Below are 72,089 nucleotides of genomic sequence, written 5' to 3'. Positions count from 1 at the left end.
CTCCATGTCCTAGACTGCTTAGAACTGGGCCCCCACATTTGCCCTAGGGAAGGAGGTCACATAGACCAGTAGCCAGGTTAGACGTCATTTTTTTCCCCTTACAAGGTCATGTTCAACAGCAAATTAGGCATTTCCAGCACCATGGCTCCAATAACTGATATACACTCAGCATCGAAGTCACATTTCATCCCCAAAGGTTTAAATACCTGTTTATCCACCCATTGAAATGACCTGTCTCAATGAAGCATGTCTTCCAAGAGTGTTCTCAATGCATTCACTGCTGCTTGAGGTTTCTCTCACTTTCTTCCTCTCCTTCCCTCCTCTGTCACACACATATACACATCAGTCATTCCCACCACTATAGGTGAACAGAGTAGGAATAGCATATATTCACTGGCATAGGAGTGGAGAGCAGCAGATAGGCTTAACACAGTAGCTTCTGGGACAGTGCCAGTGAAGGCCAAAGTCCAGGGCTTTGGATGGATCTTCATTGTGATTTCAGGTACAGAGAAAAGGAATATCTTCTGTTGGTCTGGGTGAGTCCAATGGGATTAGAGGCAAAGAGGGGACACAAGGCCACCTGCGGCTTTTGATGTCTATAGCTAAACAGAAGAAAATATTGTCTGCTGATATGGAAAGATCAGTTGCATCATTTTTTATAAGGAATGTTAAGAAGTAGGTTTGGAGCTTTGTTGAATCTGAGATGTCCTAGAGAAGTGTGTGTGAAGGCCTTGAGTGTATGTCTGGACACAAGTCTAGAGAAATTCAGGACCGACATTTCAAATGAAGATCAACTGTGTATTTTGGTGATGTATAGGAGGATGGAAGTAGAAGTTGGTTATTCTTGGGGAAGGAAACATTCAGAGAATTGTGGCAGTGGTGCTAAGTGTAAGGAAGGGAGTGGTCCACTTAATAACACTGGTCTTATCTCTCAGAATGAGATGGCTGTCACAATGACAGATGAAGTTTTATCAAGTATATGGGTTAGAACGATGTTTGGTAAGGGACCAGGGCTGCCAAGAGACACACATTGGGTTGGTTATGAATCAGAACCGTCATAAAGGTTGGTGGCAATGATGAAGGTGACTAACTGGGGGGCATTTAACTAACTGTGAGGAAGGTGACTAAATGTGAGGAATGTGACTAAACGTGAGGCAAGTGACAGGGACTGTGATGAAGATAACAGTGAGGTTGATGACAGTGAGTCTGAGGCAGGTGGCTAACTGTGAGGCAGGTGACTGTGAGGCAGGTGACAGGGACTGTGAGGTAGGTGACTGTGAGACAAGTGAAAGGGAGGTAAGTGACAGGGACTGCGAAGCAGGTGACTGTGAGGCAGGACCCCATACCTGTGAATATTCCCCATACTGTTGTGGTGACCCTGGGTGGATTGTGGAGACCTGCATTTGAGCTGGGAGAAAAGCTCATGTGTAAATAAGAGAATTACTGATTTCTTCAGAACTAAGGAATCTGGGCTTTTTGTTAATGCAATTTTAAAAGGAGTTGTTTCTTGTATATCTTGGCTATCTTCTGAATAAATAAGACAGAGGCCATTCTATTTATTTAATCAAGCATTACAGCAGAAAAGTGGGCAGCCATTGATCTGTTCTATTTCTTTAACCTTAACTGCCTACCTTCAAATAACATTCCCCAAGATACTTACGTTTTTTTGGGAGGGGGGTGCAGCAAACTTTATTGATAGTATTCAAGAGAGTAGGGAGGGCTCCCTAGGCCCCTCCTGTTATGGGGTTCTTGGGTGAAAATTGTGAGGGAGGTGCTAAGTGTTGGGGGCCAATTTGGGATAGGGACTGCTCAGCAACCAAGGGCCTCTCTCTTACTCTCATTGTCCTTGCTGGGGTAGGTGGTCCAGGTTTTCTACACCTTGGAGGCCATATAGGCCATGTGGTCCACTACCCTGTTGCTGTAGCCGTATTCATTGTCATACCAGGAAATTAGCTTGAAAAAGTTGTCATTGAGAACAATGCCATCCCTGGCATTGAAGATGGAAGAGTGGGAGTTGCTGTTGAAGTCACAGGAGACAACCTGGTCCCCAGTGTAGCCCAAGATGCCCTTCAGTGGGCCCTCAGATACCTGCTTCACCACCTTCTTGATGTCATCTTACTTGGCAGGTCTCTTCAGTCAGCACATCAGATACACGATGGACAAATTGTGGGTAGGAACACGGAAGGCCATGCCAGTGAGCTTCCCGTTCAGCTCAGGGATGAACTTGCCCACTGCCTTGGCAGCACCAGTGGATGCAGAGATGATGTTCTGGACAGCCCCATGGCCATCACGCCACATCTTTCCAGAGGGGCAATCCACAGAGTTCTGAGTGGCAGTGATGTAATGGACTGTGGTCATGAGCTCGTCCATGATGCCGAAGTTGTCATGGATGACCTTGGCCAGAGAGGCTAAGCAGTCAGTGGTGCAGTATGCATTGCTGACAACATTGAGTGAGTTGTAATATTACTCATGGTTCACTCCCATCACAAACATGGGGCATCAGCAGAAGGGGCGTAGATGATGACACTTTTGGCTCCACCCTTCAAGTGGGCTCTGGCATTCTCCATGATGGTGACATCTAGTAGACTCCACGACATACTGGGCACCGACCTCACCCTATTCGATGTTAGTGGGGTCTCGCTCCTGGAAGATGGGGATGGGCTTCCCAGTGATGACAAGATTCACATTCACGGCCTTGACTATTCCATTGAATTTGCCATGGGTGGAGTCACACAGGAACATGTAGACCATGTAGTTGAGGTCAATGAAGGGGTCGTTGATGGCAACAACCTCCACTTTACAATGTGGAGAGCAAATGGCAGCCCTGGTGACCAGGCACCCAATATGGCCAAATCCGTACACACCGACCTTCACCATTTTGTCTACTGGACAAGGCTGGCACTACACAAAAGAAGATACAGCTGTCTCTGGAATAGTGAGGAGCAGAGAGCCGATACTTACATGTTATTATTGATCTGGCTGTCTCTGCTCCAGGTGTTTTCCCATGGTGTCTCCTTAATACTCTTTCCTGGTACCTGAATTCTCTTTTTCTTTTTCCTCCTCTCCCATGGCTGATGGAAGTGCATCCTTGTTTCCCGCTTATACCCAGCCTTTTGTATATCAGTTTTTATTAACAAATCAGAGAATAAATTGTTCAATAACAAACCTGGTCTCAAATAATTAGTTGAAGACTGTTCAGATAGCTCAGTGATTAAAGGTGCACTGATTGAAGGTGAACACCTGAGTTGAAATTTCAGAACCCACCTGGTAGAAGAAAAGAAGTAAGTTCTCTAAATTGTAATTTAACCTTCCACACACACACACACACACACACACACACAGCTTGATACCTCTGTCTATACACAGTCACACACAAACAAGCACACAAACACATGAACACACACCTACAAATGTCTGTGAAAACTGGCATCAGTAAGCATTAATAAGCTCCTAATGGAAAAATATGAAGCAATTTGACAAACAAACTAAATAACACATGAGATTGTACTATAATGGTGAAATAACCTATAAACCCATGCACATGTGAATTGCTGCATGGCAGGTAAATGAACATTACTGAACCTGACGGGACCTGCGGGACCCAGAGGTCTCTCCACTCTGCAGAAACCCTACAAACCAGGACCTCAGAATCATGGGTAAGTGGAACAGAACATCAGCACCAAAGAATCCCAGAGGGTCTTGTGCCAGCAGGAAGAGGGACAAAGGAACCCTGAACTACCAGAGGCTGGGATTCATTCTGGTTGGCGCCAGCCCGGCCATCTTCTTTTTGAACCCAGTGGAGGGAGCCAAGGACCCAGAGGACTCTCCACACCACAGGATCCATATCACACCCAAAATCCAGGCATCACGGGACTCAGGAAGTAGATTGGAGCTCCAGACTTCTGGACACCTGCCCTGCATAAGGAGAGCTTGAATGCAGAGAGTGCTCTGACCACTGTGACTCAGGTGAGAGTTGGACTCCCAGGACAGCTGACAGAGGCTAACAGAATCAAAGGAGGAACAAGCTTCAGCCAGAGACAGCTATATCTTCTAACACCAGAGATTACAATATTGCTAAAGGCAAGCATAAGAATATTACTAACAGAAATCGAGAACAGTGGGCATCATCAGAACCCATTATCCCACTATAGTTAGTCCTGGATACTCCAATACACACCAAAAGCAAGACTAGGATTTAAAATCATATCTCCTAACAGTGGTGGAGGTTTTTACGAAGGGCATTATTAATTCACTTAAAAATTACAGGAGAATACTGCGAAACAAGTGTAAGCTTTTAAAAAATTACAGGAATACACTGCTAAACAATTAGAAGTACTTAAAAAGGAAACTCAAAAATCCCTTAAAGAGTTATAGGAAAACAAAACAAAACTGGCAATGGAATTGAACCAAACCACCCAAGAATTAAAAATGGATGTAGAAACAATGAAGAAAACCCAAAGGGAGACAACTCTGTAGATAGAAATTCTAGGAATGAAATCAGGAACCATAGATGTGGTCATCAGCAACAGAATACAAGAGATGGAAGAGAGAATCTCAGGTGCAGAAGATTCCATAGAAAGCATGGATACAACAAAGAAAATGCAAAATCCAAAATGACCCTAACTCAAAACATCCAGGAAATCCAAGACACAATGAGAAGACCAAACCTACGGAAAATAGGTATAGATGATACCTTCTCTGATAACGAAACCACATATAGACCCAACAAAGAACGAGAAATTCAGACCAATTTCCATTATGAACAGCGATGCAAAAATACTCAATAAAATCCTTCAAAACTGAATCCAAAAAGACATCAAAATGATCATCCATCATGATCAAGGAGGCTTCATCCCAAGCATGGATGGATGGTTTAATATATAGAGAGGATGTGGAGTAAGATGAACACTCCTCCATTGTTGGTGGGATTGCAAGCTTGTACAACCACTCTGGAAATCAGTCTGGCGGTTCCTCAGAAAATTGGACATAGTACTACTGGAGGATCCCACAATACCTCTCCTTTGCATATATCCAGAAGATGTCCCAACCAGTAAGAAGGACACATGCTCCACTATGTTCATAGCAGCCTTATTTATAATAGCCAGAAGCTGGAAGGAACCCAGATGCCCCTCAACAGAGGAATGGATACAAAAAAAAATGTATATTTACACAATGGAGTACTATTCAGCTATTAAAAAGAATGAATTTACGAAATTCCTAGGCAAATGTATCGACTTGGAGGGCATCATCCTGAGTGAGGTAACCCAATCACAAGAGAACTCAAATGAAATGTACTCACTGATAAGTGGATATTAGCCCAGAAACTTAGTATAGCGAGATATAAGGTACAAGATGCAAAACACATGAAAGTGAAGAACGAAGACCAAAGTGTGGACACTTTGCTCCTTCGTAGAATTGGAAACAATCACCCATGGAAGGAGTTACAGAGACAAAGTTTGGAGCTGAGACAAAAGGATGGACCATCTAGAGACTGCCATATCCAGGGATCCATCCAAAAATTAGCCTCCAAACGATGACACCATGGCATACACTAGCAAGCCTTTGTTGCAAGGATGGTGATATAGCTGTCCCTTGTGAGACTAGGCCGGGGCCTAGCAAACACAGAAGTGGATGCTCACAGTCAACTATTGGATGGATCACAGGGCCCCCAATGGAGGAGCTAGAGAAAGTATCCAAGGAGCTAAAGAGATCTGCAAACCTATCAGTGGAACAAAATTATGAACTAACCAGTACCCCAGAGCTCTTGACTCTAGCTGCATATGTATCAAAAGATGGCCTAGTCGGCCATCAATTGAAAGAGAGGTGCATTGGTCAGGCAAACATTATATGCCCCAGTACAGGGGAACGCCAGGGCCAAAAAATGGGAATGGGTGGGTAGCAGAGTGGAGGGGGGGAGGGTGTGGGGGACTTTTGGGATAGCATTGGAAATGTAATTGAGGAAAATACGTAATAAAAAATGTGCAAAAAAAATGTCTTAGGAAGTTCAGGAATTCAAGGCCCTTACCTAAACATAATAAAAGCAGTATACAGCAAGCGAGTAGCCAACATCAAACTAAATGGAGAGAAACTCAAAGCAATCCCAATAAAACCAGGGGCTAGAGAAGGCTGCCCACTTTGTCCCTACCTATTCAATATAGTACTTGAAGTCCTACCCAGAACAATTAGACAACAATAGGAGATCAAGGGGATACAAACTGGAAAGGAAGAAGTCAAAAGATCACTCTTTGTAGATAATACTGTAGTATATATGTGAACCTAAAAATTACACCACAGTACTCCTAACCTGATAAACAACTTCAGTGCAGTAGCTGGATATAAAATTAACACAAACAAATCAATGGCCTTTCTATACACAATGGACAAACAGGATGAGAGAGAAATTAGGGAAACAACGCCATACACAATAGTCACAAATAATATAAAATGTGTTTGAGTGACTCTAATTAAGGAGTTGAAAGATCTTTAAGATAAAAACTTCAAGTCTCAATTTTGTGTCTGGAGTCCCTCAGAGACCACTCTGCTCAGGGGAGAGTACAGACTGCAGAAGCGACACAGCTTCTGGGACAGGCAGAAGCAAACAGCTTCTGGGACAGACCTGGTTTTGCACTCCAGATATTCGGACACCTTCCGTGCCAGAGGAGAGCTGTCTGGCTTGGAGGTCTCTGACGGCCTGAGCAGGTGAGGGAGCCATCTTGGGTCCTGGATCCCTTGGAGACCAGTCTGCCCAGGTCAGGTCTCGGACTGTGGAGGGTGAGCGAGTGGTCTGCAGAAGTGACACAACTTCTGGGACAGATCCCATTTCAGGCTCAAGACATCTGGTAACCTTCTCCAACAGAGGAGAACTGTCTGACAGGGAGGGCACTGACTGCCAGAGCAGGTGAGGGAGCCATGGTGTGTCCCTGGTTCCTCAGAGAACAGTCTGTGCAGGTCAGCTGGCAGACTGCTTTGGCAACACATCTTCTGATACAGGCCATATTTCAGGCATTCATCTTCAGCCAGAAGGCAGGTCAGAAAGCCAGACCTCTGTGTACATTCCCTCCAAGAAGAGAGATTTTGAGTAGAGAATACACTGACCACTGAGACTCAGGAGAGAACTGGGCTCCCAGGACTGCTGACAGAGGCTAACAGAATCACAGGAGGAACAAGCTCCAACCAGAGACAATTCTAACAACTAATGCCAGAGATTACCAGATGGCCAAAGGGAAATGTAAGCATCTTACTAACGGAAACCAAGATCACTCACCATTATCAGAACCCAGCACACCTACCTCAGCCAGTCCTGCATACCCCAACACACCTTAAAAGCAAGACTCGGATACAAAATCATATCTCATGATCCTGATAGAAGACTTTAATAAGGGCATTAATAATTCACTAAAAGAAATACAGGAGAACACTGTTAAAGAATTAGAAGTCCTTAAAGAATTACAGGAAATCACAATCAAACAGGACATGGAATGGAACAAAACCATCCAAGACCTAAAAAGGATAGTAGAAACAATAAAGAAACCCACAAGTGAGACAAGTCTGGAGATAGAAACCCAAGGAAAGAAATCAGGAACCATAGATTCAAGATCAGCAACAGAATACAAAAGATGGAAGAGATAATCTTAGGTACAGAAGACTCCATAGAGAACATGGGAACAAGAATCAAGGTAGATGCAAAATGCAAAAACATCCTTACTTAAAACGTTCAAGGAATTACAGGTAACAATGAGAAAACGAAACCTATGGATAATAGGAGTAGATGACAATGAAGATTTTCAAATTAAAGGGCCAGCAAATATCTTCAACAAGATTATAAAAGAAAACTTCCCAAACCTAAAAAAAGAGATGCCCATGAACATACAAGAAGCCTACAGAAATCCAAATAGACTGGAACAGAAGAGAAATTCCTCCTGACACATAATAATCAGAATAACAAATGCAGTAAAGAAAGAGAGTATTAAAAACAGAAAGGGAAAAGAGTCAAACGAAATAAAAAGGCAAACCTATTAGAATTACACCAGACTTCTCATCAGAGACTACAAAAGCTATATGATCCTGGACAGATGTTATACAGACTCTAAAAGAACAGAAATTGAAACCAGGCTACTATACCCATCAAAATTCTCAATTACCATAGATGTGGAAACCAAAGTATTCTATGCCAAAACCAAATTCACACAATATCTTTGCACCAATCCAGCCCTTAAAAGGGTAATACAGAGAAAACTGCAACACAAGGATGGAAATTACGCCCTAGAGAAAGCAAGAAAATAATCCTTCAACGGCCCTAAAAGAAGACAGCCCTAAGAACAGAACCCCAACTCTTACAACAAAAATAACAAGAAGCAATCAACTTTTCCTTAATATCTCTTAATACCAATATACTCAATTCCCCAGAAAAAGACATACACTAACAGATTGGCTCTATAAACAGGACCCAACATTAAGCTGCATACGGGACAGCCAGCTCAGGGACAAATACACATACTACCTAAGAGTAAAAGGCTGGAAAACAATTTTCCTAGGGAATGGTCCTAAGAAACAAGCTGTAGTAGCCATTCTAACATCGAATAAAATCAACTTACAACCCAAAGTTATCAAAAAAGACAAGGAGGGGCACTTTATGCTCATCAAAGTTATAATATTCCTAGATAAAGTCTCAATTCTGAATGTCTGTGCTCCAAACGCAAGGGCAGCACATTCCTTATGGAAACTTTATTAAAGCTCAAAGCACACATTGCAACTCACACAATAATAGTGGGAGACTTCAACACCATACTCTCAACATTGGGCAGATCCTGGAAACAGAAACTAGACCGAGACAAATGGAAACTAACAAAATTTATGAAAGACATGGATTTAACAGATATCTAGACCATTTTATCCTAAAACAAACGGATATAACTTCTTCTCAGCACCTCATTGTACCTCCTCCAATATTGACCATATAACTGGTCACAAAACAGGCCTCAACAGATCCAAAAATATTGAAATTATCCCATGCACCCAATCAGATTACCATGGACTAAGGCTGATCTCCAATAACAACATAAATAATAGAATGCCACGTGGAAGCTGAATAACACTCTACTCAATGATCCCTTGGTCAAGGAAGAGGTAAAGAAAGAGATTAAAGACTTTTTCGAGTCTAATGAAAATAAGGCCACAACATAACAATTCTTATGGGAAGCAATTAAAGCCATTCTAAGAGGAAATTTCATAGCTGTGAGAGATGCCAAAAAGAAAATGGAGAGAGCATATCCTAAAATCTTGATAGTACACCTAAAAGCTCTAGAATGAAAGGAAAAAAAATTACCCAAGAAAAATAGATGGCAGGTAATAATCTAACTCAGGGCTGATATGAAACAGGTGAAAACAAAAAGAACTGCTCAAAGAATCAACCAAACCAAGAGCTGGTTTTTCGACAAAATCAACAAGATAGATAAACTCTTAGCCAGACTAACTAGAGGACACAGGGACAGTATCCTAATTAACAAAATCAGAAATGAAAAGGGAGATATAACAACAGAACCTGAGGAAATTAAAAACATCATCAGATCCTACTACAATAGGTATACTCAACAAAATTGGAAAACCTGGATGAAATGAACAATTTTCTGGACAGATACCAAGTACCAAAGTTAAATCAGGATCAGATTAATGATCTAAATGGTCTCACATCCCCTAAAGAAATAAAAGCACTCATTATTAGTCTCCCAACCAAGAAAAAAAAATCCCAGTACCAGATGTGTTTAAGGCAGAGTTCTATTACACCTTCAAGGAAGACCTAATTCCAATTGTCCTCAAACTGTTCCACAAAATAGAAACAGAAAATACTCTACCCAATTCATTATATGAAGCCACAATTACTATGATAACAAAACCACATATAGACCCAACAAAGAAACAGAACTTCAGACCAATTTCCCTTATGAGAAGTGATGCACAAACACTCAATAAAATCCTCGGAAACCAAATCCAAAAAGGCATCAAAACGATCATCCATCATGATCAAGAAGGCTTCAACCCACAGATGTAGGGATGGTTTAATACACAGAAATCCATCAACTTAATCCATTATAAAAACAAACTAAAAACAAAAACCACATGATCATCTCCTTACATGCTGAGAAAGCATTTGACAAAATCCAACACAACTTCATGATATTAAGTCTTCAGAAGTTCAGGAATTCAAGGCCCATACCTAAAAATAATAAAAGTAATATACAACAAACCAGTAGCCAACATCCAACAAAAAGGAGAGAAACTCGAAGAAATCCCACTAAAATCAGAGATTAGAGAAGGCTGCCCACGTTCTCTCTACCTTTAATATATAGTACTTGAAGTCCCAGCCAGAGCAGTTCCACAACTGGAGATCAAGGGGATACAAATCGGAAAGGAAGAAGTCAAAATATAATTCTTTGCAGATGATATGATCATTTATGTATGTGATCCTTATATTTTCACAAGAGAACTTCTAAATTTGATGAACAGCTTCCTGAAGTAGCTGGATATAACATTAACTCAAACAAATAAATGACTTCTCTCTACACAAAGGATAAATAGACTGAGAAAAAATTAAAGAAACAACACCCTTTACAATAGTCACAAATAATATAAGATACTTTGGTGTGACTCTAACTAAGGAAGTGAAAGATCTGTATGATAACAACTTCAAATTTCTGAAGAAAGTAATTGAAGAAGATCTCATAAGATGGAAAGATGTCCTATGGTCATGGATTGGCAGGATTAATATAGTCAAAATGGCTATCCTGCAGAAAGAAATCTACACATTTAATGCACTACCCATAAAAAATGCAACTCAATTCTTCACTGAGTTAGAAAGGGCAATTTGAAAATTCATCTAACATAATAAAAACCCTAGGATAGAGAAAACCAGTCTCAACAATAAAAAGAACCTGTGGGGGAATCACCACACCTGATATTAAGCAGAATTACAGAGCAAATGTGATAAAAAGACTGGATAGTACTGGTCCAGCAACAGACAGCTAGATCAATGGAATACAATTGAAGATCCAGAAATGAATCTACACACCTAAGGTCACTTGATCTTTGACAAGAGAACTAAAGCCATCCAGTGGGAAAAAAGCCAACATTTTCAACAAATGGTGTTGGCACAACTAGTGGTTATCATGTAGAAGAATCGAATTGATCCATTCTTGTCTTCTAGTACAAAGTTCAAGTCTAAGTGGATCAAAGACCTCCACATAAAACCAGAGACACTGAAATTTATAGAGGAGAAAGTCGGAAAAAGCCACAAAGATAAGAGCAGAGGAGAAAAATTCCTGAACAGGATAGCAATGGCTTGTGGTGAAAGATCGAGAATCAACAAATGGGACCTCATAAAACTGCAAAGCTTCTGTAAGGCAAAAGACACTGTCAATAAGACAAAAAGGCCACCAACAGATTGGGAAAGGATTTTTACCAATCCTAAATCTGATAGGAGGCTAATTTCCAATATATAAAAACAACACAAGAACCTGGACTTCAGAATTTCAAATAACCCCATTAAAAAATGGGGCACATAATAAACAAAGAATTCTCAACTGAGGTATACCGAATGGCTGAGAATCACCTGAATAAATGTTCAACATCCTTAATCATCAGGGAAATGCAAATCAAAACAACCCTGAGATTCCACCTCACATCAGTCAGAATGGCTAAAATAATAAATTCAGGTAATATCAGATGCTGGCGAGGATGTGGAAAAAGAGGAGCATTCCTCCATTGTTAGTGGGATTGCAAGCTTGTACAACCACTCTGGAAACCAGTCTGTGGTTCCTCAGAGAATTAGACATTGTACTACCAGAGGATCGAGCAATATCTCTTCTGGGCATATACCCAGAAGATGGTCCAATGGATGATAGGAAGACATGCTCCACTAAGTTCAAAGCAGCCTTATATATAATACCAGAAGCTGAAAGAACCCAGATGTCCCTCAACAGAGGAATGGACACAGAACATATTGAAATTTTACACAGTGGAATACTACTCAGCTATTAAAATCAGTGAATTCATGAAATTCCTAGGTAAATGGATGGATCTGGAGGGTATCATCCTGACTGAGTTAACCCATTCACAAAAGAACTCAAATGATATGCACTCACTGATAAATGGATATTTGTCCAGAAATTTAGAACATCCAAGATACAATGTGCAAAATACATGAAACACAAGAAGAAGGAAGACCAATATGTGGATGTTTCATCCCCCCCCCCCTTATAATGGGGAACAAAATACCCATGGAATAAGTTACAGAGACAAAGTTTGTAGCTGAGACCAAAGGATGGGCCATCAAGAGACTGCCCCAACCGGGGATCCCTCTCATAATCAGCAAACAAACACAGACTCTATTGTATATGCCAGCAAGATTTTGCTGAAAGACCCCTGACATAGCTGTCTCTTGTTAGGCTATGTCAGAGCCTTGCTAATACAGAAGTGCTTGCTCACAGTCATGTATTGGATGGAACACTGGGCCCACAATGAAGAAGCTAGAGAAAATACCCAAGAGATGAAGGAGTCTGCAACCCTATAGGTGGAACAACAATATGAACTAACCAGTACCCCCAGAGCTTGTGACTCTAGCTGCATATGTAGCAGAAGATGGCCTAGTCAGCCATCATTGGGATGAGAGGCCCCTTGGTCTTGCAAAGTTTATATGCTGCAGTACAGGGGAACACCAGGGCCAAGAAGAGGGACTGGGTGGTTAGGAGGGAAGGATCAGGGAAGAGTTTTGGGGACTTTTGGGATAGCATTGGAGATGTAAATAATGAAAATGTCTAATAAAAATTTGAATCAATATACAAGGTAAAGTTCCAGCTTTCAAGAAACACCATTGCAGGAGCTATGTGTACTACAGGAGCTGTATAAAGTGATATAACCTCCTGTCCAGCTTCTCCCTCCCTCCACCCTTTTCAAAGCTATGTGGTTCTTGACCTCCCATGTTTCAGAATACCTTTCCACTGGATACATTTTCTCTATGGCTCCTAGGCTTCCCAATCCCAGGATATCCACCTATGCTAACAGAAACACTTCTCACACCCTCTACATGGCAACTTGCATTTACACTGAACAATCACACATGTTTGGAAAATATTTACCTATTATTTGCTTCTCTCAACACTTTCGAGAGCCTAGTCTCCTGAAGTCTTTCTACATTTGTGTGTGTGTGTGTGTGTGTGTGTGTGTGTGTGTGTGTGTGTGTGTGTGTGTTTGCAGTATCAAGGGTCCATACCTGAGGAAATCATTCCATATTTGTAATTCTGAGTCTGATTTATGCACTGTTAAAACATGGCATTCATACACAATAGACTTCTGTAAACCATGAATGAGAAAATTATCTCAATTGCAGAAAATGAGTGAAACTACAGATCACACTGAATCTGGTAAGCTGTTTATCTTTCTAGTAAATTTCCTTAGAAATTAACTCATTTCTAAAGTATGCGTTGGAATATTTCTTTATTATTTTTTATTAATTTATTTTTGTGTACAGGTGTTTCCCCAGCATGTATGTATGTGCACCATTTGATGCTTGTGGACAGTGCAATAAAAGAGAGGCCATCAGATTCAGTGGAACTGGAGCTATAATTTGATTAGTATATACTGTTTTGCTAAATAAGAACAAAGTGTACCAATTTTGTGCTAGCTTTCTGGGGCTCAGTCCAAGATGGAGGACTCCCTTCATTGGAGTGTCTTTTCATTTTCTGACCTTTTTCTTGGAAATTCAAACATCAACCAAACATCTACTTGCATCGCTAATTCCACATAGCCATGGTTAAGATTGTAAGTTCAACTTCCTTCTGATAAGAATCCATTCATGTAGCACCTGAGATTCCTGAAATTTCTCCCCATGCTATGTTGTATTTCATTGCCTTCAGCCTTCTGTCAATGACATTTGCCCATGCTGGACGTTTCTGCCCCCCTCTTCTAAAACTATGGAATCCGTAAATCACCCCAAGTAATATTGATCTATTACCAGGTACTTGGTCCTGTAATTTTTCTAACCAAACACACACACTAGTCTTCTGAACACCTCAGTTTGTCACATCTGCACCATTTGCCCTCATGGTCCAATAGCAGCCTACATCCCTATGGACAGAGAGAGTCAAATTGTATATTATTTATTATTGTGTATTATGATGTATTATGTCAACTTTTTCACAGCAGGGTGTTAGCTGCCATGTAGGAGCTGGGAATCAACCTGAGTCCTCTGAATGATCAGCCTGTGCCCTTAACCATGAAGCCATCTCCTTAAATACACAGACTGAGCTTTCTAAGAATTACTTTTTTTTTTTAAAGACAAGTTGCTCCAGCACAGGGTGGCCTCAAAATTACTATGTGGCTTAGGATGACGTTGAATTTCCTATCTTCCTTTTTCCACTTCTAAGTGCTGATTATTCTGGTGTATACTACCATCATCATAGTTTTGTGCTCTGCAGAGCACCAAATCCAGGGTCTCAAAAATGCTCAGCAAGCACTTTATCAATCTAGCTACATTTTCATCCCAATATATATCCCATCTGATGTTAAATATATATATATTTAAATATATTATAATTTATCTAATATTTGAATATAATGGCATTATATTTAAAACAAACGATAAGAGTTAAATCATATATTTATACATATACATATAAACATGCACATACACATAAATACACACAAATGTGTGTGCATGCTTTGTGTGTTTGTTTGTGTGTGTCTGTGTCACACACACAAGGCCACCAAGAAATTCAGGGGATTCTAGTTCTACTGCTGTCAATATCCCTCAATATACAAGTATCATTTGCTATTTTCTACTGCTTTCTGAAGGGTCTGTCCCATTTGTATAACTCAGTATCATGGTTGATTTTGCAAAGGTGGATAAGGATACACAGGGCTTAATTGAGCTGTATTAGGAGGAAATTATGAACACAGGAATTGCCAATGAAATACATTCTTTTTTGGTTTAGTGCCCAAGGTTTTCAGGAGACCTCCAATGCTCAGTTCTCATCTTTATGAGTTTTGCAGGCATCCACATCTTTTCATTTCCCCAAGAAATATAAAGACATGTGTCCCTGATGCAAAACTTTTGAGGAATTTCATTCTGATGTTAACACATCTTTATAGCATATAGAATGATTTAATTCCACCATTTTTTCTATAACTCATTGTCTCTTGGGTACTGTTGTTTCTTTCTCATTAATTTTGAAAACTTTATATATGAGAAAGCAATATATGTTCTGTCTCTGAGGGACTTTATTCTTCCTTTTTGTTTTATAATCATTCATTAAGATGTGATTAGATCTTTCTACAGCTGTTTGCCCTCTATGATTGTATGGTAAACCGCCAATTATGCTTTATATTTCAATAAGCAAAGAATTGCTTCCTCTTATTGGGGATATTTGTCAGTCTTTCTTGTACAGGTACTTTCACAATAGCCTTACATGCTGTAATGTATAATTACAGATTCAGCCTTCTCAGAACCCAAAGCAGTTACTCATTGAAACCCTGAATATGCATCAATGGTACACAACAACAGAATTTAGTTTTTCAAATTCTGAAAAATAAAATACATTCATGTGCCAGATTTTATTTTATTTTATTTTATTTTATTTTATTTTATTTTGTTTTGTTTTGTTTTAATTTATTTGAAACCTGTATGGTTACTCCTGGCAGGACCTCTGCTGATGTCCACCCTCCTTAGGTGATTCTACAATGTATCAAATTGACACCTGAAGCTGACTATGACACCACCTTCCAATGCAATTTCATCAGACACAAAGGCACCCCACCTCCTGTTGCTGTGGTCAATTAATTCCTTCTCTAATAAACACATTGGTTATGGTGGCAGTAGTTTTAGAGATGTTGGTGGCAGCAGCTATTGGCAGCTAATTTCTTCTCTAATTGGCCGAATACAGTGGCAGCAGAAACAGGATTTATTTGCTACCTTCCCCAATGATCTCGATTCCCTAATGAAATACACACACACACACACACACACACACACACACACAGGGCCATCTATTTTAATAAGCCTTAAACTACTCAATGGCTGGACCACTTCCGTACCACTGCATGGCTAACACACTCCTCCTATATTATCAATTTATTATTAAAATCTATATTTCATTTCTGTTTCTGTAGACTCAGTTGGTTAGGCTCCTGGGCTGCTCTTCCCCAGCTCTTTTATGTTGGCTTACTCTCTGTCCTTTATGTCTCAGCTATGGCAGCTACACTTTTCCTGGCACGAGGGCTAACTCCTTCTCCTTCTCTTTAGCTGTCAAGCAATCATAGATTAGCTGGGTTACCTGAAAGTGTGACTATAAAGAAAAAGAACTGGTGTGAGAGAAAGATAAAGCCAAGACAAAATTTCTGATCAAGGCAAAGTTTAATTTTCAACTCTGTGTTTATATAGGGAAAGTCTACAGACCCCATCCTTTGTTTCATCTGGATTTCTTTGCAAAGCAAGCTCAGTGGGAAGTCAACTCCTCAAAGCTCCTGTAAGAAATTGCAATTGTGGCAAGGCCAGATGACTCCAGCTAAGTTGTAAAACTATCCTGGGTTTGTTTAGCCTACTCAAGAATGGGGGAAGAGCATAACTCCCCCATTTGGTTCATTAAAGATGAGAAGTTATCACTAGGTGGACAGGGTCACAAGATTTACTTATTTTCCATAATCCTGAATAGGCTATAGAGTGGTTAAGTGAACAGGCCTCCCTTAGATCTGTGTCCTTATTGCTCCTTCTTACCCACAATGGATAACAAACATAGATTTTGATGTATGTCTTTGGTTTAGGTTGCTAGAAACTCAAGAACACTCCTACTCTTCATTGGCTACCAGCCTTCAAAAGCACACTCTTTCACATTTACACCAAACCCACAAAGGACATATGAATATGCATTCAATGCATTTTGTCATAAAGAAGATTAACTGCTATGGTGAATAGTGAGCTTGTTAACAGTGACCTGTCTGAAGGCAAGCAATCTGTTTCCAAAAGTTAAAAGCAACAACATTTAAAGTTGTCTGCAGGAATATCCCAGGTGCTCAATTTAGCTGGCAATTGGCAATTATGAAACACAAAGTCTGATCATGAGTCATATGGGGATTATTTTTGAGAATTGATAGAATAAACTTACTCACCAGTAAGTGTTGACACTACACTCCAGGTTAACTCAGCTGGCTGATAGGGATTTTGAGCTGTCTTTATCATTGGTATCATAATCAATAGAAGGCTCAGGATTAGAGGAAATGTGACTGCCCAGGAGGGCTCTGACTAAGAGAGCAGGGGAGGGAGCCATCTTGGGTCCTGGGTCCCTCAGAGACTATTCTGTGAGGTGAGAGTGCAGAGTACAGTAGCAACTCAGATTCTGGGACATGTAGTAGCGACACAGCTTCTGGGACAGACCCGTTTTCGGGCTCCAGATATCCGGACACTTTCCCTGGCAGAGGAGAGGTGCCCTCCCGGGAGGACTCTGACTGCAGGAGCAAATGAGTGAGCCATCATGGGTCCCAGGTCCCTCAGAGACCAGTCTGTGCAAGTAAGCTCTTCGGAGTCTGTGTGAGTAGACTGCAGAAAGGACACAGCTTCTGGGACAGGCAGAAGCAACACAGCTTCTGGGAGAGACCCCATTTTGGGTATCAGACATCCAGGTACCTTCCATGCCAGAGAAGAGGTTACCATTCAGGAGGGCTCTGACTGTCTGAGCAGGGAAGGAGTCATCTTGGTTCCCGGGTCCTTCAGTGACTAGTCTGAGTAGGTGAGCATGTGGACAACAAAAACTACATAGCTTATGAGACACGCAGAAGTGACGTAGCTTCTGGGAGAGAACTCATTTTAGACTCCAGAAATCCGGGCACTTTCCCTGCCAGAGGAGAGGAGCCCTGCCAAGGAGGACTCTGACTGCCAGAGAAGGTTAGGGAACCATCATGGGTCCTGGGTGCCTCAGAGAGCAATCTGCACAGGTCAGCTCTGCAGAGGTTGAGCAAGGAGACTCCAGAAGCAACACAGCTTCTGGGACAGATCCTATTTTGGGCTCAAGATATCTGAGCACTTTCCACGACAGAAGATAGGTGTCCACCCTGGTGGGCTCTGAATTTCAGAGCTGGTGAGAGAGCCATCTTGGGTCCCACGTTCCTCAGAGAGCAGTTTGTGCAGATGAGCATGCAGACTTTTGAGGAAACACATCTTCTGGGACAGGGCATGTTTTGGGCATTCATCATCACCAAGAAGGCAGACATCTGTGTACCTATGCAAGGGATGAGCTTGTCTCCAGAGAGTACTGTGACCACTGAGAGTCATGAGATAGAGCTGGGCTCCCAGGACTGCTGACAGATTCTAACTAAATCATAGGAGGAACAAGATCCAACCAGAGACATCTGTAACAAATAACGCCAGAGATAAACAGATGGTGAAAAGCAAACATAAGAATCTAACTAACAGAAACCAACACCACTCATCATCATCAGAACCCAGCACTCCCACCTCAGCCATTCCTGGATACTCCAACACATCCGAAAAGTAAGACTCGGATTTAAAATCATATCTCATGATGCTGGTAGAGGACATCAAGAAGGGCATTAATGACTCACTTGAAGAAATACAGGAGAACAGTGCTAAAGAGTTAGAAACCCTTAAAGAGGAAAAAAAATCCCTTAAAGATCTACAGGAAAACACAACCAAAAAGGTGATGGATTTGAACAAAAGCACCAGAGACCTAAAAAGGGAAGTAGAAACAATAAAGAAAAGCCAAAGTGGGAAAGCTCTGAAGATAGAAAACCTAGGAAATAAATCAGGAACCATAGATGAGAGCATAAGCAACAGAATACAAGAGATAGAAGAGACAATCTCACATGCAGAAGATTCCATAGAGAACTTGGGCACAACAAACAAAGAAAATGCAAAATGCAAAAAGATCCTAACTCAAAACATCCAGGAAATCCAGGACACAATGATAAGACCAAACCTATGGATAATAGGAGTAGATGAGAATGAAGATTTTCAACTTAAAGGGCCAGCAAATATCTTCAACAAAATTATAGAAGAAAACTTCTCAAACCTGAAGAAAGAAATGCCCATGACCATACAAAAAGCCTACAGAACTCAAAATAGACTGGACAAGATAGGAATTTTTCCCAGACACATAATAATCAAAACAACAAATGCACTAAATTAAGATAGAATATTAAAAGCAGTAGGTGAAAAAGTCAAGAAACTTATAAAGGCAAACCTATTACAATTACACCAGACTTCTCACCAGAGACTATGAAAGCCAGAAGATTCTGGACAGATGTTATGCAGGCCCTAATAGAACATAAATGCCAGCCCAGGCTACTATACCCAGCAAAACTCTCAATTATCATAGATAGAGAAAACAAGGTATTCCTTGATAAAACCAATTTCACACAATATCTTTCCATTAATCCAGCCCTTCAAAGGATAATAAAGGGGAAACACCAACACAAGGACAGAAACTACACCCTAGAAAAATCAAAAAAAATAATCCTTCAACAAACCTAATAGAAGACAGCTGAAAGAAAAGAATCCCAAACTTTAACAATAAAAATAACAGGAAGCAACAATTATTTTTCTTTAATTTCTCTTAACAATAATGGACTCAAGTACCAAATAAAAAGACATAGGCTAATATACTGACTGCACAAACAGGATCCAACATTTTGTTGCTTACAGGAAACCCACCTCAGGGAAATAGACAGACACTACCTCAGAGTAAAAGTCTGGAAAAACGATTTTCCAAGCAAAAGGTCTACAAAAAACAATATGCAGTAGCCATTCTAATATCGAAGATAATTGACTTCGACCCAAAGTTATCGAAAGAGACAAGGAGGGGCACTTCATACTAATCAAAGGTAAAATGTACCAAGATGAACTCTCAATTCTGAATAACTATGCTCCACATCCAAGGCCACATCATTCATTAAAGAAACTTTAGTAAAGCTCAAAGAACACATTGCACCTAACACAAAAATAGTGGGAGACTTCAACACTTCACTCTCACCAATGAACAGATCCTGGAATCAGAAACTAAACAGAGACACATAGACACTAACAGTAGTTATGAAACAAATGGATTTAATAGATATCTATAAAACAATTTATCCCAATACAAAAGGATATAGCTTCTTCTCAGCACCACATGGTACCTCCTCCAAAAGTGACCATATAATTGGTCACCAAACAAGGCTCCACAAATAAAAAATATTGAAATGATCCCATGCATCCTATAAGATCACCACAGACCAAGGCTGATCTTCAATAACAACATATAAATAATAGAAAGCCAATATTCACGTGGAAACTAAACAACACTCTACTCAATGATTCCTTAGTCAAGGATGAAATAAAGAAATTGAAGACTTTTTAGAGTTTAATGAAAATGAAGCCACACCATACCCAAACGTATGGGACACAATGAATGCAGTCCAATGAGGAAATCTCATAGCCTTGAGTGCATTCAAAAAGAAACTATAGAGAACATACCCTAGCAGCCTGGCAGCACACCTACAAGCTCTAAAACTAAAGGAAACAAACTCACAGAAGAGGAGTAGACTTCAGGAAATAATCAAACTCAGGGCTGAAATTAACCAAGTGGAGGCAAAAAGAACTATTAAAAAAATCAACCAAACCAGGAGCTGGTTCTTTGAGAAAATCAACAACACAGATAAACCCTTACACAGAGAGCACAGGGATAGTATCATAATTAACAAAATCAAAAATAAAAAAATGAGATATAACAACAGAATTTCAGGAAATCTAAAACATCATCAGATACTACTACAAAGGCTATACTCAACAAAACTCAAAAACTTGGATGAAGTTGACAACTCCTAGAAAGATACCAGGTACCAAAGTTAAATCGGGATCAGATTAACGATCTAAACAGTTCCATTTCCCCTAAAGAAATAGAAGCAGTCATCAATAGTCTTCCAACCAAAAAAGCGCAGGAGACAATGGGTTTATTGCAGAATTCTATCAGACCTTCAAAGCAGACCTAATTCCATATCCCCTCAAACTATTTCACAATATATAAAGAGAAGGTACTCTACCCAGTTTATTCTATGAAGCCACAATTACTTTGATACCTAAACCACACAAAGAACCAACAAAGAAAGAGAACTTCAGACCAATTTCCCTTATGAATATCAATGCAAAAATACTCAATAAAATCATTGCAAACCAAATCAAAGAACACAACAAAATTATCATCTATCATAACTACAGAGGCTTCATCCAAGGGATGCATGGATGGTTTAATGTATGGAAATCTATCAACGTAATCCACTATATAAAAAAAATTAAGACAAAAACTAAATGATCATCTCATTAGATGCTGAACAACATTTGACAAAATCCACACCCATTCATGATAAAAAGTCTTGGAGAGATCAAGAATTCAAGGACCATACCTAAACATAATAAAAGCAATGTACAGCAAATGGGTAGCCAACATCAATAAAGAGAGATACTCAAAGCAATCCCACAAAAATCAGGGACTAGACAAGGCTGCCCACTTTCTCTTTATCTATTCAATATAGTACTTGAAGTCCTAGCCACAGCAATTTGACAACAAAAGGAGATCAAGGGAATACAAATTGGAAAGGAAGAAGTCAAAATATCACTATTTGCAGATGATATGATAGTATATGTAAGTGTCCCTAAGAATTCTACCAGAGAACTCCTAAACCTGATAAACACCTTCAGGGAAGTTAGCTGGATATAAAATTAACTCAAACAAATCAATGGTTTTTCTCTACATAAAGGATAAACTGACTGAGAAAAAATTAGGGAAACAACACCCTTCTCAATACTCACAAATAATATAAAATAGCTTTGTGTGACTCTAACTAAGGAAGTGAAAGATCTCTATGATAAGAACTTCAAGTCTCTGAAGAAAGAAATCAAAGAAGATCTCAAAAGATGGAAAGAACTCCCATGCTCATGGATTGGCAAGATTAATATAGTCAAAATGGATATCCTTTGAAAGTTGGATAGCAAAAACTATTGTCAACAATAAAAGAACCTCTGGTGGAATCACGAGGTCTAAACTTAAGCTGTACTACAGAGAAATTGTGATAAAAATTGCATGGTACTGGTACAGAGACAGACAGGTAGATCAATGGAATAGAATTGAAGACCCAGAAATGAATCCACACACCTATGGTCAGTTGATCTTTGACAATGGAGTTAAACCATGCAGTGGAAAAAAAAATCAACATTTTCAAAAAATGGTGTTGGCACAACTGGTGGTTGTCATATAGAAGAATGTGAATTCATCCATTCTTTTCTCACTCTACAAAACTCAAGTCTAAATAGAAGAAAGACCATCACATAAAACCAGAGACACAGAAATTTATAGAGGATAAAATGGGGAAAAGCCTGGAAAATATGGGCAGAGTGGAATAATTCCTAAATAGAACAGCAATGGTTTGTGCTGTAAGATCATGAATTGAAAACTGGGATCCAATGAAATTGCAAAGCTTCTGTAAGTCAAATGACACAGTCAATATGAGAAAAAGGCCTCCAACAGATTGGGAAAGGATTTTTACCAATCCTAATTCTGATAGGGGACTAATATCCAATATATACAAAGAGCTCAAGAAACTGGACTCCAGAAATTCAAATAACCCCGTTAAAATAGGGGTACAGAGCTAAACAAAGAATTCTCAGCTCAGGAACTTTGAGTGGCTGAGAAGCACCTGAAAAGAATTTTCAACATCTTTAATCATCAGGGAAATGCAGATAAAAACAACCTTGAGATTCCACCTCACACAAGTCAAAATGGCTAGGATTAAAAACTCAGATGACAGGAGATGCTGGCAAGGATGTGGAGAAACAAGAGCACTCCACCATTGCTGGTGGGACTTCAAGCTTGTACAACCACTCTGGAAATCATTTTGGCAGATCCTCAGAAACTTGGATATAGTTCTACCAGAAGATCCAGCAATACCACTCATGATACTATAACTAGATGATGCTCCACCATGTAATAAGGACACATGTTCCACTATGTTCACAGCAGTCTAATTTATAAAAGCCAGAAACTGGGAAGAACTCAAATATCCCTCAACAGAGGAATGGACACAGAAAATGTGGAACATTTATACAACGGAGTACTACTCAGCTATTAAAAACCATGAATTTATGAAATTCTTAAACAAATGGATAGATCTGGGGTATATCATCCTGAGTGAGGTAACCCAATCACAAAACTCAATAACATATGATATGTACTAACTGAAAAGTGGATATTATCCCAGAAGCTCACAATCCATCTTACAAGGAGGAACAACATACCCATGAAAGAAGTTACAGAGACAAATTTCAGAGCAGAAACTGAAGGAACAACCATTCAGAGACTGACCCACTTGGGGATCCATCCATTAATAAACAACAAATCCAGGCACTATGGCAGGTGCCAATAAGATTCTGCTGACAGAGCCTGGTATAGATGTCTCTTGAAGTGCTCTGCCAGTTCCTAGCAAATACATAACTGGATGTCCACAATCATCCATGGAACAGAGCACAAGGTCCCCAATGAAGGAGCTAGAAAAAATATCAAAAGAGCTAAAGGGGTCTGAAGCCCCAGAGAAACCTCAATATGAAATACCCAGTACTTCCAGATCTCCGAGGAACTAAACCACCAATCAAAGAAAACACATGGTGGAAATTGTGGTTCTAGCTGTATATGTAGCAGAGTGTACTGGTTGGTTTTATGTGTCAATTTGACACAGGCTGGGGTTATCACAGAGAAAGGAGCTTCAGTTGGGAAAGTGCCTCCATGAGATCCAACTGTGGGGCATTTTCTCAATTAGTGATCAAGGTGGGAAAGGCTCCTTGTGGGTGGGACCATCTCTGGGCTAGCAGTCTTGGGTTCTATTAGAGAGCAGGCTGAGCAAGCCAGTAGAAGCAGGCCAGTAAGTACCATCCCTCCATGGACTCTGAATGAGCTCCTGCTTCCTGGCCTGCATGAGTTACAGTCCTGACTTCCTTTCGTGATCAACAGCAATGTAGAAAGTGTAAGCTGAATGAATCCTTTCCTTCCCAACTTGCTTCGTGTTCATGATGTTTGTGCAGGAATAGAAACCCTGATGAAGATACAGAGGATGACCTAGTCAGTCATCAATGGGAGGAGAAGCCCTAGGCCTTGGGAAGGTTATATGCCTCAGTATGGGGGAATGCCAGGTTTGTTAATGGGAGTGGTTGGGCTGGGGGACAGGGGGAAGGGGGCAGGGATAAGGGATTTTTGGAGGGGAACCTGGGAATGGGCATAACTTTTGAAATGTAAATAAAGAAAATGATAAAAAATATTTTTTTAAATGTAAACGATTCTAAAAATTTTTTTTTTGTTCTAAAGCTCTTGAAATCTAGGATATTTTCATAACTCTTGAAATCTTCAAAGGGATCTTTTGTGTACATATAAAAATGTATTATATTATAAATCAAAAATGAGATGATTTAATTTTTTCTTTTAAAATAAAAACAAAAAATATTGCCATTAAAAAAAAGAAATGAAGAAAGATGAATTCACATTCATGTTTTCTTTTGCCAAAGAACTGCTGTGGGTACATAGAAGGAGCAAGAACACAAACACCCAACAATTGATCGTAGTCTATATAATGTATCTGCTGTTGTCTAATAGCTTCATCTACTTTCTGGAAAGCTATTCATCCCACATCGCTTAATTGTCCAGGAAAATTAAAATTTGCATCCCTTTTACGAATACCAAACAGAGGCTTAAGTTCTCCTGAGGTAAGCTTAAGATAATCTCTTAGCCAATTAACATTCCCTAACAGCTTTTGAAAAGCATTTAAAGTAAGTAAATTATCTATTCTTATATGAATATTCTGTACCAAAATTTATTTTGGATATGAGTTATGTCCCAAGTATTGAAAGGGATATGGATTTTTAATCTTTTCTGGAGAAGCTTTAAATCACCAAGCTTTCAAAGTTTGTTGTATAAGAGCAAAGGCTTGTAGTACAATGCATTCAGAGAAATTAGCTAATATAATACCAACCATATAGTTAATAATATACACTGAAAGATTCAAAGTCCTAACTTCTTGTATTGAAGCAACAACAAATTTTTACATAATGAAGAGCTGTTGGCCATTCTTTGATGCAAAATTTTCTAAAGTTGTCACTTCATGTGTTCTTTAAATTACAATCAAGCTCACTAAATGTGAATCTACCACACTCAACAGGATGCAAAGGAATACTATAAAAACAATCCTCCAAATCCATAATAATTCTATATGCATTTCCTTAAAGGCAGCTGGATTAGGCAAGTTAGGTTCTAATGCCTTCACAAGTTCCATAGCCTCATCAACCCTTCATACAGCCTTATCTGTCCTCCTAATTCCAAATATGTATGATTTAAAATCCTGAGCCTGGGATCAAAATGCAAACGGCAGACAATAGACACTGGTAGTTCAACCACAATCTTCAAGGTTCCCTTGCAACATGAGAGTACAACCACAACTTTGGAAAGCAAAACTCAACCTCCAACAAACAATCCATTCTCTCCAAAATCAGTACCATGGGCATCACCTCCATGCTACAAAGTTTGGCTGCCAGTTTCTGCAGACGAACGCATAATTGTGCAGCCTCCAATACCTCATCACAGAGACATGGCCTTAAACCCTATGTTTTATAAGTCTGGTTTCTAGGATAAGACTTACATATAATGTTGCCTAATTTAGAGGTATCTTTAAAGTCCAGTTTGCCTGGTCTATAAACCTCATGTCAGGTATTGTTTTTCCTTCCTTCCTTCCTTCCTTCCTTCCTTCCTTCCTTCCTTCCTTCCTTCTTTTGTTTTTCCTTTCTTTCTTTTTTTTCATAAGATTTATTTTCTTATGATATTCATATTAGTACACTGTAACTGTCTTGAGATACACCAGTAGAGGGCATCAGATCCCATTACAGAGAGTTGTGAGACACCATGTGTTTGCTGGGAATTGAACTCAGGATCTCTGAAAGAGCAGTCAGTGCTCTTAGCCAATGAGCCATCTGTGCAATTCCATGTTGTTGTTCTGAATGACTCGAAACCTGAGTTACCAGTTTTAAGCCAACTTTCTCTTACCCACATTACAAAATTTTAATCATCCCCAATAATTTATAAGCTAATAATATATAGACAAGACATGCAGAACATATTTTAAAATCTGTCAGATGTTGCAGGATTTTCCCTGTCCAGACACATTAGGGCAGTAGCAGTCCTGTGATTAGACAGGAAAAGGGTGGCACAGTAGGAATTAGGGAGAGAGATAGAGAGGTAACAGGAGGAGGGAGAGAAGCCAACATGGAGACAGATGAACACGAAGAAGATCCTGATTTTTTAAAACTACCTTTTCATGTTTTGTTTTTTGTTTTCTGTTTTTCTGTTTTTGTTTGTTTTTTGATTTTTTGAGACAGGGTTTCTCTGCACTGGCTGTCCTGGAACTCATTTTGTATACCACCGTGGCCTCAAACTCAGAAATCTGGCTGCCTCTGTCTCCTGGGTATTGGGATTAAAGGTGTGTGCCACCACGCCCTTCAATAAAGAGGTCCCACAGCGCATGGTTTTAAAAAGCCACGAATAGTTAAGATATTCACCAGGTTAGAAAATTTGGGTTACAGCTTTATCTTTATCAGTTGGCTCAGAAATTATTGTATTGACATCTAGTAAATTGTGATTTTACTATTATATAAATCTGATTTAGATAAGTAAGCTTTGGGAGTCATGTTTCTATTGGGAAATTAGGTGTTGAGATGGCTGATCGTGGAGTGTGTGGGCAGCTGTGTGTAAACCAGATAAACTAGCTAGATGGGAGAGAGTAGCTCAGAGGTGAGAATACAGGGAGCATGACCCTGTGGGAACATAGTGTTGTGGCCTGCCAGCACCAGTACTAGAATGGGAATGTGGACCCACGGAGCAATAGAGGTAATAGGTTGACATATAAAATATTTCCTGCAACAGTCAGAAATAACCCTGAAGTAGTTGAATATATTTACTTATTTAGACAAAATAAAGATTTCTTCCTTTTTCTAGCTGTAATTTCAAGAGAGGAACACCTTGTCACGTTATGAACCCAATAATGACAGTCACAGAATTTTTTGTAAAGGAAATAGAGATCAGTTTCCTTACCATAGAAGCTGAGAAGCAGCTGGCCGGTTTACACTTTAAGAGGGCTTATGTAGACAAACACCACATAGCAGGGCTTCTCCAGCTGTGCTAGACTCCTAGCTGCAGATTTAGGGGTCCAAAGACCAACTGAGACTATTTTTTTTTCAGTGAGTTAAAAACAAATCAAGGGGTGAACAACCAGCTGTTAAGTTTTAACAATGTTTTTTTCTTTTGAACATGAAACACAGTGCAACAAACAATGAAACAAAAACACAGACATAAACTGACAGACATGGGCAGATTAGCATGCCAAGGACAGACAGACAGGAGAGAACTAGATGTGCCAAAAGGACTCAGATATCTACCTAAAAGAACCAGAACCAGAAATAAGCATTCCTCCAGTAGGAGCCAGAGAGGAGCACCATGTCTCCTGACCTCTGTCTTTCCTTAGAGGAGCTCTAAAACAGCTTACATTAATTGTCAAAACATCCGTGGACAACTGGGAAGGATTGCTTTTCTGAAACATATTCTCTCTCATGTCTAGGGTGGAAACTATCTCTACTCAGAGTCCAAAGACTAAGAGCATCTATGAGAATTATCTCTGCACTTCTAATACCCAAGGTGTCCTTCATTTTATCCCACTTAATGGAGCTCCAACATTGAGATGAGATCTGACAAAGTCAGCTCAGTCAGTCAACAGGTTCTCCAGGGCAGGAGCAAGGATTAATAAGAAAAAAGAAAATTAGACAACATTGTAGCATGACTTCAGCCAGTTCTGAGACTGAAGCAGGTCTGTTTTTTCCCAAGTCTGCTTTTATAACATTTTAATTACAGGCAAGTAAAAAGGTCAGTTCTAGGTTAAGGAATAAACAAGGCAATACACACAAATAATTAAGGAATAAGCAAGGGAGTAAACAAAGTCCCATAATCACTGCTTCTAGGGGCTTAACTGGATGACCAAGATATCTGAGCCTACTTCCCTATCCTAGCCCAAAGTCAAATACTTGCATGAAGCCTACTTCCTTGTTCTCGCTCAATGTCAAATTCCTACCAAGTTACCAGAAGTGGGTCTAAAATCTCTCTACATCTTTCTGAGTCTGGTTTATGCACTTGTATAAGGTGGCATGCATATGCAATAGGCTTATACTAACACTTCTCTAACTTGTCTAGGGAATTCAAACTTCACCCATACCTCTACTTGCAGAATTCCATGACCATGATTAATATTGCAAGTTTAACTTCCTTCTGATAAGAACCCATTCAGCTAGCACCTGAGATTCCTGAAATTATTCCCCATGCCATAGGGTATTTTGGTACCTCCAACCTTCCACCAATGAACTTTGCCAATCCTGGATATTTCTTCGCCCTCTCTCCTAAATCTATGTAAACCTTAAATCACCCCAAGTAATGTTCATCTATGTCTTTGCAACTGGTCCTGTTATTTTTCTATTTCCAAAACACCTCCATCAGTCGCATCTGCTCCTTTTGCCATCATGTACCATATCAGTCTAAATCCCTAAGGCAGAGAGAGTCAAATCATGCATCATGTATTATTGTGTATTGTGATGGATTATGTCATTTTTATCATAGCAGTTGTGAGCTCCCCTGTGGGAGATGGGAATAAACCTGAATCCTCAGAATGACCAGCTAGTTCTCTTAACATTTAACACATCTATTTAACTCCAAAAAGTGAGCTTTTTAAGAATAATTTTTTAAGTGGAGCTCTGCTGTAACTAAGGGTGCCCTCAAACGTGCTACGTAGCTAAGGATGACTTAGAACTTCTGATATGGAAAAAGATCTTACCCTTCCAAGGCAACTTCAAAAACAGTCAAGAAAAATAATGATTCTGTAGGATGTGGCTGAAAGGTATGAATGTAGTTAGGCTTATAAGAAGCTGAAGTGGAACAGCTGTGGCTTCAAAGTTTCATGCTCCTTGAAACTTTCCACACAAAGTCACCTCTAGTGGGAAAGGATTGGGAGATTGGGCTATTGGTGTGTGATAATAATCCACTGTACTTTTCGTAGCTACTTTGTGGGTTTTTCTTTCTTCCACCCTTTCCCATTCTCTTTCTTCCACCATTTCAACTTCCTAACACTAGATGAAAGATTTTTGTTTGTTTGTTTGTTTGTTTGTTTTGAAAACAACATGGAGGGGAAAGGAAATAGATCCCAGAATAAAGTTAGGGGTCTGAAAGGGGACAATATTATCATTAGACTACTTCTTGATAATTTGGTCAATGAGCTCCTTGGGGCAACATTGATCTTTCTTGTCCGGATATATAATTTCTTCTTGATGTTTCTATTTTGCACCTGACTACTTAAAAGGCCATGGCCAAAAACAATCAACCACCCTTCTCAGGACCATAGCAATTATACAGACTCTAAAATGTGACATAATTCTACACATCACAAATCACATACACTCTCCGCAGCTGGCAAAATTATGCCTGTGCTAGAGAGTGAAACAAATCATAGTCATGGCAGTGGAAAATGTGAGGTTCCCCTCATATCCTACACCTGGGATTAAATCAAATCCATATTCTAGTATATCTGTGTATGTTTTGTTTTGTTTTGTTTTGTTTTGTTTTGTTTGTTTTGTTTTGTTTTGTTTTGTTTTAAGGAACCAAATTTCAAAATTCTCACGACATTTACCTGTATCTGTTTTAAGGAATTAATTCTGCAATATTCACAAAGAATTTGTAAACAGATGCTTTCACTGATATAAGCACTTTTTTGGTTTACTGATCAAGTTTTTTCAGGAGACCTCCCCCACGTAATTCAAATCTTAACAAGTTTTCATTGCATCCAAAGTTTTTCATTTCCTGAAGAAAAATAAAGAAATCACTGTTCCCAGTGGAAAAAAATTGAGGAATTTCATTCTGTGGTTAACATATTATTTATGTATATAGGAAGATTTAATCCCATAGTCTTTTCTGTAATTATTTGTCTCTAGGATGCTGTTGTTCCTTTCTTATTAACATTTGTAAAAATGTAAAGTAAGCAGAGCACTATTTGGTCTGTGCCCATGGATAAATTAGCCTTCAGAAAGGAGAGAGCAGAGTGGACACTTTTGTTTTCACATTGCAGGCATTTTTTTTTGTTTCTCAGACCCCCATTTCCACCAGCAATTTTTTCCAGTTGCACAATCATTTCTACAATATTTCTTGACACAGGTTTAGGAAGAAGAAAAAGAACAAACAGAAAATCCTGTCTCTTAGTATAATGGGAGATACAACAATAGTTGTGGCCCCAGTAAATTTTTAATGGAATCTCAAAAAAAAAATCCATCCCCTCAGCTCTTCAAACCTTTATCCCTTCATCCCCTGCTTTTTTTCTCTACTGCATTTGAAATCACATTTCCCATTCTGCATTACCTCTAAGCTGGGAATCACTATATTTTGCTGGTTCATGGGTTCTTCTTTATTCCATTCTTTTCCCGTCACCTTCTTGTACTGTTTCAACCCCATAACACTAGAAAGGTGGGGAAAAGGAAAGAGAAAAGAAGACATCTCCAAATAAAGCCAGGTGTAGACTAGAGAAAAAAAGGAAAGAGAAAAGAAGACATCCCCAAATAAAGTCAAGGTTTTAAATGTGATGACATGGTTTGTCTACTTCCTGCTGATGAAGGGTGTCTAGTTCCTTAAAGCAAGTTTTCTTTGATTGTTTGTTTGTTTCTTTGTTTTGTGGAAAAAGTCTGATATTCTACCATATTGCTTAGTCTTTTACAGTCCTTGGTGCCAAGTGAGAATCTCCTGTGAACTCTAGGTGCATAATACTAATAACACTGTAGTAAGCATTATCAAAATATTTAAAAAGAAGCTGAGCAAGGGACAGAATATCTTTATCCCAAACACTCATGGGGCAAATACATGTGAATCTGAGTGAGTTCATGGTCAGCATAATCTACACAGCAAGTTCCAGGCTGGCCAGGACTAAATATTGAAAATAACTGAAAAGAAGGAAGAAAAGGAGAAGAAAAACAAATGCAAGAAAGGAGGAGGAAGAGGAAAATGACTAAGAGGAAGAGTAAGAAGAAGAAATTTAAAGCCTGGGTCTTGGTGGTACATTTCTTAAATCCTAGAACAAAGGGACACATGCAGGCAGCTCTCTCTACCTTTGAGCATAGCCTAGTCTATATCATGAGATCCTATCTCAAGCAAAAAAAAATATTAAAACAGAAAATATCAAATAACAGCAGGAAGGAAGGCAAGAACATCACCTACTTACCAAGAGTCAAAGAATAACAAGTGAGGATAAACACCTTTCTATGATGGAAATGAAAACTGGCCAATCAAGTACATTAGGAAAATATTTGACTAAAGTTAAATTCTTTCAATGAATGGATTAAGGAAGGTTTCTTCTTAAGTGTCTCAGGGAGATAAGAGTTACTACACCCAACAATAAACTTATTTGCAGATTAATGCCCTTCATGAAAGTATATATGATAATCCATTAGCATATTAGGAAATACAAGCTAACCATTTAGAGCTTTTCATCAGATGGAGGGGCTCTGGGTTTTTTAATCTGTAGAGAGAAGCATGGTAGAAAAGCCTTGCTGAACTTATATGTGTAGTGCTAAGAGTTAGGTCACTACATTTACATATTCCCTAGAGCACCCTTAGCTTCCAGAAGGCAGGAGACCTCCTTCAGAAGTAACCTCTGGCTAGACAAGGGTGAGTTGGAGACCTGGGTCACAGATCTCAGAACTCAGTCTATGCAAAATGGCCTGCTAAGTGCTGTGTGATTTGAATCTGATTCCTTGTGTCCCCTAAGTGATCCTGTGTTGGAAACTTGGTTACCATCGTATGGTCTCAAGATATAAGGGGATGGAGAACAGGAGACAACTAGAAAGGTGATTAGGTCTCTGGGATGTTGCCATGGGAAGGGAGAAATGCTATTGATTGGCTGAATAATGGAGACAACCCACACAATGACTTGGCAACAAGTCTCATGCAATTTTCTGTGTCTCTTATAGTTAGGGGGTCCTGAACAGAAGCTAAGAGGTTAGGCTACAAGATTGTGGACCTGGAGCCTTCAAAATTACTACTTTTTCTTAATAAATACTCAACCATGGTTATTTTATCATAGCCTTATGAAAAAGAATAATATATTTTACTCTTTTCAGTGCATACTCTATAATGAGAAAGACTGTACATGTTGGGCCTTCCATGAGCCTATGCATCATGAGGAACCTATATATTCTGGTGGATATGCCTGCTGGTGTGAGCCTGGGACCTATGTGAGAATCTGACTCATTGATGGAGCAGTAAGGCACATGGCTTTGAGACTGGCCACAGAACAACTATTTGGTGACTGGTGTGGGAAAGGACTTCCCGCCATGTCCAACAAAAAGAGACACAGGACAGATCCTAAAGCCCTAGGACCCAGGGTTCCCACTCCATGTAACAGCCAGTGGGGAAGTAACTGTGTTCAGAACTGGATAGTTGATATTAGGACAACCTGAATTCTGTTCTGGCCCGGTACCACTCTGATTTCCAGGCTGAAATTCTGTTCACTGTGAGGAGCAGGAAGCCTCACAACAACCTTTGAAATAGGTACTTTTATTTTATTTTCTACATGGGAAACACTGTGACACACAGAAACGCACAACTGGATCATGTACCAAACACTAGGGAGCAGGGACAGTTTCTGCTATCTAGACCTGTGTGGTCCTCAACAGACCATTGGTATTTCTGGTACTCCTCAGTTCCATGTTCCTGGGGAGTTCAGTCTGGGAGGTCATGCATGTGCCCTGTGGACCCTGTCCCATGAGGGTGACAGAAACTCTAGTGTAGTGACTATGGTCTTTTAGCATTCTCTAATGCATTCTGCAGGGCATTTTGGCAGCACCACAATTGAGCTGTGACAACTCAATGTCCCAGAGGTTGTCCCTGCAATATCCTTCAACCAAATCAGACCCAACCTTGAATTCAAAAATCCAGGCTCCCCTTTGAATTGCAAGGTTTTATTGTTGGATTCCTGTTCTTAGACACCTGGAGTGAAGGACTATAATCTGCTGCATCTATGCAGGTAGGCAGGCAAGTGGCTTCCTTGAGACCAAAGTTGTAGCCATCAACATAGCGGGCTGGCTTCTATCTTTTCCTGCAAACAGAAAGCCAAGTGAAACCTTTGGGGTGAAGGAGACCTCAGGCACCACTGACCATGCAATGAGACACCTCCTAGAAAGACCTGCATCCAATATGCAATTGCTCTTGTATCAGGACAAAGGAGCCTTGTCTCCAACCTATTGAGACAACTTTGAAAAGAGCCTCAAATCTAGCCATATGGGAGGAGACAACTTGTATGACAACATAGTCCCAGTGGCACCAAATGTGGAGGAGCTCAAAGAGCACCACGTGAGCCTTTGGGAAGCTGGGGCCACACAAGTAAACTGACCACTGTCACATGTTGATGATGACCCTCAAATATCTTCAGCTAAAGGCAGGGACTTAACACACCAGTTCTAGGGACATGAGGCCTGTTCACTTCTATCCTTGAATGTCCACACGTGGAATCCACAAAGTGGCCTTCAAAGTTCAGAGAACAGGATAACATAGGACTTTTTTGGAGATGGAGTGGTAGGTTTGAAAATTTAGGATAAAAGACCCAGGCTAGAGAAAGGTGCCAGGTGCCAAGCTTCTGCAGCTAGACTTGGAAGGCTTTGTAGGAAGGCTGAGGGAGGCCAAACTCAGGTAGATATCTACTGTGGCTTGGCTGATCTGAGCAGCCAGTGCCGGCTCAGGCAGTCTGAGAGTTCCTTCCTGCCCCATCCTCCTGACATCCTCAATCCGGTGTGTCACATTTCTTGATGATCAGTGAAGCTTCCGTGGTGTGTAAGAGCACAAGCCCTGCCTCTAACCAGACACATAGATACTCACTATGAAAGTAGTTGCATGTATCTTGTCTTCCTCTGTCAAGGTGCTATCGACACATTGCTTGATTTTTGCAGTATTTTCCAGTATTACAGGGTCATCTTTGTATTGTTTCACGTACTCAACATACTCCTCTGAGGTTCCATTTAAAAATAGACGAACATCCTCTTTTATAGCTGGGCAAATGCCACAATCTGGAACACAAAGACAAGTTGACCCTAACTGGAAAGACATACATCAGTATATCCCAGGGGTTAGAGGGTGTGAGAGCCTGGATAGCTTGCATCCCTAACCCCCACGCCGTAATACCAACCTCCTCCTGAAGTCAGGAGGAGCAGGGCAGCCCCGAGGATCACCACAGCACCAGCAAGCTTCATGATAATGGTGGCAGGTGATCCTACAGAGCTTGGTCCCCTTCTTTAACTGCCCTGCTCAGTGGGAAGGGAGGGGCTTGTCTCTGATGCTCTCCATGCCTCTCCTGTTACACATCTTGGAACTTCCAGAGGGTGTGTGTTTGCGTCATTGGGAAATATGTATTTTGGCAAGATCCTGGTCAATAACCTATATCAGCTTGTGTGCCTTCTTAGTAATCTTCTTAAGATATGAAAAATGTGACTTGTCATTTGACAGCAAAGGGAAAGTAAGAGGAGGGAGAGGATCAAATTGTCTCTCGATCAGACCTCCAGAATGAGGCCTGTGTCCTCCTGTCATACTGGAAACCTCAAGAGCCATATTCATAGTCAGTACTAAACAAGCCAAAATACAGACAACTGGCCATGTGACCCCTGCCCTGTCTTTGTTCATCCTCTATCTTCCATATGCTTCGTGCCTTCCCTTGAATCAGTCTCTTCAACCCATGCTTATTCTGATTTTGTAGGCATCCTTCAATTTTACCTTTTTGTTTTTGGTTGTATATTTTTTTCTGAGATAGGGTCTCTCTACACAGCCCACACTTCCTAAAGAAGGACAAAAGAGCTGTCAAAAGAACCCTTTCATGAAGCCTAAAATGGCAATGTCAGGGAAGCCAGTGTATCTCCTATCAGAGTGAATGGGCTTAAGCAGTCTGTTTCCAAGGTGGGTGGAGCAGGGGGCCTACCTTCTAGGACCAGGCTGTCCTGGAAATATGTAGATCAGGTTAGTCTTGGACTCACAGAAGTCTTTGTGACTCTCTCCCATGTGCATAGTGGAATAAAAGGCAAGTACTTTCACGTCTACCTAAACCTTACTTCTTAAACCCATAGTTGAGGTTTTCTGTTTTGTTTGTTTGTTTGTTTGTTTGTTTATTGTTCTTTTAGTTTTTTGTTATTTGTTTTTTAAAGAAGATTTTGCCCAGGTTGGTCTTGACCTCATAACCTTCCTGAGAAATGGGTGTATAGTCCTGCCTGCCTGCCTAACTATCTGTCTTCTGTCTGTCTGTCTGGGGGCCTGTCTGTCTGTCTGTCTGTCTGTCTGTTTATGTGTATGTGTGGTGCTTTCAACTTTCTTTGGCGCTGGTGGAAATCATTGTCAAAATCTGTTAACAATGAGCTGTTATGATAATTCTCAACTTTGATCTCAGTATTTTGGAGGAAGAGCGTTCCTATTTTCGTGAGTTTGAGGTCAGTCTGGTCTGCACAAAGAGTTCTAGGCTACCCAAAATTACACAGGAAGACGCTGTTAATAAACATCATTAGTGTGTTCATTAAGTTTTCACATCAAGTGCCTTGTGCTTATTTTTTTATAACTAAGCAAGGACATTGCAGTTCAAATCTACCTGGACCCCTAATTGGTCACTGCCAGACTCTACATTGCTGCTCTAGCTATTCTGACTACTGATCAAAAAACCTGCATGATGGCCATTTTGAACATTCCACAGCTACCCTGTAAAAATTAGAGTCCAATCTCAGCTGGATTCCCAAGCTCCAGAACATTCAGCATCAGTCCATCTGTGCCAGTGTGTCCAGCGGATCTTTGCTACCACAGAATTCCAGATGACCCTTCAACCCACTGTACCTGGGCCACAGGGGAGCATCTCCCACTGCACAGGGGCATAAGGGGACTGTTGGGAAGGGTGCTAAGATGCAAGGTTGTGGTAGGGCTCCTGCTCCACCCACCTTGGAAGCAGACTGCTTAAGCCCATTCACTCAGATAGGGGATACACTGGCCTCCCTGGCATTGCCATTTTAGGCTTCATGAAAGGGTACTTTTGACCGCTCATTTGTCCTTCGTTAGGAAGTATGGGCTGAACAAACACCAATGGAGGAGGCTGAAGACAGCAGAGCAAAGCCTGAGGCATACATATAAAGGCTGAAGGGTCAGCAGGATGAGCTGTGAAATAGGCCAAGAGTCTTACTGCTCTATGGTAGCTGAAGCATTTGATGGGGGAAATGCAGGAGAGAGTAGATAGGGTCATGGAATGAACAGAGGGCAGAGGCAAACTCTGAGAAAGAACACAAGGGATTCAGAAGTCAGGATAATTAGACCCCAAATGCCAGGAAGGGTCTAGGAAGCTGTACAATCTTTGGAGAGTACTTTAGGGCCTGGAGACTCATCTTGGCAGAGTGCCAGAAAGGCTCAGCTTCCTGTCCATGCTGTGAAGGATCTGCAGCACAGGTAGGCCTCAGGGTCCCATGCTAGTAAGAGGACTGCTCAGGAGAGTATACCACTGCTGCCTCTACCACCTGCTACCTGTTGGAGTTAGTCCCTTGCTGATGTGTATTCAAATGCTAAGTACTGTACCCCAGGGAATGGAATCTCCCAAACTTCCAACTACTTGCCAATCTCTTTAACAAATTTTCACATACACCAGATGTTGCTTAGTAAATTAGTTCACCTAAACTCTGACTATCTAAGAAAATGTGAATGCCAGGCAATGATGGAGAGAAGAGAGATATTCTAGGCTTTTTTTTTTCTGGGCTGGGTGTCACAGGTAGGGATCAGAAGGTGAGAGAAGAGGAGAGAGGAAGATTAAGAAGACAGAGAAAGGGGAAGGCAGCATTGGGGCCTGATGTCTCAGGAGCACATGACCAGGGTCTGTGCACATGAGTACAGGCTGATGGAGCAGAAGTAACCCTGGGCAACACGTTAACAGCAATTAACATCGGGCCTATGGATTGTATGCAAGTCAAATTATACACAACCTGTCTGATCTAGGTTTACAGCTTATCAAATAATATACAAATCTTTTTTTTTCTTCTATAGAGGCTAGCTACAATATATATTTCTTTTATAGCTCCTTTCTGCTACTTGTTATGAAACATTGTGGGCAGTCAAGAAGCCGAAAACAGCCTGGGAGAGCATCCCCCTACCTGAGCACAATTTTTTTCTTTGTGATTGAGGGGATCACACACAGGTAACTGAGTCACACCTGCATCAACTTCCCATGAGTGGTGACATCAGGTGAAAAGCACTATGTCTTCATCTCATTGCTTTGGATTTTGCCAGTCAACAGACTGTTCTCTGTACACCTGAACCTGTAATTTACCATTAAACTTGCTTGTTTATTGTTTATAGCGTCTCTACATTAGATTTTTTCAATATTTTTTCCATAATTGTGACCCAAGAGAGAACCAGGGCCTTCATATGCTCTGTCTTCACTGCCTGAAATGTTTTCCCTTCATCTTCCTGAGAAATTTGTCACCTAAATCCCAAAACTGAATCAATAACCAACAAATCAGAGAGAGGGCCAGCTACAGCTTTCACCATGTTGAAGGCAAACACCAAACACCCACATTGAGCCTTTGTCCCCACTGTGCCAAGACAGAAGAATGTATGTTAGGTCTTTGAGAAGGAAGGTAGAGCCTCTGCTCTCAGTCTTCCACAATCCCCTGTTGCCTTTCTGCAGTTCACCCTGTGTGCAGATAACACAAGTCCCTGGCTACCTGAAGTTGCCCTATTCTCTACCTTCAAGATTCCAGACCATCAAGCAAGTTAAACTCTTTCCTATATACATGACCAAGTTTGGGTCATTTGTCATAGCAACACAACCTGAATTACAACCCTACAGTCCACATGGATCCCTTGTATATAAGAAGACACCTGACCTTCACCATAGCAAAGGCTCTGAATCCCATTTCCTCTTCTATACCTCCTCTTACTTTGGCTGACTTTTGGTGTTCTTTAGATGTCTGAATGCTCAGTAAGCAAAGCCTTCCTCTCTCTGAGAGTCAGCACACATAGGAGGTCTTCACAAATGCTGGTTAGACTGGCCAAAGAGCTATCTCACTTCTCTCAAGTCAATAAACAAGACCCTACTTAAAACACGCAACACTATCTTGTCATATAATGCAGCCTTGGTTTCAAACTACTCTTCCCTCATGCCTATGTTACATAAGTGTTTGTGCTTAAGTAATTTGGTTGGTATTTAATTTTAAAAGTAAAGGTTATCTGTGTTTTGATAAGGCACAATTAAGTAGTTTGTTGTAAAATGTACTTGACTGTCACAATCTGTACAGCACACAGTGACAGAATGAACTTTGCAGAAGACTTAGAGTCCAAAGTCTTTGAATTTTACTGGTTATCTGAGCCAAACAGGATTTACCTCCTGTAACTGTTTGCTGAATTAGGTGCCAAGTACTGAGATCTAATTGTGAGCTTTCTACTCGGTCCACTGGTCTTTGTTTTTATGACCTTGCATGTCCTGAGGGCTGAGTCGGCCTGTAGAATGGGCCCAGTGGGAGCTTCTCTCTTCTGCACAGGGTTGGGAATGGAATCAAGGACATTATGTGGTTAAGCAAGTGTTTACTGCCCAGTGACCCGATGCTACTCTGATTTGATCATGGTGTTGTATCACTGTAAAAGTAATCTTAACTAAGACACATGGCATTTATGTCTGTATGTACAAAGTGGCCAGGGAAAGACAGTGAAGGCCTTCGGTTGCTCTCCACAATGTAGATGTGTATATATACATTACATCTGTGTATTCATACACATATGCATATGTATGTGTTTATTTGACATTTTATTTAGTTTGAATATATGTGTATGGGGATTGTGCCTGCATGAGTGTCTAATGAAATACTGAATGCTTTCCCTGTGGAGGTCACAGGGGAGCAGTGGATCCTCTGGAACTCAAGTTATAGATGGTTGTTAGCTACCATGTGGGTACTGGGAAGTGATTCTGTGTCCTTTTTATAGCTGAGACCACCTTATATTTATTGAGACAGGGCCTCTTACTGGAGCTTGCTAACAGCTATATGGACTGGCCAGTAAGCTCTCTGGTGCTGGAGTTACCAGGGGTCACTTTCTGCCTAGCTGTCCTCACAAGTTCAGAGGGTTGGAAACCATGGATTCAAAGCTGTATGCCAAGCAACTACTTCACTTACTGGCCTGTCCCCCAAGCACACCCTGCTGCTTTCTTGAGAACATATAGCTCACAGTGAAGGACTTAAGGGGGGTTCTACTCCCAGGAAAAGCATCGATAGATCCTCTGGAATTCTTCTGTGAGATGTAAGAACAATGCCTTTCATCCATGTTCATTTTTATGCCACAATACCATTCACAACAGCATGGTTTCATAGGTTATTTCAAAATTCTAGTACAATCCAATATCATGTTGTTTAGTTTTTTTGTTCAAATTGTTTTATATTTGTCAATTAGGAGCCTATTCATGCTTCTTCATGCCAGGTTCCACAGAAAATTCTAGATGTTTGTTCATGTGTTTGTATACTTGTGTATGTGCCTGTGTATGGACAGTGGTACTAAGATGTGTGTGTGTGTGTGTGTGTGTGTGTGTGTGTGTGTGTGTGTGTGTGTGTGCATGTGAAGGTCAGACAACAATTTGGAGGAGTTAATTCTTTTCTTCTACCAGGTGGTTTCTGATATTTGAACTCAGGTGTTCACCTTCAATCACTGCACTTTTAATCACTAAGCTATCACAACATACTTCCACACAATTTTTCGAGACCAAGTCTCTTATTGAACATGAGACTCAAATGGAATTAAACATGTATGCCAACACTCTTATGGGTCCTATGGAATTGTACCCTGAACTTTTTGCTTTCACAAGAAGCAATTTGCACACTGAGCTATCTCTTTGGTTGCTCCTGTTTATGTGTGCAGTGCTGTAAGAGAACTGTTGGGCTTTGCACATGCTAAAAAACTATGCTGCCACTGTTGTAGGGAACTAGTGACAAAATGCCATGTGAGAAGCAAAATTTCTAATCACAGTTTGAAGAGATACAGTCCATCACAGTCAGTTAGGCACAGTTAAGGAACTTGAGATTGTTAGTCACATCTACAATCAAGAAGCAGAAAGGCATGAATGATTCTTCTCAGCTTGTTTACCTCTGTCCACCCTATATGTAACCATAGTACATGCTTCCACATAAAAGTCAGTCTATCCACCTCAATTGACCAATCCTAAAAACACCCACTCAGAACTTTGTTTCTATGGCAACATTCAACCCAGTCAGAATGATCATCAAGATTAGCCATCACACACTGCAAACAGGGTGAGCCTAAATTTAAGACCTGCCTGTCTTAAGAAACATGAACTACCACACAGAGCTGACAATCATATCTGTGCTGGAAATGTCTTCCTTAGGGTAAGTATGTTGTTCTGAACTTGAGACAGTCTATACACAGGCCACTTCCTGTGGCCTGTGAACTAGTGTAGTTTACAGGCAGGCAGTTCACAGTAGCTTCAGGGGTTGTGGACAGCAGAGTTCATGTTCAGGGTTGAATAACTCACTCTACCACTCAGTGCTCTCAACACATGGACAATTCTGTTCAAAACTCTTTAAGACATGGTTCCTAACAGAGCTGAGAGTGGACAAGGTGAACATGACAACATGAATGAGCAATGTGGAGTGAAGCACAATTTGTGGTACAAAAGCATCATCAGCCCCCAAGGATGTCCACACTGCCAAAGAGCTGGGGACTACCCTGGCTGAGTGTCACAGAGAGGTAGATGGTGCCTCCATTTTCTCAGACTTCCAATACAAAGGTCTCAGTAGCTTGGACAATGGGATCAAGAATAGGTAAGGAGTTTGACAAGGAAGCACAGGTGACAAGTAAAACAGGACACAGGTCATTTTGTTCAGCACTTGGTCTGCTTGCAAAGATCAGCTCTAAACCCTCTTTGGCAAAGGTACAAACAACTTCTCTCCAGAAACTGATGAAGTCAGCCTGTCTCAGGGTGTTTGTTCTTCAGAGTGGGAGGGGCCCCCATGCTGCTCCCTCTATACAAGTTGAAAGGAGATCCACAGGTGCTAGGCACTGGACCAAATGGTGTTTGGAACTCCTGAAGGTATGTTTGCAGATGGGTGTGGCTGGGCTCAGAGCTATAATGATTTATAATAAGGGGTTCTCCTCTGAGAGAAGCATTTAGCACTCTTCACCATGAAGGGGACACTTCTTCTGCTGGGCTTGCTGGTGACTGGAGAACTGAGCTTCCAGACAAGTGAGAGTGGTACCCTTGTGCACCCCATCTCAGCCCCATGGAGATATCTAAGTAGGGCCCTGAGACAGACCTAGGTGTCCTCAGGAGGCCACTGGCAAGGATCTTAAGAAGACAATTGATGCTTTCTGCTCTGAGTTAAAACTGTTGGGTTTGTGTGACATGGATACAGAGGTGTGCTGGTGATGATACTCATGATGAAGGGAACTTAGATGCACAGTTGAAGCTGAGGCAAGAGTTGGGCATATGTGAAAGTCAGATACCAAGGTCTGTCCACTCATGGATGTTTTTCTGCTAGATCTGTGTATCTCATGTAAACCATGTTGTTTCTGGGAGGCTGAAGCCTTTGGAAGGGTTTGACTATGAGAAAAGTCAGTTAAGGAATGTGTAGATGCTGCAAGAAATATTGAGACTCTGCTTTGACCATCCCATTGTCTTTTAATGGTATTTTTCTCTCTGTGTTTGCAGCAGAAGCATGTTTTCCTTTCTTTGAAGCCTATGCAAGTGTTCTCTCAGGAAGTAGGGTGTGGTTGTATCAAGAACTCCAGGCATTCGATGCTACTGCAGAGGAAAAGGTGGCCTTGGAAAAAATCCAGGACTGCTACAGTGAGGAAAGTATAAGAAATATACTTCTGGAACCCAAAATTATGGTAATTTTCTGCGTACCTCCACTCACCCATGCAACAGATGCTGTAAGGCTGTGTATCTGTGATAAATGCAACCATTACTGCATGTCAGCTGTCCTGCAACTGAGAACTGAAACACTTGCCTACCCTAGTACATGTAAAGCAGCATGCCTTGTACACAGCCAGCCTGTTCCTTGCACCATCCTGCAGTTTCCTCCCACATACTGGGTAAACATGGGATTCCCACCCATAATAGGAAGAGTGGAGACCTTCGATGGCCTCTGCACAGGTTTTTATACAACCGGCTCTACTTTAAAATGCTTGAAATTTCTCTCCAGTGTCCTTTTTGAAACCTCTCTGGGGTTTATTATTCCTCAGCCATCGATCAATCCCTTTGCTGGGGACATCATCTGTGCTATAACAAAACCTCCCACCACATCTGAAATGCCACCCCCACCCCAGCAAGTGCGTACAGTTGCTCACCAATGTTCTCTCTTCTAGTCTCTTGTTTCAAGCATAAATGCATTGCAGAGATGTATATTTTGAAAAGTGCAGCTCTCACCCTATTTCCCAAAGTATTTTACTTGAGTATCAGGTCTTGAAAAACCACAGTGCTATCCAAAATGATTTTTCTCTAACAAGTCCACATGGAGGACACATTTCTAACATGGCTACACAGCCAATGTGCCTAGAGAGAGGTACTCAGGTGTAGGAGACATCACCAAATTCATACTCAGCTCTACTGTCCCGCTCTAGAACTAGCCCACATCATACTTTCTAGAACCTTCTCCTCTTCTCCCCTGCTGGCTATAGTGGTTTTCAGGCTTCCTCCTGAAGGGTGTGAGTGGGCACCAGTTCCCTTGAGGCAGAATTTGTTACTAGAGACCTGAATCACTGCATGAGATTTTCTTCCCTGTGGTTAAGGAGCAGTTTCTTTTTGGGTGGTTGGGGAGCCCTGCTGAGGTCTTATACCTTGCCTGTAGCCAACACTGTCCCTCTCTGCCTTTTTGTTTTCCAGGAAGCCATGGTTGCCAGCCCTGAATGCCTGTCATACTATGGTCTTGACAATATAAGATCCATTTTAGACTATATTTCCAAGCTATTAGGAGAATAGATGTTAATGTGTTTTGGGCACCCATCTTTGCAACATGTCTGATCCAAGTGCCACCTTGCTGACCTGTCCTTTTTCTCTCCTGAAGTTGGATTCCTGATACTGTTCCTTCATCATTCAGTCTCTTAGACTGATTCTAATAAAAGCTTGCAACTCTGTTCTGTGACCTGTGTCTATGTGCTGAACAAGGTCTTCAGGGAATCCAGGAGATACTAAGAGAAATGATTTGTATAGTCACTGAGAGCAGGGTGACTGCTCCTGGTTAGCAAGGTGATCATGAGAGAGCCTTTCTGGTCTCATTTTTTTTGTTGCTGTTTAGACCAGGCTGGCCTGGAACTCACAGAGATCCATGTGTCTCTTCCTCCCAAGTGCTGAGATTAGAGATGTGAGCCCCCATGCTCATTTTACTGGAGCTCTGTGAGACTCTGGAGACTGGGATTGTCTGAGGGAAAATAGCATGTAAGTAGCTACAGGATTCACCAGGTTGTCAGGATAGCAAAGTGGAGAAACACTTACCTCATGTGTTGTCTCCGGGCTGTATCACAAGAATATGAAATCCTTGTGTCCAGTTATAATAGGAGAGTAAAGCAGAGATCACATGGGTGTACTTCTCACATAATCTTGGTCTGATAGTGACATTTATCATTTGGCACAACCTGACCAATATAGCAGTTTCTAAGACAGTGAAGGTTACACTCTGAGACCCTACCTCTAAAACAAAACCAAGGGGCTGAAGAGATGTTTCAGCAGCTAAGAACGCTGGCTGCTCTTACAGAGGTCCTAAGTCCAATTCCCAACAACCACATGGAGCATGAAAACCATCTGTGACCCACTTCAGCTGTCTCTGAAGACACCAACAGTTTACTCATGTTCATAACATGAATAAATAAATCTTTAATAGAAACTCTGAACGTAATAATAAACAAAAAATTCAATGGGGAAAGAGATAGGAGTTTATGCCCAACATGAAGAAAGAGTGAAGTGTTTGGAAGAAGGTTCAATGGGTAGAGTGCTTCAGTGCATTATTGGGAACCTGAGTATGACTCCCAGAATCCATTTAAAGCCAGACTTGTTAGCATGTGTCTAGAGTTCTAGTGCTCCTGTTGAGAGTTTGGGTGCTCAGGTAAATTCTCAAATGTTTGTAGACAGGATACCCTGGCATTCCACAATATCAGAAAACCAGAGGTCTGTACTTAACAATGGCTCAGGATTGTCCTCTGATCTCTACATGCATGCTGTGGTATATGCATACCTGCTGTCCCTTATACACTCAAACACAAAACAGCAATCCAACAGGTAAAAGGGAGAGAGGCCTGGAAATCCATGTAAATTAAAATGATGAACTCCATTTGTTAAAATGGACATACAACATATTAACACGACTCTCATTCTGTATATTAGTGGCAAAATTTGAAAAGATTCATTGAACAGAGAAAGTGCCTGTGAGCAGGCTGAGGGAATAAAAGTCATACAAACAGGACATATTGGTCAGTGTGTAAGACTGGCAAGCATGGAGCCATTTCTCTGTTCATCTGTTTCCTGATGTGACATAACAACACCTATGGCTTCCTAAAGAAGGTTTACTGGTCCTCTGAAAGGCCAAATGGCCTTCCCAGGGAAAAGCTCTCACAGACACACCATTGACTCTGAGAAAACAGAAAATCTTCACCTCTTAAGACCCTAGACAGTATTTGTCCAAAATACCATCTCAGGACCAAGCATGGTCCCGAATTTGAAACCTGTTGAGATTATTCAAACCAGTAAATCCAAGAACTGTTTCCTGTGCCCAAAAAGTCCCCAAGAAAAGGGTGATTCCTCATCCTCATGTTCTTCTTTCTTTTTTTCCATTATATATTTTCCTCAATGACATTTCCAATGCTATCCCAAAATTCCCCCATACCTTCCCCCCACCTTCCCTACCCACCCATTCTCATTTTTTTGGCCATGGCGTTTCCCTGTACTGGGGCATATAAAGTTTGTGTGTCCGATGGGCCTGTCTTTCCAGTGATGGCCGAATAGACCATCTTTTGATACATATGTAGCTAGAGTCAAGAGCTCCGGGGTACTGCTTAGTTCATAATGTTGTTGCACCTACAAGGTTGCAGATCACTTTAGCTCCTTCGATACTTTCTCTAGCTCCTCCATTGGGGGCCCTGTGATCCATCCAATAGCTGATTGTGAGCATTCACTTATGTGTTTGCTAGGCCCCTGCCTAGTCTCACAAGAGACAGCTATATCTGGGTCCTTTCAGCAAAATCTTGCTAGTGTATGCAGTGGGGTAAGAGTTTGGAAGCTGATTATGGGGTGGATCCCTAGAGAAGCCAGTTACTAGATGGTCCATCCTTTTGTCTCAGCTCCAAACTTTGTCTCTGTAATTCCTTACATGGGTGGTTTGTTCCCAATTCTAAGAAGGGGCACAGTGTCCACACTTTGGTCTTCATTCTTCTAGAGTTTCATGCATTTGGCAAATTGTATCTTATATCTTGGGTATACTAAGTTTTGGGCTAGTATCCACTTATCAGTGAGTACATATTGTGTGAGTTCTTTTTTGATTGGGTTATCTCGCTCAAAATGATGCCCTCCAGGTCCATCCATTTGCCTAGGAATTTCATAAATTCATTCTTTTTAATAGCTGAGTAGTTCTCCATTGTGTAAATGTACAACATTTTCTGTATCCATTCCTCTGTTGAGGGGCATCTGGGTTCTTTCCAGCTTCTGGCGATTATAAATAAGGCTGCTATGAACATAGTGGACCATGTGACCTTCATACTGGTTGGGACATCTTCTGGACATATGCCCAGAAGAGGTATTGCTGGATCATCCAGTAGTAATATGTCCAATTTTCTAAGGAACCGGCAGACTGACTTCCAGAGTGGTTGTACAAGCTTGGAATCCCACCAACAGTGGAGGAGTGTTCCTCTTTCTCCACATCCTTGCCAGCATCTGCTGTCACCTGAATTTTTGATCTTAGCCATTCTGACTGGTGAGAGGTGGAATCTCAGGGTTGTTTTGATTTGCATTTCCCTGATAATGAAGATGTTGAACATTTTTTCAGGTTCTTCTCTGCCATTCGGTATTCCTCGGGTGAGAATTCTTTGTTCAATTCTGAGCCCCATTTTTAATGGGGTTATTTGATTTTATGGAGTCCACCTTCTTCAGTTCTTTATATATATTGAATATTAGTCCCCTATCTGATTTAGGATAGGTAAAGATCCTTTCCCAATCTGTTGGTGGCCTTTTTGTCTTGTTGACAGTGCCTTTTGCCTTGCAGAAGCTTTGCAATTTTATGAGGTCCCATTTGTCTATTCTCGATCTTACAGCACAAGCCATTGCTGTTCTATTCAGGAATTTTTCCCCTATGTCCATATCTTCGAGGCTTTGCCCAACTTTCTCCTCTATAAGTTTCAGTTCTCTGGTTTTATGTGAAGTTCCTTGATCCACTTAGATATGACCTTATTACAAGGAGATAGGAATGGATCGATTCACATTCTTCTACATGATAACAACCAGTTGTGCCAGCACCATTTGTTGAAAATGCTGTCTTTCTTCCACTGGATGGTTTTAGCTCCCTTGTCGAAGATCTAGTGGCCATAGGTGTGTGGGTTCGTTTCTGGGTCTTCAATTCTATTCCATTGGTCTACTTGTCTGTCACTATACCAGTACCATGCAGTTTTTATCAAAATTGCTCTGTAGTAAAGCTTTAGGTCAGGGATGGTGATTCCACCAGAGGTTCTTTTATCCTTGAGAAGAGTTTTTGCTATCCTAGGTTTTTTGTTGTTCCAGATGAATTTGCAGATTGCTCTTTCTAATTCGTTGAAGAATTGAGTTGGAATTTTGATGGGGATTTCATTGAATCTGTAGATTGCTTTTGGCAAGATAGCCATTTTTACAATGTTGATACTGCCAATCCATGAGCATGGGATATCTTTCCATCTTCTGAGATCTTCTTTAATTTATTTCTTCAGAGACTTGAAGTTTTTATGATTCAGATCTTTCACTTCCTTAGTTAGAGTCACACAAAGATATTTTATATTATTTGTGACTATTGAGAAGGGTGTTGTTTCCCTAATTTCTTTCTCAGCCTGTTTATTCTTTGTGTAGAGAAAGGCCATTGACTTGAGTTAATTTTATATCCAGCTACTTCACCGAAGCTGTTTATCAGGTTTAGGAGTTCTCTGGTGGAATTTTTAGGGTCACTGATATATACTATCATATCATCTGCAAAAAGGGATATTTTGACTTCCTCTTTTCCAATTTGTATCCCCTTGATCTCCTTTTGTTGTCGAATTGCTCTGGCTAGGACTTCAAGAACAATGTTGAATAGGTATGGAGAGAGTGGACAGCCTTGTCTAGTTCCTGATTTTAGTGGGATTGCTTCAAGCTTCTCACCATTTACTTTGATGTTGGCTAATGGTTTGCTGTAGATTGCTTTTATCATGGTTAGGTATGGGCCTTGAATTCCTGATCTTTCCAAGACTTTTATCATGAATGGGTGTTGGATCTTGTCGAATGCTTTTTCCGCATCTAACGAGATAATCATGTGGTTTTTGTCTTTAATTTTGTTTATATAATGGATTACGTTGATGGATTTCCGAATATTAAACCATCCCTGCATCCCTGGAATAAAACCTACTTGGTCAGGATGGATGATTGCTTTAATGTGTTCTTGGATTCGGTTAGCGAGAATTTTATTGAGGATTTTTGCATCTATATTCATAAGGGAAATTGGTCTGAAGTTCACTATCTTTTTTGGATCTTTCTGTGGTTTAGGTATCAGAGTAATTGTGGCTTCATAGAATGAGTTGGGTAGAGTTCCATCTACTTCTATTTTGTGGAATACTTTATGCAGAACTGGAATTAGATCTTCTTTGAAGGTCTGGTAGAACTCTGCACTAAACCCATCTGGTCCTGGGCTTTTTTTGGCTGGGAGACTACTAATGACTGATTCTATTTCTTTAGGGGATATGGGAATGTTTAGATCATTAAATTGATCCTGATTTAACTTTGGTACCTGGTATCTGTCTAGAAATTTGTCCATTTCATCCAGGTTTTCCAGTTTTGTTGAGTATATCCTTTTGTAGAAGGATCCGATGGTGTTTTGGATTTCTCCAGGATCTGTTGTTATGTCTCCCTTTTCATTTCTGATTTTGTTAAATAGGATGTTGTCCCTGTGCCCTCTAGTGAGTCTAGCTAAGGGTTTATCTATCTTGTTGATTTTCTCAAAGAACCAACTCCTCGTTTGCTTAATTCTTTGAATAGTTCTTCTTGTTTCCACTTGGTTGATTTCACCCCGGAGTTTGATTATTTCCTCATGTTCTTCTTTCTCCCACTCAACAATGGTCTGTCTGACATAGCTTTTTATGTCATTCCCTGTGTGCCTTCTCTTTATATATGTAGGTAGTATGTTCCTTCATTGTTGACTTTCTTGTTCCATCATATCTAGAAGATAACGTCACACATGTAGAAATGAGGCATGCATCAATGACAATTATTTTATTCAAAAGTTCTTCTGAAAAAGGAAAACAAATCAATGAACACCCTGATAGTCAGTTAAGAAAGGGTTGAAATAAGAGGTCACATTAGAAGCAGTGAAGGTGTTCATTGTCATGTCTACAGTGATTTATTGGTTTTATACATTAAATAACATCTACCATGTGGGTCAGTGGTGGATCAGGCCTTTAATTGAAGCACCTGTGAGGCATAAGCAGAAATATCTCAGAGTTGGTGTACAGCTTGGTCAACAGAGAGACTTCTATGACAGCCAGGGCTACACATAGTCAACCAGAATCACAATACAAACCAACAACGACAACATCAACAACAACAAGTCTCTCACATTTTATAATTTATGCACAGTTAGAGGGCACAGCAATTCTGCTTACCCAAAGTTTAATAAAAGAAATGCTTTAGTACAAAAGAAATTATTTTTAAAACCATCACAAGAATCTGATTTCTTCTATATGTTAAAAATCCAGAGTTTGGCCAATGCCTACTCCTAGTCTTTGGAAGAGTTTCTTACTTTGACCAGAGCATAACATCATGAACAGTAATGACTGACTTTGAGTTCCAGGTTAACAGACTATCATCTCTTTCTTCTTTCTCCACTTCCTGCTCTGTGTAACCAGAAACATTTGAATATTTCCCTCTAAGGACATAACCAGAGAAGGCTGGAGACCGCCTGTGTGCCCTCATCTCTCACAGCACAGTACTAAGAGCCTTCTGTTGCAGTTAATCTCCATCCCAAATATGCCTAGGCAATGAAAACACAGCACAATTAATATGAATACATGCTGTGTGCCTAGATTTGGCAGATCTACTACTACACTACCATCTTCCACATCAAGTGTCCCTATATAACTTGTGGTTTCACCAAGCCATTTGCTTCTGCTCCTCTTCTTCTTCCTCCTCCTCTGCACCTTCTTCCTCTTCCTTTTTATCCTTCTTTCTCTTCCCCCACCTTCTGCTCCACCTTCCCTTTATCTTCCCAATCATCAGCTCTTGTTTATTTTACAAATTAAGATGGGAAGCAAAAATACAGGTAGTCATCTAAGTGCTGACTCTGTCCTTCTTCCTAACCCCTCACCGGAGAAAAGAATTAACATCAAATATAACTAGCCCCAGGGCTATCCATAACAGCCTTCTTGGGTTTGCTGCCCTCAATTTTTACTAATTAAACATCATGTTTGGCTATATTTGTGGCAACTTGTAATGTGCTTATTCTACACCTGATATCCTTGAAGGATTATACATGAAGTCCTACATGCTAGGCTTTGAATACTATGCGACATGACATATACCAGCTCCCAGGTGTGTGAAAGCTTCAGTCCCAAGGACTAGTAGTGATAAACCTCTTGAAAGGTATTTATGCAGATTACAAGACCAACATGGCTAATGACCCCTCTCACATATCTGTCCCCCATAGCTTATATCTCCATGTTTATGTCAACATATGGATGATGGCTATATCACAAAGGCCAGTATGGCAGTCATTTCTGCTGCCAGGCATTAAGCTGTCTCTATAGCTCACACATTCCATGAACTTCAAGATCTTACTCCAAAGTAAATCTTCTCCCATCGAAGGAGGGAGAGCCAGTAGCTCAAGGTCTCCTTCAGTGTGAGCTCTTTAATATTTGAAGAGGATGATTTTTTGATGGTTTGTATATGCTTGGCCCAGGGAGTGGCACTATTAGTAGGTACGGTTCTGTTGGAGTAGGTGTGTTCTTGTTGGAGTAGGTGTGTCACTGTGGGTATGGGCTTTAAGAATGTCATCCTAGCTGCCTTGAAGAAAGTATTGTGGTAGCAGACTTTAGATGAAGGTGTAGAACTATCAGCAACTCCTGCACCATGTCTGCCTGAATGCTGCCATGTTCCTACTTTGATGATAATGGACTGAACTTCTGAACCTATAAGTCAGCCCCAATTCAGTGCTGTCTTTATAAGACGTGCCTTGGTTATGGTGTCTGTTCACAGCTATAAGACCCTAACTAAGACACTTTTAAAACAGATATGGGTGCGATGTGGAGATGGAGCAGAGACTGAGGGAATGACCAACCAATAATGGGTCAAATTTGAAATCAATCCCATGGGCAAGTATCAGTCACTCGCACTATTAATGATATTCTAATCTGCTTGCAGACACGAGTCTAGTACAGCTGTCTTCTGAGAAGCTCCAAATAGCATCTGATTCAGACAGATGCAGTCACCCACAGCAAAAGAGTGGATGCTGCTTGGGTACTCCTATAGAAGAGGGGGAGAGTATGCTGGGAAGGTACAGAATTGTAAACTCATTAAGTTAGCACAGATGAGAAAATAAATACTTTTTCTAAATTGCCAAATATAATGGACTGGACATTATAGGTATGTCATACCTTATGATTTTCATAATTGTCATAATGTTATTCAATTTATATCTATGAGAAGGAGTCATTTATTGGACAAAAAAGGGGAATTTTGAGGTTTTGTCTTGCTGTCTGTTGTAATACTAAAGGTAGAATTCCCATCCACCCAAGAATTGGAGTCTGCATGTAGTCCCGTGATTCTCCCCCAAAGTTATTTCTGATTGGTGACCCATGCTATCGTCTCGCCAGCAAAACTCAAGCAGGCCACTCAGATCCTTCTGCAGTAAAGCTTTAATACATCTCGAGAGATAGATGACCAGCTTCAGGAGAGGAGACCCAGAGAGCAGAAAACCCTTCCCTTTTATAGGCTGCAAAGTACGGTTGGAGATGTGCACCACCCGGACTGGCTGCCCACCTTCAGCCAGATGACACCACGAGAGAGGCAGGGCTCAGGTAATAGAAAGATACCCTGACATTTGCGCACATTTTACTGTGAGCAACGGATGTCAGCGCCATCTTGTATTGACGACTGTGAGGGCGGCTCCTCACATCTCCCCCTTTTCTTTTATTTTAGAAGCAACAGACCACCCAGTACTGAGAGTGGAGATAGAGGTCGAATCTCCAGTGTGCATGCATAGGTGCCTTACACAAAAGCACCTCCCAGGCCGTCACCTGGAGGGGTCTTGGTCTGCTCCTGTGTCGTTTTTCCTGGGGGAAGTACACTGGACTCTCAACCTTCATACAAGATGATATGTCTCCCTAGAATAGGCTCATCTTATGCCGCAGAGCCTTTCTACTGCAGTGCTTCGCTGTACAACTCTCCCGGGATGCTGAAGCACACTCACTCTATCCCGTGCAATGAGACTAGTCTGGTGGGGAGCAAGAGCTGAGTAGCCAGCAACCTATTGCTTAAGCATCGATAATCGTACATTGGGGGAGGCACCATGCTCCAAAGCAACAAGCATCTGGGTTACTACCATCCTGTCCCTACTTGTTTGGGCTTTAAGTTTGCAGATCATCCATAGTAGGAGCAGTACTCCACCTCACACAGCCACTCCAAACAAACCCACCCCCACCCATTCCATGAAGTAGGAGAATGCTGCAGAAATCCAGGTAGATAATCCTTCTGTCAATGACAGGTCAAGATGTGTCGAATTGACTTGTAAGATGGCGATCCTAAGCTCCCAGAGTGTCTGTTCAAATTCTATGGTCCAATTCTGTAACAAATACAAATAACAAGACAAAGCCTTTGACAGGTTAGCTGCTCTTGTAAAATTCTCAAATTGTACTGAGGTGATACAGAGGCTAGGCAGCTTATGTTCGCAACCCAGATGAGCCATTTGCCACAGGATATCCACCTGTTCTGGGACCAGAATGATCTGTTGGTTTACCAACATGAGGCCTCCTTATATCTGGGAGTTGGCCGTGGCCTGCCTGTCCAGGGACGATGTCACTCTTGCCGAAAGGTCATTGATGGTTTGTGTTGTCTGATCTGTTGCAGACAAGGCAAGGTCCGAAGCAGTGATAAAGGCAGCTATTGCTGCTGTTGCTACCAAGCCAACTACCAGAGATCCCCACAAAGCACAGACTTCCTTTGAGGGAAAAGTTCTATTTCCCATCAGAGCCTGAATTTGCCCATCTAATGGTAAAAAGTCAAGTCCCAGCTCCCTATCAGTAGTAAAGAAACGTGGAAACACTTGGGCACCCTGCATGACAGGCATGGACAGGGGAAAGGTGGACTTAATACCCCAACGCAATTACCCCGATATACTAGGAACCAGTATCTCCAGTAGAAGGGTCAGTATCCATCGTTGTTTCAGTTTTCCCTCTTTTGTCCACATCTTCTGAAGGGGAGATCCTTCGGGTGAGGCGTTCTGGAACCCAAAGAGGGTTGTCTTCTTCCTGTGGAAAGACATAGATAACTCCCCTGGATCTTATTAAAATAGGATCCGGACCTCTCAATTTTCCCGTTAAGACATCTTTCAATTTGATCATTTCACTAGGTCTGTTAGTTCTGAACAGTGATGATCAGCCGCAGTCCGGCCTTGTTCATCAAGATTCAAAAAATTAAGAGTAAAGAGTGCCAAGGAGATGGCCACTCTCGGTGTTAAGGGCAGAGCCTCGTCAACTCCCCCTTTCCCATTCCATATATTGTCACATATTAGAGAGTGTAGCCTTTGCTATCATTTGCCAATCTGACGGGGTCATGGCCATATTGGTGAATCTCTCGACTTGAACTAGAGTAAAATTGGCACTGACCCCATAGTTACGGACAGATTCAGCAAGTTCTTTAAGTTGTTTTTAGTCCACTGGGGCGTGCTTACGCCCCACCTCCCCAGTATCAAAGACTGGAAATGCTACCTGTATCTTTTGTAACTCTTCTGAGGAAAAAAAGATTTAGCGTTATACCACAATTCATAAAGCGCTGGCTCTGTGGGCACAGTAGCTGGTATGCTACCCTTTTTACTACTTCCTGATTGCGACCAATGGTCAGGGTTATATCTTTGTTCTTCATATTTTGCTGCCTCCTCCTCTAATTCAGCCTCCTTACTGGGGTCTAAATCTTCGGACCCTGAACTATCAATCTCTAAGGCCTCCAAGTCATGGATAGAATAAAAATGAGTATAAGGCTTTTTTTTAGTAGAGAGCTCAGTTTCACTGCCCTTCTTTCTCTCTCCCCTTCCTTCTGAATCCTGAGGAGGGCCCTTTTACTTAGATATGTTTTTCTTTTTTGGAGCTCCCATTATCTTGCTCCGTTCAGTTTCTGACATACTGTCCTGAACATCTTCTAGTGTTCCCTGTCCCTCCAAAATGGCGGGTCGGTAGGTTTCATCCTCTAGACAGTTTTTTATCAGCTTCCAAATTACCTTGGTGCCCAGGCATAAGTCTCCCTCTTCATGCTTATGGTCAAGATCCCTTCCTAGCTTATTCCATGAGGCTACAGTTAGAGACCCGGAACAGGCATACCAGGGAGCAACGCAGTTTTTTATCAGCTTCCAAATTGCCTTGGTGCACAGGCATAAGTCTCCCTCTTCATGCTTATGGTCAAGGTCCCTTCCTAGCTTATTCCATGAGGTTACAGTTAGAGACCCCGAACAGGCATACCAGGGAGCAACGCGATCCACCTCCTTAACAAAGTTCTGCAGCATATGAGAGGTGACCTGCAGGTCACATTGCTTTAGCACTGCCTGTAACGCTGTGATCACTTACTGTGAGGAGCCCATGATAGATGAGGGCCTGCGGCTGATCTACGCCCGTCTTATGGTACTCCTTAAGTAAAGCGAAAGTAAACATGGCACTCCACTCTCTTATCTACGGGAGGCTTAAAAAGATACCTAGGTGCTGCCGTTTACCTACATCGGACTGACTACACCTCAAATTTCAGCACCAGCCTCGAAGGACCTCAAATTTCAGCACCATCCTCAATGGACAGAATAAGAAACAGAATGAGGACCAGGGCAACCAATACTAGAGTTTCTACTGCCCCTTCCTAGGGTGCATCTAGATTAAGACCGAAATCAAAAGGGATAAGAGTTTCACGATCAGACATACCTCTCCGAACTTACCTTTTCCCTGCAGTTCTGAACCCACCCTATCTCCGGGGATTCTCCTCGATGCCGGCGATATTAATCCCATGCTTCCAGCACCAGATGACCCATGCTACCGACTCGCCAGCAAAACTCAAGCAAGCCCCTCGGATCCTTCTGCAGTAAAGCTTTAATACATCTTGAGAGATAGATGATCAGCTTCAGGAGAGGTGTCCTAGCGAGCAGAAACTCCTTCCCTTCTATAGGCTGCAAAGTACGGTTGGAGACGTGTACCACCCTGATTAGCTGCCCACCTTCAGCCAGATGACGCCATGAGAGAGTCAGGGCTCAGGTAATGGAAAGATACCCTGATGCCTGCGTACATTTTACTACAAGAAACGGATGTCAGCGTCATCTTATAACTGTGACTGTGAGGGCAGTTCCTCACAGATTGGTAAATAAAGATGCCAACACCCAATAACTGAGCATAAGAGACATAGAGGTGGTTTAGGTTTCATGGGATTTGGATTAGAAGAGGACCTATGGGAGAAGAAGTTGGTGCAAGGGAAGTAGCCGCCACATCCAAGTTTTGGGTTTGGTTTCAATTTCTCCCCAATGTATGAGTAGGAAACTCAAACTCAGTGTCCTCTTAGAATCCAATAGAGAACATCTTTCCTGACTGACTAACTTAAAACCAATTAAGAAAAATAAATCTGTTTTGTTTTGTAATACTGAATGCCACTCATATTTTTTAAAATTAATGTGAAAAAAAGGCAATCTGAAAAGAAGTCCAGAAGACATCCTTGTGGAGAGCTCTTCGGACCACTTCTAGAAACTTGGCAGTAACTTTACATTGGACCAGGACAGAAAAGTAGTCTCACATATGTTGATCATACTAATATGACCCTAGAAATAGTGATCTTGGTTTTTTTGTTTATTACCTTACTATTTCCTTAACCTAGAACTTATCTTATTACTTGCATATCATTAAAATGGTATAAAAGCAGACTGGGAAAATATAAACTTACTTCAGCATCAGAATTGGCTACAGTCATGTTATAATGTTGTCTAATTGTCTTTTGTTCTTTTTTGATCATCACTCCCTCCCTGGAGAACCCATTGACTATCTGAGGTGGCTTGGTCATATACTTAGAAATAATAATAATTCCAAGACACCATGTTCCTCTTTGCTAAGCAATGTCTAGAAACAACTGTTCTGTGGGGACTGGGTCTGCATCTTTTTTAGTTTCCCTTTTTCTTTATTGAGACAGGGTTTTTTGTTTGTTTATTTGTTTGTTTGTTTGTTTTTTATGTAGCTCAGGCTGTCTTGGAACTCACCACAGATACCTTGATGGCCTCAAACTCACAGAGATATTCTTTCCTCTCCATAATGGTACTGGGACTAAGGGTTTGTACCAGCACTACCTGCCAGACACTTTTTTATGTCAAGGTCATGATAACATTGTATGCAGGACATTGATCCTGGCATATTCACTTGAGGTCTGTAGCTTTAGTTGACATTTTGTTTCTATGTTTGTTTGCCTGATATATTTTCATTATTGATTTTCAAAAGATTTTTTAAGTATATGTTTTTCTAGGTGGTGGTGGTACAAGCCTTTATACCCTGCACTTGGGAGGCAGAGGCAGGCAGATATTTGATGTTGAGGTCATCCTGGTGTACAGAGTGAATTGCAGGACAGACCTCCTTGGTGGCACCAGGAAGTGTCCCTTTGAACAGGTGTCCAGCAACTGGGTTGTTGGCTACTTTTGTAGACATATTCACCACTCTGGAATAGTAAGGGGTCTGGGCATTCCTGGAACATTTAACGTAGACAATTTAGACCAAATCTCATATTTTATTGACTGAAGGGTTTGGAGATTCAAGAAGATGTTCCTATCATTGAGTTGGAATAACTCCAGGGAGGTCCCAGTAAACACAAAGGGAATTGAGGTAACATCAGTATCTTAAAAGAGAACAGGTTAAAATGGTAGGGTTCTTAAGGGCTCAGAACTGGGCCAGGGGAAAAGGAACCTCCCAGTCAGTGCCAGTCTCCAAGGACAATTTAATCAACACACAAATAGTTCACCCCTGCCAGGGGAAGAGATAGTCCAAGTCCAAGAACACAGATCAAGACAATCAACTCAGTTTTCCCCTTCCATGTGTGCAGAAAACAGGTTATAGGGTTTCAAATACTGGGTCAGCTAAGGCTGATACTGTGTCTGGCCAATTCCAGAAGGAGCAGAGTCCTTTAGACTCACTAGGATTAGTACCCAGCATCTTTATCCACTGAGCAAACTTTATAATTTTGATATTTTCTTTTCAATGGTCTTTCACTTTTCAAGTTTCACATTTCCTTTACCATGGTCTTTCACTCTCTTTTTACATGTCTTACCTTCCCTATGAACATACATGTACTGTCCAGAGGTCCTGTATTTGTTCAGTGGAGGAAGAGCAGATGTGATATGGGACAGAAGAAGATGGGCATGCACAGAGCCTGTCTTTGGTGATTTTGCAATTAAAGTGGTTGACGGTGTTGTAATGCTAACATAACCCTTTCCAGTGTCTTTGCAGTTTTCATGAAAAAGTAAAGGGGGGGGGCATAAGCCATTTTGAAACTTCATGTTCTTTGGTCCCCTTCCATTGTGAATATGGCCTTTGAATTTTGAATTAGGGAAGAAGGGCTTAATGTCTGGGCTAATTAGTGGGATATCAGAAGAGTGAAGTTCTGAGGGAGATTAGAAAGGTGGGGCCGTGTTTCAAGTGTTTTCAGAGGATAAGAATATGTGGCCTATAGATGGTTCTTAGGATATTTTATTGAAGAATGAGGCTGCTTTCCACTCTTGTCCACAAAGTCATCATGATGTTTCCCGAACTTTTGTCCCCGCCGGCAAGAACACACTCAGGACAACCAGAATATTCTGTGGCAAAAGGCTTTATTGCTTACTTCTCAGGAGGAAGACCTGAACCCAGAAACTGGCGCTGCTTATACAGCCTGCAGCGTGAGATTTCAGCACCTGATGTGGCATGAAAGCTCCTGATTCATTGCTTGCCCATCACCGCATTACTATGCCCCGAGATTGGCAGTCACTAGGTATTAATGCACTCTTGCACTTGCGCATAAGGCTTGTTTACTAGTTAGGCGTAGTGGAAGCCAGTGCCATCTTCTAATGGTGATTGCTCATGGCACGGCTCTCCACATCTCCCACGTTTTATTTTATTAAAATTTGAGGCTGGTCTAGGCCTCTGCAGTCATGTCCATCTGCTGTGGCTCCTATCTTAGGTCATTCTTTCAATGTCACAGCCTTTCCTGTCATAGGGTACCATATCACCACCGGGTCCTGTGTCTTAGGTTGGTCTGTACATGAGGAAAGTTGCCCATCGCTGGATACTGCAGTACTGTGTGACAGTAACTGCTAAATGACCTAGGGAGAACTCTATAAAAGAGGCCAGCCAAAAAACGAATTAGTAAATCTCAGCGAAGTGCAAGTGCTGAGCAATGAGTGTTGAGTCTCATACATCCCAGTGCAATGGATCCACAAATCCGTGGGACGCAATAACAGAGAACTCGAATGCCATTTAAGTCTTAAGCATGGACAGCCAAATTTCAGGGGAAGCCCCTTTTTCAATGGCGCAAGTGCCTGCGTAATAACGGCCATGGCACAGTTTTGTTGGAGTCTGAGCTTACAAACCAACCAGAGCATAAACACAAGTCCACAGCAGATGGCAGCAGCAAAGAAAACTACACCCACCCATTCCTTAAAGTAAGAAAATGTAGGTGAAATCCAGGAGGAGAGTCCCTCTGTCAATGACAGGTCCACTCGTGTTGAGTTGATCTTTAGAACGGCCGCTCTCAGGGCCTCAAAGGTCTCATCGAATCTTTCAGACCAATTTCCTGCAAGATACAAAGAAAGCTGCCTAGACAGATTAGACAGAGGTATAGAGAAAAAACAGTCTTTAATATCTATGATTACAATCTCCCAATTTTTGGGTAAGGCCGAAAGCAATGGCAGTCCTCTCTGTACTGGCTCATTGTCCGTTTTTAGGATTGTGGGCTTGCTCCAAGCACTCCAGGCTTCTAGGAAGTGCTGTATAACATGAGAGAATTTTTCACCTGTTAAAGGTGTGACAAACATTACACCAGAGCAGGTGTCAATAGAGACATGTAAATATTGATTTCTCCCAAAGGAGGAAATATGCGTGACATCCATTTTCCAGCTCAAAGAACGGGAGCTAGTAGTGGAGCATGACTGATAGCCTAGCCCTTGTAAAGAGTGTGATGACTGAGTTACTGGCCAGGTTTTTGGCCACCAGTGAAAAGAAATAATACTTTTGTCTGCTCCTATATCTAAAATTCCCTTAAATTGTTTCCCTTCTATAACTAACTCCAAGGATGACCTGGAATCTAAAGGCATTATTAAGTAAGCAGAATCATTTCCAGTAGAACCAATCCTTCTGGGAACTTGAGGAATACCAGAGGAGGGAAAACAACCCATGTAGGCTTGGCAAAATTATTAGTTGAGCTATTCTATCCCCTTGTGATATAGAAAAGACACCTTGAGGGCAGGAACAGAGAACCTGAATTTCCCCTTTATAATCCTGATCTACAACTCCAGGGTGGAAAATAAGGCCCTGTAAGGTGAGGGAAGCCCGGCCCAAAATTAGGTCGACACTTTCAGATGGCAGAGGCCCCCCATAATCAGTAGGAACTGGCTGCACTCCCAGCTGAGGCATCAGCATGAATTGGGGGGAGGCATGGAGATCCAATCCAGCCGAGCTTTCTGTTGCCCTGCTGATCATTGTGTCCAATTGTTGCCCATCGGAGTCCCATATATTTTGGGGCCCTGGGACTTGGGGGCCCGAAACTCATTTTTTGAAATGCCTTCATTCTCATTTTCTACCGTTTGAGAGGGCCTTGCCTGCAAGAGCCTGCCTCTTATATCTCTAATTGAATGACAGTCCTTAGCCCAATGACATCCTTTCCTACATTTATTACACAATCCTGGTGCTGTCCTTTTTGTGGGGGCTCTGCAGTCCTTTTTTAAATGCCCTGGTTTGCCACAATTAAAGCATAGTTTGAGCTCCGCTGAATCCAAGCGCCTTCGCCCCTGCAGAATGGCGGCTGTCAATCCAGCATTAGTAAGTGGCCCTCCAATCTCATGGCAAACCTTTAACCAGTCTTGTAACCCCTTACTCTTTCTAGGTTTGATTGCTGATCTGCATTCCTGCGTAACTTGTTCATAAACCAGCTGTTCAAACAAAGGCATAGCTGCCTCGGTGTCTCCAAATATCCTCCCTGCTGCCTCCGTAAACCAGCTGTTCAATCAAAGGCATAGCTGCCTCGGGGTCTCCAAATATCCTCCCTGCTGCCTCCGACATTCTGGCCACAAAATCTGAGAATGACTCCTGTGGGGTGATTTTTGTCAAATGTCCACTCGCCTCCCCCTTCCTAGAGAGTGCCTTCCATGCCTTAACAGTGGCAGCTGAGATCTGAGCGTACGCTCCCCAATGATAATTTGATTGGTTAGCAGCATGCTGTCCCTGACCTGTAAGCAATTCAAACGTCTATGTTCTTTGGTCCCCTTCCATGGTGGCATTGACCCTTGCCTGTGTCTAGCAGGAGTCCTGCCACAAGGCTTTCCACTCAAGATATATTCCCATACTGGGGGCTGCAGATTTTGCTACAGTCTGCCAATCACCAGGAGTCATAGTGTGATTCCCAAGCCTTTCGACTTGTGCTATAGTGAAATTAGTGCTGACTCCATAGTTGCAGACTGCTTCTGCAAGCTCCTTAATCTGTTTATACTCTACCGGAGCGTGAACACGCCCACCCTCAGCTCCCTCGAAAATTGGAAATGCCTGTTGCATTTTTCCTCTGTTCCTCTTTTGGAATGAACGAGTCTAATCGGTATCTCTGCACATAAGGTTCTGAACGGAACCTCTGCACAAGGGCGGAGGTGCACTAGGACCTTGAAGCCGACAGTCCAGAGGCCAAGCAGCAAGCTGGCTTTTGCCAGCTCCTTTTTGCCTTTTTCTGGACTGAGTAGCTTGCATTTTATCTTGCTGGTAACTTTCTCCCTTATAATGAACTGCTTCCTCCTCCAAGTCCGTTTCTTCAGAGGAGCTAAGTCCTTCATCTGATTCTGAGCTACTAAGAGCTAGCCGCTTAAACTCATCTAGTGGCGGGTATAGGCTCCTTCTCCTAGAAACATCCGCTGATTGATCTTTTTTCTTCTCTTTTTCCTTCTCCTTCCTTCCAAACTCTCCCCAGGTATTCTTCCCTGATTGATCTTTTCCTCAGGTTCGAGACCCATGAAAAGGCCTGTATGCTTAATTGGTGCACTGTGTTTCCTCTTTGCTCCTGCTCTCTCTCCCCGCTTTAACTCTGATAGACTGTTTTGAATTTAGTGCAGAATTCCCTGCCCTACCTTAACCACTTGTTGACATGTGAAAAGGAACAGGAAGGCTTCTAACGCTGGAGAAAGTTCAAGGCCAGACATATCTGGTAAAGCTGTAACGTATCCCGCAGTTCTGAATCTGCCCCATGAACGAGGGATCTCCCTTGCGCCAGTGTAATGGTAGTTCCCGGGTCTTCGGCGCCACTTATTCCCTGAACTTTGGTCCCCACTGGCAAGAACACACTCAGGACAACTGGAATCTTCTGTTGCAAAAGACTTTATTGGTTACTTCTCAGGAGGAAGACCCGAACCCAGAAAATGGTGCTACTTATATAGCCCGCAGTGTGACGTTTCAGCACCTGATGTGGCGTGACAGCTCCTGATTCATTGCTAGCCCATCACCCCATTACTATGTCCCGAGATGGGCAGTGACTAGGTGTGAATTCACTCTTGCACTTGCGCATAAGGCTTGTTTACTAGTTAGGCGCAGTGGAAACCAGCACCATCTTGTAATGGCGATTGCTCACGGCACGGCTCTCCACAATGATGCTAAAATAAAGTCTTTTTTTTTAATTAATTCTCTTAATACAAAAAATCTCAAAACAGCCTAGAATTGATTTTTTGGGTGGTTATTAGTGCTTACAGTTATTAAAATTTATAACAAAAATAAGCAAACTAAGCAAGGAAAATTAGAAGATGTACACTACAAGGAGAAAAGGGGCAACAAGAAGTGTAATGGGGCTAAATCGTGTATTAAAGGAGGTAAACACATTATGGAAGGTCTGATATTAAATGGAATAAAAGGAGTGGTGACTAGCTAAGCTTCCAACTTGTGAAAAGGAAATACGAAATGCTTAGGGTGGAGCATGATGGTATACACCCTTAAAGGACAGGAATATGCCAGAGTTCAAGTCCAGCCTGGTCAACAGTGTACTTTCCAGGAAAACCAAATATATTCAGTGAAAGAGACTATCGAAAAACAAAAGCTGGTGAAGTTGTGATTGATCAAGAAGTAATGTTTCAGCCCCAACAAACAGCAGACCTTAGAAGCTTCAGCCATGTGGTTCTGGTTTCAGGGACAGGAAATGGGTTATAGGATCTACCTTTTCAACTCAAGAAAGCCTCTGATGTCTGGCATATGTCAGCAATATCCTTGCAAGGAGACCAAGAGAGGCCTTTAAATAAAGGTATGAAGGTGAAGCTTGGATTGACTTGGAGACCCCAAGATGTTGGCAGTACCAGAGCAGTGGTAAACCTGTTTAGGAGAGCTGTTACCTGGGAGTGGAAGCAGCCCAAGAAAAAGAAGTGTGTTGCAGTCAACAAAGTTGAAAGAAATTGGACATCTGAAGAGTGCTTTGACATCACACATCAGAAAGCAGAGTTTGGAGATTTCTCAGCTGGTTTTCTGTTTGGTTTTGGTCCAGTATTTCCTTACTATGCTCCTTTTGGAATGGTAAGATTTATCCTGTGACATATTTGTGGGAAGTATGTGATTTACTTTTTATCTTTATTTTACATGGAATTACAGTTAAGAGATTTCATGAATATGATAAGAGACTTTGAACTTGTAAGCATGTTGGAGACTATTACAGACTACAGGGTAAAGCTGTCTTATTCCTTCCTTGTGTGTTCTTCCTTCCACCCTTATCCACCTCTTTCCTTGTACCCTTTCATATTCCTAACAGTAGATAGAAAAGAGAGAGATAGAGAGATTCACAAATTGATTCAGAGGTTGCCAAGTGGGTCATTTTATCATTTCAATACTTCCTGCTGATTAAGGGTTGAGTCCTTTGGGACAAGTTTGATCTACATCATCATCAGGATATAAAATGTTATTCTTGTTTCTTCTTTGAGGATGACTACTTAACAATCTGTGACCAACAACATCCAGCAACTAACAAGCAAATGCCGAATTCTTGTGGTCCTAGTGTTTATATACCTCTGAAGAGTTCCCAGAAATCCAAATATCACACATTCACAGAAACTATTTTCAGCTGGTACAATCATGCCCTTGCTAGAGCACAAGGCAAATCACAGTGAGTTACTGTTAACTGCCAGCAAAGAGCACCACCCTCCCTAAGTAACTAAATAGAGTAAAAAATGAATTAAAATTGTAAACCCTAATCCAAATCCAATTGGAAGTTAAGACTCAATACAATACAGGAGAAGGAAAGAGGATAACATCACAGATAATCAGGAACTAGCCTGCCTCCTTCTTATGCTTAAAAGCCATCTTATAGTAAAGACAAACTAAATTCATCCATGTTAATGATTAAACAAAGCTCTGTATCTTAAGAATTGGACTAAGTCCTACCTGTGACCTTAACTACATGTGGCTCCATACTTCCTGTTCTAGGAGTGACAATCATACCTTTGTTTCAAACGTTGTTTGAAAATATCTTGCAACCCTATCTTTGTTTCAGAAAGTTTATATGGCTCCTTATGCTACCACTTCTGACTATGAACACCCTGTTACTCACAGTTTGGAGCCATATCTTTGATTCAAGGGATCATTAGGACTAATTTCTTTTTCCTACCTGTTTTGCCTGCCAAATCCCTTATCTCCAAATTCCCAACCCATGGGTTGTATAGGTCTTGTATTCTTCATGTCCAATGTTGACCTATAAGACCCCAACTTAGGGAGAGGCAGAATGTATACATAAATAAATAGCTCAGTTTAATTAATTGCATGCTTTAATTAATATGACCATGATGATTTGGGTGAGTGGTTTTTCCCTCCCATCATTTAGATTAACAATACCAACAATATTAGAAAGATCTTAAAGACACTCTTTTAAACCCAATGTCACACTAGATTGGAAAATCTAAAGAAATAGATTTTATGTATAAAAACTACAAAGGCTAACCAAAGGTAAGATATGTAATTATGACTACAATGTCACTTATAACTTCAATGTAACTTATAACTACAATGCAACTTATGACTACATTGTATCTTAAAACTACAATGTAACTTATAACAGAAGTGAGATTGAAGCAATAGTGAAAAGTGTTCCAGGTAAGATTGGCTGGGTTCACTGATGATTTAAGCCTTTAAAGAACTAAGAATAATGAATCTCGAGGTATTCTACAAAGGATATTAGCAGAACTCAATTAGTGAAGCCAATATTATTCTGATACCAAGTCAAAGACACAACATAAAATGAAAATTATAGGCTACTCAATGATGAAAATAGACACAATATTCTCAGTAAAGTTGTGTTGTACTCAATTAAAGAACACATCATTCCAGAGGTGGCTCAATGTACACATATGCTCAAGTGTTCACACAGACTCAAAGGGAGAAATCACAGGAGCATTTATTTAACAAGTACAGGTTTTTGTTACAGTCTTGTCTACCAAGTCTTTCTGTCTTTTATAGAGGCTAGCTAAAATATATATTTCCTTTAGAACCAGCTTCTGCTCACTGTTGCCAAACATGGAGGGCAAAGAAGAGGTGGAAGCCAGCCTCATAGAGGATTCCCCTACTTGAGGACAATTTTTATCTTTGTGATTAAGGAGATGCCAAACAGGTAACTGGGGCATACCTACCTCAGCTTCCCACAAATGGGGATAACAAGTGGAAAGCAACATGTCTTCACATCATTCCTTTGGACTTTGCTGGTTATGTATTTGCTCTGTGTAAGCCTGTACCTGCAATTTACCATTTAACCACTGTGTCATTTGCAGAGACTTTGTACTAGGTATGGCACCCTTTCTCTGTAAGTGTGACACAAGCAAAAACCAGGGCCTTCATATGCTCTGCCCTCATTGCCTAAAACACTTTTTCTCCACCTGTCTGGGTAATTTGTCTCCTAAATACCCAGTCTGCATAAAAAAAAAAATGTCCGAAGGAAGGGCCACCTATGCATTAACATGTATGAGGAACACACCAATACCCACATTGAGTACTGATACCCATTGTGGCAGGCCTGGTCAGTGAGCATATCATGGGTGCTTGAGAAGCAGCTTGGAGTCTCTGCTCTGTCTTCTACAATCCCCAGGTAACCTTCTGCTGTGTACCCTGGGATCAGACTTTACAAGTCCCTGGCAACCTGAGTTTGCCCTATCTTGACTTTCAACATTTCAGATCATGAAGCAAATTAACCTCTTTCCCAAATACATTACCTTGTCTTGGGTCTTTTGACTGGAGGGAAATCAATTCCCAGAAGTAACATCTACAGATCCTCTGGAATTCTTCTGTAAGTTGTAAGAACACAGTCTTTCATTCATGTTCATTTTTTTTCAAAATGTTATTATATATTTTCATCATTTATATTTCCAATGCCATCCAAAAAGTCACCCATACCCGCCTGCCCAGTCCCCTAGTCACCCACTCCTACATCTTGGCCCTGGCATTCCCTTGTACTGAGGCATATATGCCTCTTTTGAGAGATATCTGTGTTCTTTCCAGCTTCTGGACATTATAAATAAGGCTGCTATGAACATGGTGAAGCACATGTCCTTCTTACCATTTGGAACATCTTCTGGATATATGCCCAGCAGGGGTATTGTGGGGTTCTATGGTAGTTCTATGTCCAATTTTCTGAGGAACAGCATGACTGATTTCCAGAGTGTTTGTACGAGCTTGCAATCCAAACAACATTGGAGGAGTCTTTCTCTTTCTCCACATCCTCACCAGCATCTGCTGTCACCTGAATTTTTTATCTTAACAGTGCTGACTGGTGTGAGGTGGAATCTCAGGATTGTTTTGATTTGCATTTCCCTGATGATTGAGCATGCTCAACATTTTTTCAGGTGCTTCTTAGCCATTCAGTATTCCTCAGGTGAGAATTCTTTGTTTAGCCCTGAGCCTCATTTTTAATGGGGTTATTGGTATAGGTTTCTATCCACATCCTCTGCTCTATCTCAATGCCCTATATGACTGTTTCTAGGGCAGTACTGAAGTGTTCTTATCGCTATGGATCTGTGGCATAATTTGAAATCAGGAATAGTGATACCTCCAGACATATCACTAGCTCTCACAACTTCATTGTCATTTATGTTTCCATTTAAATTTTAGAGTGTCTTTTTAAATTTCTGTAATGAATAATACAGGCATTATGGTAACAATTGCACTTTCACAATATTTATGCTTTCAGTCGCTGAGCATGGGAAGTCTTTTCATCTTCTTCTGTCTTTCTCCATTTTGCTCTGTTTTAAAGCTTGTATTGCAAGCTTGTATTCCACTTCCTTGGTTTGGTTTATTCCAATACATTGTGATAGTCTTGGGGTGATTTTGAATATGATAAGTTTACTGTTTCTTTTTCACCTATGCCTTTCGTGGGTATATAAAAACGTTACTTACTTTTGTATGTTTATTTTATATTCTGCATATCTGGAAGTGCCACTTTTGAAAGTGTTTATCTCTATGTGATTTTTGGGTTCCAGGTGTTGCCTCACAAACCACATGCACATGGATCTCAGTCAGACAAGGATAGTTTATTGAGCTCTATTGGTTGATCAAGGATGCAGACCAGACTCAGGAGCTAGCTCTGACCATGAGGCAGGATTCTCCATAGCTTTTGAGCCTTGCAATCCATAAAAATCTGTGCCAACTCTCTCCACTATTCAGGATCAAGGTATAGGCCACTTCCTTAAGAATATATCTTTGTTGTACATTTACTCTGCTCTCATTGCTTGGGGGGGGGGTTGAAATGTGGAAGAAGGCTTGCCTTACCTAACATATATTTCTTAATTTCTAATCAGAATGTCTATACCTATACACATGTCTCTTTCTGCCTAATAGTAAGATGTCAATCCCCAGGGAGGTCTTAGAAACTTTATTTGACCCCAAGCCAAAATGGAAGTCTTATTCCAAGTACCTTCTTATATTGGTGTAGCTATTTCTCTTATGGTGGGTTACATTCCAGGGGCATTAGCCTATCTTAAGGACAATACATACATACATACATACATACATACATACATACATACATACACACACACACACACATATATATATATCTTGTGCTAGGTTAACCTGTCCCAGTGTTCCCATGGAGCCCACATTGAAAGAACCCAATTGCTTAAGATAGCATTGATATCTTACATTTCTATTATTTCTCCCTTCTTTTTTATGATGAAAAAAGTGTATATTTAGAATTAGCCATCTAGACTCAGTTTAGATGACCCTAATCTTGTTGGAAACATCTAGAGCATCATAATCAGGAGCTAATCGAACATAAGTCTTCTTCTCTCTGTTAGGCCTTGTCAGGGTATGGACTTTGGCCACATCAATATCATAGAGTTTCTCCAAGGCCTCTTTGATCTGGTGCTTGTTGGTCTTGACATTCACAATGAACACAAGTGTGTTGTTATCCTTTAATTTCTTCATGGCTGACTCCATGGTCAGTGGCAATTTGATAACAGCATAGTGGTCAAGCTTGTTTCTCCTGGGCTCACTATTTTGAGGATATTTTGGCTTTCTCAGAACCACAGGGACTTGGGCTGCCAGAAGGTGGGTGATGTTCTGATCTTCTTTTTGTGGCTGTGGATGCATTTCAGCACTGCATTCTTAGCTTTCAAGGCCTTTGCTTTAGCTTCATCTTTGGGAAGGGCCAGGTCTTCCTTCTTCGCTTTTGGTGCCATCTTCGTGAAAAGGTTATTTCTCTGCTTTTAAAATACATTTAGAGTAATTTTTATTTATTTCTTGATTCTATGGAGTTTAATATGTCTGTGGATATATTGCGGATGTCAAGGCCAACAAACAGCAGATCAAAGAGGCTGTGGAGAAACTCTATGACATTGATGTGGCCAAATGCCATACCCTGAGAAGGCCTGACAGAGAGAAGAATGTGTATGTTTGCTTAGCTCCTGGTTATGATGAGATTGTGGTTATGATTATTATGATAAGATGGCATTGAAATCTCACATTTCCATTTATTTTCTATATATATATTTTTTTCATTTTGGAAGACATGTAGCCTTGTTTTTATCCTCTGATCAGCAGGAATTTGCCTGCTTCATTTCCCTGCAAGTTATTTAGTATCTTTGGAATTAAGCAGCATCTCTAAGAAAGCAGAGAGGCATTGAGAGAACTTAGGTGGCAGAACAAGCCTGCACATTAGCATGCTGTTTAGTTAGGTTTTGTGTAGCCTCCAACAATTATGAAGCCAGCTGAGTCAGAACTTGACCTTGCTGCCACTAAGGAGATTATCTAGGGTAGAGCCTTCCTCCCTAGATCACTCTATTGTTCAGCCACTGTTGCTGTTCCTCTTCAAGATACTGCTACCTGCTGAGAGGCCCAGGGATCTATTCCAGAGACTATGCCCTATCCTGGATGTCATCACCTGCATCTGGTTCCAGGCTCCAAATATGAATTGGTGGGAATGGACTTTCCTTCCTCTTTTAAAAAGCATGTCCGGCCCTTCTGGTCAGACCCAGCACCCAGTCACCTAGGGTGTGGAGTTGGTACACACCTCCAAGGTCCCCAGAGCTCTCTCCATTGGATCTTAGGACCTCTGGTGAGTGGAACAGAACTTCTGCCAGGAGGCAGGTTTGAATGCCAAATATCTGGGCAGCTTCCCTAAAAGAGGAGACCTAGCCTGCAGAGAGTACTCTGACCACTGAAACTCAGGAGAGAGCTAGTCACCCATGTCTGCTGATAGAGGCTAAAAGAATCATGAGAGGAACAAGCTCTAACCAGAGACAACTATAAGAACTAACTCCAGAGAATACTATATGGCAAAAGGCAAACATAAGAATCTTACTAACAGGAACAAAGACCACTCTCAATAATCAGAATGCAGCACTCCCACCTCACCTAGTCCTGGGCACCCCAACACACCCGAAAACCTAGACACAGATTTAAAAGCAGAACTCATGATGATGGTAGAGGACATCAAGAAGGACTTTCATAACTCACTTAAAGAAATACAGGAGAACACTGCTAAAGAGTTACAAGTCCTTAAAGAAAAACAGGAAAACAGATCCAAACAGGTGATGGAAACGAACAAAACCATACTAGACCTCAAAAGGGAAGTAGACACAATAAAGAAAACCCAAAATTAGGCAACGGTAGAGATAGAAACCCTAGGAAAGAAATCTGAAACCATAGATTCAAGCATCAGCAACAGAATACAAGAAATGGAAGAGAAAATCTCAGGTGCAAAAGACTCCATAGAGAACATCAGAACTCCTCAACCTCATAAACAGCTTCGTTGAAGTGGCTGGATATAAAATTAACTCAAACAAGTGAATGGTCTTTCTGTACACAAAGGATAAACAGGCTGAGAAAGAAATTAGGGATACAACACCCATGTCAATAGTCACAAATAATAGAGAATACCTTGGCGTGACTCTAACAAAGGAAGTGGAAGATCTGTAGGATAAGAACTTCAAGTCTCTGAAGAAAGAAATTAAAGAAGATCTCAGAAGATGGAAAGAACTCCCATACTCATGATTTGGCAGGATCAATATAGTAAAAATGGCTATCTTGCCAAAGGCAATCTACAGATTCAATGCAATCCCCATCAAAATCAAACACAATTCTTCAACGAATTAGAAAGAGCAATCTGCAAATTTATCCAGAATAAAAAAAAACAAAACAAAACAAAACAAAAAAAAACTTGGATAGCAAAAAATCTTCTCAAGGATATAAGAACCTCTATTGGAATCACCATGCCTGACCTATAGCTGTACTACAGAGCAATTGTCATAAAAATTGCAATATACTGGTATAGCAACAGACAAGTAGACCAATGGAATAGAATTGAAGACACAGAAATGAACCCACAAACCTATGGTCAATTGAACTTTGACAAGGAAGCAAAAACCATCCAGTGGAAAAAAGATAGCATTTTTAACAAATGGTTTTGGTAGTTATCATATAGAAGAATGCAAATTGATCCATTTCTATCTCCTTGTAATAAGGTCAAATCTAAGAGGATCAAGGAACTCCAAATAAGACAAGAGACACTGAAACTTATAGAGGAGAAAGTAGGGAAAAGCCTCGAAGATATGGCACAGGGGAAAACTTCCTGAATAGATCAGCAATGGCTTGTGCTGTAAGATCGAGAATTGACAAATGGGATCTTATGAAACTGCAAAGCTTCTGCAAGGCAACAGACAATGTCAATAGGACAAAAAGGCCACCAACAGATTGGGAAAGGATCTTTACCTATCCTAAATCAGATAGGGGAATAATATACAATATATATAAAGAACTCAAGAATGTGGACTCCAGAAAAACAAATAACCCCATTAAAAATGGGGCTAAGAGATAAACAAAGAATTCTCACCTGAGGAATACCGAATGGCTGAGAAGCACCCGAAAAAAATGCTCACCATCCTTAATCATCAAGTAATGCAAATCAAAACAACCCTGAGATTCCATCTCACACCAGTCAGAATGGCCAAGATCAAAAATTCAGGTGACTGCAGATGCTTGCGAGGATGTGGAGAAAGAGGAACACTCCTCCATTGTTGGTGGGATTGCAAGCTTGTACAACCACTCTGGAAATCACTCTGGCAGTTTTTCCAGAAAATTGGACATAGTACTACCAGAGGATCCCGCAATACCTCTCCTGGGCCTATATCCAGAATATGTCCCATCCAGTAAGAAGGACACATGCTCCATTATGTTCATAGCAGCCTTATTTATAATCGCCAGAAGCTGGAAAGAACCAGATGCCCCTCAACAGAGGAATGGATACAAAAAATGTGATACATTTACACAATTGAGTACTACTCAGCTATTAAAAAGAATGAATTTATGAAATTCCTAGGCAAATGGTTGGACCTGGAGGGCATCATCCTGAGTGTGGTAACACAAACACAAAAGAACTCAAATGATATGTACTCACTGATAAGTGGATATTAGCCCAGAAACTAAGTATACCGAGATATAAGAGACAATTTGTAAAACACATGAAACTGAAGAAGAACGAAGACCAAAGTGTGGACACTTTGCCCCTTCTTAGAATTGGAAACAATCACCCATGGAAGGAGTTACAGAGAAAAAGTTTGGAGCTGAGACAAAAGGATGGACCATCTAGAGACTGCCATATCCAGGGATCCATCCCATAATTAGCCTCCAAACGATGACACCATTGCATACACTAGCAAGATTTTGCTGAAAGAACGCTGATATAGCTGTCCCTTGTGAGACTAGGCTGGGGCCTAGCAAACACATAAGTAGATGCTTACAGTCAGCTATTGGATGGACCAAAGGGTCCCCAATGGAGGAGCTAGAGAAAATAACCAAGGGGCTAAAGAGATCTGCAACCCTGTAGGTGCAACCACATTATGAACTAACCAGTACCCCAGAGCTCTTGACCCTAGCTGCATATGTATCAAAAGATGGCCTAGTAAGCCATCACTGGAAAGAGAGGCTCATTGGACACGCAAACTTTTTATGCCCCAGTACAGGGGAACGCCAGGGCCAAAAACTGGGAATGGGTGTGTAGGGGAGTGGGGGGTGGGATGGGGGACTTTTGAGATAGCATTGGAAATGTAAATGAGGAAAATATGTAATTAAAAAAAAGAAAAAAAAAGAATCACAAGAGGAACAAGCTCTAACCAGAGACAACTATAAGAACTAACTCCAGAGAATACCATATGGCGAAAGGCAAACGTAACAATCTTAGTAACAGAAACCAAGACCACTCACCATCATCAGAACGCAGCACTCCCCTCTCACCTAGTCCTGGGCATCCCAACACACCTGAAAACCTAGACACGGATTTAAAAGCAGAACTCATGATGATGGTAGAGGACATCAAGAAGGACTTTCATAACTCACTTAAAGAAATACAGGAGAACACTGCTAAAGAGTTAAAGTCCTTGAAGAAAAATAGGAAAATACAACCGAACAGATAGAATTCCTTAAAGAAAAACAGGAAAACAGATCCAAACAGGTGATGGAAATGAACAAAACCATACTAGACCTAAAAAGCGAAGTAGATACAATAATGAAAACCCAAAATGAGGCTACGGTAGAGATAGAAACCCTAGGAACGAAATCTGGAACCATAGATTTGAGCATCAGCAACAGAATATAAGAGATGGAAGAGAGAATCTCAGGTGCAGAAGACTCCATCAGCATAATCAAAGAAAATGCAAAATGCAAAAAGATCCTAATTCAAATCATCCAGGAAATCCAGGACACACTGAGAAGACTAAACCTATGGATAATAGGAGTAGATGATAACAAAGATTTTCAACTTAGAGGGCCAGCAAATATCTTCAACAAAATAATAGAAGA

The 72,089-nt window shown here is 41.1% G+C and overlaps 2 protein-coding genes and 2 pseudogenes across 2 annotated transcripts; 1 reads left to right on the top strand and 3 right to left on the bottom strand.

The window, feature by feature from the left end:
- On the bottom strand, nucleotides 1,676-2,895 carry Gm9114 (predicted gene 9114; annotated as a pseudogene).
- On the bottom strand, nucleotides 33,086-34,401 carry Scgb1b7 (secretoglobin, family 1B, member 7). The gene is made up of 3 exons (NM_001270542.1): nucleotides 34,321-34,401; nucleotides 34,014-34,201; nucleotides 33,086-33,237 (listed from the first exon to the last, which is right to left on the bottom strand). Exons 1-3 carry the CDS (start codon nucleotides 34,382-34,384, stop codon nucleotides 33,208-33,210), a joined length of 282 nt encoding a protein of 93 aa, NP_001257471.1. The 5' UTR covers nucleotides 34,385-34,401; the 3' UTR covers nucleotides 33,086-33,207.
- A 6,910-nt stretch (nucleotides 34,402-41,311) lies between these two features.
- Nucleotides 41,312-43,287, top strand: Scgb2b7 (secretoglobin, family 2B, member 7). The gene is made up of 3 exons (NM_001198871.1): nucleotides 41,312-41,388; nucleotides 41,854-42,035; nucleotides 43,030-43,287. The coding sequence occupies exons 1-3, from the start codon at nucleotides 41,328-41,330 to the stop codon at nucleotides 43,123-43,125; spliced, it is 339 nt and encodes a 112-aa protein (NP_001185800.1). The 5' UTR covers nucleotides 41,312-41,327; the 3' UTR covers nucleotides 43,126-43,287.
- On the bottom strand, nucleotides 66,960-67,487 carry Rpl23a-ps9 (ribosomal protein L23A, pseudogene 9; annotated as a pseudogene).

The sequence above is a fragment of the Mus musculus genome, chromosome 7, assembly GCF_000001635.26.
Source record: "Mus musculus strain C57BL/6J chromosome 7, GRCm38.p6 C57BL/6J".
NCBI lineage: Eukaryota > Metazoa > Chordata > Mammalia > Rodentia > Muridae > Mus > Mus musculus.
The sequence above is the reverse complement of the archived record's forward strand: the minus strand, read 5'-3'. Positions and strand labels throughout refer to the sequence as shown.

Excerpts from the sequence above, each read along its gene's own strand:
- Scgb1b7 (NM_001270542.1), bottom strand. The coding sequence starts at position 34,384 with ATGAAGCTTGCTGGTGCTGTGGTGATCCTCGGGGCTGCCCTGCTCCTC. Across the intron at positions 34,202-34,320 it reads CCTCCTGACTTCAGGAGGAG|ATTGTGGCATTTGCCCAGCT; the intron begins GTTGGTATTACG and ends TTTGTGTTCCAG. Across the intron at positions 33,238-34,013 it reads TACATGCAACTACTTTCATA|GAAAAGATAGAAGCCAGCCC; the intron begins GTGAGTATCTAT and ends TTCTGTTTGCAG.
- Scgb2b7 (NM_001198871.1), top strand. The coding sequence starts at position 41,328 with ATGAAGGGGACACTTCTTCTGCTGGGCTTGCTGGTGACTGGAGAACTG. Across the intron at positions 41,389-41,853 it reads AGAACTGAGCTTCCAGACAA|CAGAAGCATGTTTTCCTTTC; the intron begins GTGAGAGTGGTA and ends CTGTGTTTGCAG. Across the intron at positions 42,036-43,029 it reads TTCTGGAACCCAAAATTATG|GAAGCCATGGTTGCCAGCCC; the intron begins GTAATTTTCTGC and ends TTTGTTTTCCAG.